General features: G+C 45.0%; 3 protein-coding genes, 2 long non-coding RNA genes and 1 pseudogene across 5 annotated transcripts; 5 read left to right on the top strand and 1 right to left on the bottom strand.

Annotated features, from left to right (window-relative positions):
* Nucleotides 1-20,209: 20,209 nt before the first annotated feature.
* On the top strand, nucleotides 20,210-22,146 carry LOC131816137 (C-C motif chemokine 3-like). The gene is made up of 3 exons (XM_059148566.1): nucleotides 20,210-20,397; nucleotides 20,990-21,104; nucleotides 21,488-22,146. Exons 1-3 carry the CDS (start codon nucleotides 20,322-20,324, stop codon nucleotides 21,576-21,578), a joined length of 282 nt encoding a protein of 93 aa, XP_059004549.1. The 5' UTR covers nucleotides 20,210-20,321; the 3' UTR covers nucleotides 21,579-22,146.
* A 1,209-nt stretch (nucleotides 22,147-23,355) lies between these two features.
* On the top strand, nucleotides 23,356-33,608 carry LOC131816387 (uncharacterized). The gene is made up of 4 exons (XR_009348039.1): nucleotides 23,356-23,679; nucleotides 28,992-29,071; nucleotides 29,499-29,552; nucleotides 32,688-33,608. It is a non-coding gene; the product is annotated as an uncharacterized LOC131816387 (long non-coding RNA).
* A 334-nt stretch (nucleotides 33,609-33,942) lies between these two features.
* LOC131816050 (probable protein BRICK1) lies at nucleotides 33,943-34,798 on the top strand (annotated as a pseudogene).
* A 2,271-nt stretch (nucleotides 34,799-37,069) lies between these two features.
* Nucleotides 37,070-38,990, bottom strand: LOC131816711 (C-C motif chemokine 3). Its single transcript, XM_059149649.1, has 3 exons — nucleotides 38,800-38,990; nucleotides 37,965-38,079; nucleotides 37,070-37,589 (listed from the first exon to the last, which is right to left on the bottom strand). Exons 1-3 carry the CDS (start codon nucleotides 38,873-38,875, stop codon nucleotides 37,499-37,501), a joined length of 282 nt encoding a protein of 93 aa, XP_059005632.1. The 5' UTR covers nucleotides 38,876-38,990; the 3' UTR covers nucleotides 37,070-37,498.
* A 9,856-nt stretch (nucleotides 38,991-48,846) lies between these two features.
* On the top strand, nucleotides 48,847-50,728 carry CCL4 (C-C motif chemokine ligand 4). The gene is made up of 3 exons (XM_059149684.1): nucleotides 48,847-49,152; nucleotides 49,664-49,778; nucleotides 50,345-50,728. Exons 1-3 carry the CDS (start codon nucleotides 49,077-49,079, stop codon nucleotides 50,430-50,432), a joined length of 279 nt encoding a protein of 92 aa, XP_059005667.1. The 5' UTR covers nucleotides 48,847-49,076; the 3' UTR covers nucleotides 50,433-50,728.
* A 7,918-nt stretch (nucleotides 50,729-58,646) lies between these two features.
* LOC131816135 (uncharacterized) lies at nucleotides 58,647-59,830 on the top strand. The gene is made up of 2 exons (XR_009347955.1): nucleotides 58,647-58,905; nucleotides 59,473-59,830. It is a non-coding gene; the product is annotated as an uncharacterized LOC131816135 (long non-coding RNA).
* The last annotated feature ends 10,519 nt before the right edge of the window (nucleotides 59,831-70,349 follow it).

The following is a 70,349-nucleotide window of genomic DNA, read 5'->3' as shown; positions in this document are numbered from 1 at the left end:
TATTTTCAGAGAGAGAGAGACAGAGACAGAGCATGAGAGCTTATGTGTGGGATGGGAGGAGGGGCAGAGGGAGAGAGTCCCAAGGAGAAAACCCACTAAGTGCAGAGCCAGATGTGGGGGTTGATCCCACAACCCTGAGATCACGACCCCAGTGGAAATCAAGAGCCAGTTTCTTAAGGGACTGAGCCACCCAGGCGCCCCGTCATAGTCACATTTTTAGATGCCTCTTTGTCTTTTTCCTCTGCCTGCTTTCTCCCTAGCTGAGATCACACCGAACAAACCAATTTCATAACCCATGCTTCGACATATGGTGAACAACTTCATTTCATTATATAATCCTATGTGTCGCTTAAAACTATTTTAATTTTGAATTTTGAAGAAAATAAAAAAGAGAAAACTCAGTTTACCACTATTAATCTTTTTTTACCACTATTAATCTTTAATGTGTAACCTTTCATGCATTTTTCTATCTGTGATCATTATACCTATTATATACAATATACAATGAAAAATTAAATGTTCTTTTCTATAATCCAATTTTTTAAAAAAGATTTTATTTATATATTTGACAGACAGAGATCACAAGTAGGCAGAGAGGCAGGCAGAGAGGGAGAGAGGAGGAAGCAGGCTCACCACCAAGCAGAGAGCCCGATGCAGGGCTCAATCCCAGGACCCTGAGATCATGACCTGAGCTGAAGGCAGAGGCTTTAACCCACGGAGCCACCCAGGTGCCCTCTATAATCTGATTTTTATAATTATTTTTACTTATGACTGAGTAGCATCAAATATGGATTGAGAACGAAGAGACACAATATAACAAGCATCACAAACCTGACATCTCGTGGGACCCGCTGTCTTTCTTCCTCTGAGAGATTCTTTCCCAATAGTGTCTGTACTGCACTCTGGCTCTTCTTAAGGTTTTACCATGCATCCTTGAATCTTAAACAACATATTTTTAGTTTTGTCTGTTTTTGAACTTTATATGCATAGAATCATTATACGCATTCTTAAGCGGCTTTTTTTCCTCCCCACATTATGCTTCTGAGATTCACCCACGCTGCTGTGTGTAGCTGTCAAGTGCGTTTATTTTCACTCCTGGGACATTTTCATGTATGGGTATGCACCGTGTATCTGTGTTTTCATTTGCCTCCTTTTGTGTTTGCTAAAGCCAGCAGGGCTGCTACGTGTCCTGGTGTACATGTGCAAGGGTATTTGTGAGGAGGCATCCAGGAGCGGGGTGCTGGGACTTTGGCTGTGCACACTTTTACTGTACCCAGTGGCAACAGTAATTTTCCAAATGATAGGACCAGTTCACACTCACACCAGCTGTGGGGCCTGCCAGATATTCCATAGCCTGTCCAATATTGATACTTTCCAAATTTAACATTTTTGAAAAGATTTTGTCAGAGAGAGAGGGAGAGAGAGAGCGAGCACAAGCAGGGGCTTGGCAGGCAGAGGGAGAGGAAGGAACAGGTTCCAACCCCCCAACCCCTGCCCCCAATAGGGAACCAGATAGGGGACTGGATCCCAGGACTCTGGGATCATGACCTGAGCCAAAGGCAGACGTTTAACTGACTGGGCCACTCAGGCTCCCCTCAATTAACATTTAATCAGATTTGGAGGGAAGGACACAGGAAGAAGGAAAGAAGGAAGGAAGGAAGGAAAGCTTTATTCATTCCAAACTTAGAATCTAGAACTTGGTACCCTTAGTCAACACGTATTGCTGGTTTCATGAATTTTTTATAACGTGGGCCTAGACCCTGCTCATGGCAGCCCTGGAAATCCTCTGAGTGACCAAAGCAGAGAGGTAAGGGGCAGTAAGACTGAGCCACGTGACCTCTCAAAACATTTAATAACTAACAGAATTTGAAATTCGGAAGGAATTACGACCATAACATAGCACACCTAAGTTTAAAATAAAATTTAAAACCGAGCCCTAGGGTATGTCTGGGAGCAGCTTCCGACTGTTTCCTGGCTCAGTTTCCTGCCCAAATCTGTTCACATCTGTAGCCCTTCCCCGGCTGGTTCCAGACTCCTCAGGGATCGAATTCCAGTGGCTGATGGATTCCTGGACCCACACATTGCTGGGGTCAGCGCAGACCTTTCCAGTCTCTTAGATGGAAGGAGCCATGGTGAGAGGGAGAAGTATATCAAAAAAGGAACAATTTCATAGCAGAATGCGTGGGGAATTCTCTCTCTCGCTGCCCCATCCCGTTCTCTGTTCTGGGGATCTCAGAGCTAATCTCCTTCAGAGCTGCACATATTCCCCCAAGCCCTCAAGTTCCCTAGCCCTTTTTTCTTTGCTCACGGAAGCTGAGTTCCCCTCCTTTCTCTTCTCCGCACAGAGGTAGCTCGTCCTTGATTCCCTGTGGGCCCAGGGTCAATGCAGAAACACCCCAGGGATCTCTCCATGTTCTGCACACCTGACGGGGCCCACCTGTCTGTGTGTCTGTCCACTCCTTGTCCTGTAGGATCTCTCTCTCCCCCGGGTGGCAGGAGGACTGGACCAAGCATAGCAAGAGGCTGGGAGCATGACAGGGAGGCTTCTGTAACAGGACCTTTGTGAGGGGCCCAGTGAGAAATGTGTAAGAGGCAGCAGGGGTTCATCAATAAGCTTTCCAAATGACTGATTTTGGACTTTCCTGACTTTTTTCTTTTGCCTGTTTTCTGTTGCATTGCTTATCCATCTTATTATTTTCTTCCTTCTACTTACTTTGGGTTTAATCTGCTCAATCTTTCCTCGCTTCTCGAGGTGGGGGCGTTATTCATTATTTCACACCTTTCCTCTTTTCGCATAGAAACATTTAAAGCTGTACATTTTCGGGGCGCCTGGGTGGCTCAGTGGATTAAGCCGCTGCCTTCAGCTCAGGTCATGATCTCAGGGTGTTGGGATCGAGCCCCGCATCAGGCTCTCTGCTCGGCAGGGAGCCTGCTTCCTCCTCTCTCTCTCTGCCTGCCTCTCTTCCTCTCTCTGTCAAATAAATAAATAAAATCTTTAAAAAAAAATAAAAATAAAGCTGTACATTTTCTTCTCCGTTCTGCTTCAGCTTCACAATGCCGATTTTTTATGTATGTTTTCATTGCCATTTACTTTAAAATGTTTTCTTATTTCCCTTGAGATTTCATCTTTGGCACATGAACAATTTAGAACTGCGTTTTTTATTTCCAAATATTTGGACATTTTCGGTATGTCTTGTCATAGATTTCTTCTTTTTTTAAAAAAGATTTTATTTATTTATTTGAGAGAGAGTGAGAGCACAGGAAGTGGGAGCGGCAGGTAGAGGGAGGGGGAGAAGCAGGCTTCCCACTGAGCAGGGAGCCTGTGGGGCTCAATTCCAGAACCTTGGGATCATGAGGCAGACACTTAACTGACTGAGCCACCCAGGCGCCCCTTGCTATAGATTTCTTTTTTTTTTTTAATTTTTTAAAAAAATTTATTTATTTTCAGCATAATAGTATCATTATTTTTTCACCACACCCAGTGCTCCATGCAATCTGTGCCCTCTCTAGCACCCACCACCTGGTACCCCGACCTCCCACCCCCACGCCACTTCAAACCCCTCAGATTGTTTTTCAGAGTCCATAGTCTCTCATGATTCACCTCCCCTTACAATTTACCCCAACCCCCTTCCCTCTAACTCCCCATGTCCTCCTTGCTTTTTGTTATGCTCCACAAATAAGTGAAACCATATGATAATTGATTCTCTCTGCTTGAGTTATTTCACTCAGCATAATCTCTTCCAGTCCCGTCCATGTTACTACAAAAGTTGGGTATTCGTCCTTTCTGATGGAGGCATAATACTCCATCGTGTATATGTACCACATCTTCCTTACCCATTCGTCCGTTGAAGGGCATCTTGGTTCTTGCTATAGATTTCTAATTAAATTCCACTGTGCTCAGAGAATATACTCCCACTTCTGTAAGCAAACTTCAGGGGCTTTAAAAAAAATTAGTTTCAGAAGTAGAGTTTCGTGATTCATCAGTTGCATACAACACCCAATGCTCATTGCATCATGTGTCCTCCTTAATGCCCATCACCAGTCACCCCATCCCTCCACCCATTCCCCTCCAGCAACCCTCAGTTTGTTTCCTAGAGTTCAGCATCTCTATGGTTTGCCTCCCTCTCGATTTTCATCTTATTTTATTTTCCCTTCCCTTCCCCTATGTTCATCTGTTTTGTTTCTTAATTCCACATATGAGTGAAATCGTACGGTATTTGTCTTTCTCTGACTTAGTTCGTTTAATCTAATACCCTCTGGTTCCATCCATGTCTTTGGAAATGGCAAGATTTCATTCTTTTTGATGGTTGATATTCGTGTGTGCGTGTGTGTGTGTGTGTGGTGTATGACCTCTTCTTTATCCATTCATTTGTGGGTGGACATCTAGGTTCTTTCCATAGTTTGGCTATTGTGGACATTGGTGCTATGAACATTCGGGTGCACGTGCCCCTTCGGATCACTACATTTGTATCTTTAGGGTAAATACCCAGTAGCGTGATTGCTGGATTGTAGCGAAGCTCTATTTTCAACTTTTTGAGGAGCCTCCATGCTGTTTTCCAGAGTGGCTGCACCAGCATGCATTCCCACCAACAGGGTAGGAGGGTTCCCTTTCTTCTGCATCATTGCCAGCATCTGTCTCCTGATTTGTTAACTTCAGTCATTCTGACTGGTGTGAGGTGGTATCTCATCGTGGCTTTGATTTGTATTTCCCTCACTCAGGCCTTTTTCTAATTAAAGTGCCATGTGTAGTGTATTTATATTAACTATTTAACATGTGTAAAGCTGTGCTAACTTTTACTCTGCTCCTGTTTCTCTTTTGTGTTTCACTGATGAGGAGTTTCAGTGTTGTGCTCCAACTCCATATTCCCCGAGCCCTGTGGTTTTTATTGCATGATTTTGTAGCATGCAGTGGTTTTTAAGAATGCACATGTCATGGGCTTGCACAACTAACTGTACCACTTGTTTATCCACTCACCACTCAATGGACATTCGTGTTCTATTTTGAGTAAAGTCTGGAATGAAAAAAAAAATATATATAATGCATATATGTATATATGCATGTTTGTTTTTTTTTTTTTTTTAAGCAGTCTCCATGCCCAACCTGGGGCTTTAACTCAGGACCCTGAGATCAAGTGTCACATGCTCTATCAGACTGAGCCAGCCAGATGCCTGTTTGGGGATATTTAATTTAATTTATTTTTTTTAAAGATTTGTATTTATTTATTTGACAGAGAGAGACATAGCTAGAGAAGGAACACAGCAGAGGCAGTGACAGAGGGAGAAGCATTGTCCCCCACCCTCCACCCCCCTGGGGAGCAGGGAGCCCGATGCAGGACTTGATTCCAGGACCCTGGGATCATGACCCGAGCTGAAGGCAGACGCTTAATGACTGAGCCACCCAGGCGGCCCCTGTTTGGGGATATTTTAAATGAAAGTGTTTATAAAGACTTGTGTAAAGTCTTTGGACATAGAGATGAAAATTGTTGGAAAGCAGAAGGAGCAGTCGTGAAGGTCCTGAGCCTTGTGGGTAGAACCTATAGGAGAACTTGGTGAGGAGCTCACTTTTCATTTATGCTCCAAGCTCCCTGGCTCCTTGTTGTATTCAGTGCCACCGAGACCTGCTCTGCTTGGACATTTATTTTTAATCCTCATAGAGTCATCAGGAAGGATAATGGGGAAAAGGAAACCTTTAATTTCTTTCGGAAGCAAAATTACAGAGTTCAATACACTTAGGTATGTAATATGTCTGTTATTTTCTTAACAATTTATTCTTGATATATGAAGAATGTTAATCCTTATATAAATTGTGTATATCTTTTCTAAAATTGAAGAAATAGAGATGCTTGGGTGGCTCAGCCAGTTAAGCGTCTGACTTTTGATTTATGCTCAGGTCATGATCTCAGGGTCCTGAGATCAAGCCCTGTGTCATGTTCCACGTTCGGCCGAGAGTCTGCTTCAAGCTTCTCTCCCTCTCCCTCGGTTCCTCCCTACTCTTGCATGTGGGCATTCTCTCTCTCTCTTGCTCTCTATAGTAAGTAAATATATCTTTAAAAATAAATAAATAGATAAAATTGAAGTAGCTGTGGATTCTCTAAGTTGTAGAGTTCTGGTCTAATCCTATGAGTAATTCTCCTCCTCCACTTTCCAGCATTAGGCAGTGTCATGGAATTTTCTGTGTCATTTAACAAGGTGTTGACTGGGATTGAACCTGTTACAAAGTTGTTGTCTCATTCAAAAAAGACTATGCCATAGACCCCCCCAGCTAAGATCTCCCCTGATGATGGCAGGACTAGCCCTCTACCTCTCCCCATCACTCTCATCTGTTGAGGCAGGAGATTGAAGGTAGGGGACGGGAGAGAATCATTGCCCAGAGAAGGGAGTTTTACAGTTTCATGGCTCCACAAAGGTGGATGAGACAACTCCAAAGGAAATATTTGTAGAAACTAGGGGCACCATCAAGGAAAGAGGGAGTCTTCTCACTGTTTAGCTAGAGTCTGCCTAGACAGCATATTTGTTGCTGTGCCCTGAGCATTTATCTGAGTAGGGGAAGGGAAACAGGCAGCAAGCAGAGAGCCTGTCTACACTCTGACATTTGGCTTGATGAGCATCAACAAAGGGAAGAGGCAGTACCAAGTAGAGGACTTGAATCATCTTGCTTTTGCAAACCGACGATGACGATCTCCTGGTTAGCTGGACCCAGAGGGCCCATGTCACAGAACAGGAATGCCAAGTTAAGTCTGTTCAGGGACAATACCACCTTGAGAGACAGGGGTCTGATGGTTAATATCTGATGGGACATGAACATCCCAACACAACTAACTGATAGCCATGGAGGAGTTAACCTAACCTCCCTGAACTTCTGCTTCCTTATCAATCAATTGGCACAATAACAGAACAGACAGCACAGTGGTATCCTGAGGACAAAATGAACCAATGCGTGGAAGTTCTTAATTCATATCAAATTCAATAAATGTTATTATTCTTAAGAAAGTTTGATTTATTTAAAAAGTGCAAAGATGCCCATGAAAGAATGGCTTGCTCTTTTGTTCATGTCAAGTGCTGATAATTTAGAGAATATAGATATGGTTTAATCTAAACATACATTTTGGATCTGGCTTTTCCTGTCAATGATCTCTGTTGTAAGGTGATTGTCATAACAGATTACAGAGGCATGTTCTCTTTTTCTGACTTTTCTCACTTCTCTGATTTTCTCACACTTCCCCTTTCATCCCTCCCAGTTGGTATTATTGATGTTCAAGGAAACAAGCAACACAATGGCTGGAAGGTCTAGCTTACTTTTTTTTTTTTTTTTAATTTTTTTTCAGTGTAACAGTATTCATTGTTTTTGCACCACACCCAGTGCTCCATGCAATCCGTGCCCTCTCTAGCACCCACCACCTGGTTCCCCCAACATCCCACCCTCTGCCCCTTCAAAACTCTCAGATTGTTTTTCAGAGTCCATAGTCTCTCATGGTTCACCTCCCCTTCCAATTTCCCCCAACTCCCTTCTCCTAACTCCTCATGTCCTCCATGCTATTTGTTATGCTCCACAAATAAGTGAAACCATATGATAATTGATTCTCTCTGCTTGAGTTATTTCACTCAGCATAATCTCTTCCAGTCCCGTCCATGTTACTACAAAAGTTGGGTATTCGTCCTTTCTGATGGAGGCATAATACTCCATAGTGTATATGGACCACATCTTCCTTATCCATTTGTCCGTTGAAGGGCATTTTGGTTCTTTCCACAGTTTGGCGACCATGGCCATTGCTGCTATAAACATGGGGGTACAGATGGCCCTTCTTTTCACTACATCCGTATCTTTGGGGTAAATACCCAGTAGTGCAATTGCAGGGTCATAGGGAAGCTCTATTTTTAACAAATGAAAGCATCTCTGTTATTCACAAGGTTAAAACATAGTGCAAAGACCAAATACTTTGAAAAAAAAATGGATATTTAAAAATTCTTGTTTGTTGATGGATTTGGAAAAATCTCTAAAGACAAAATTTGGTACAATCATTCAACATCACCTTGAATGACAGCACACTATGTGCTTTCTTAAAACATTCAATGGGAAACATAATTCAAAATAAAAATAAAGATGAAAAATTTTAGAATCTGGTTTTTAAGATGTTATTTATTTATTTGTCAGAGAGAGAGAGAGAGAGCACACAAGCAGGCGGAGTGGGAGAGAGAAGCAGGCTCCCTGCTGAGATGTGGGGCTCGAACCCAGGACCCCGGAATCATGACCTAAGTCGAAGGCAGTGGCTCAACCAACTAAGCCACCCAGGTGTCCCAAGATGAAAAATTTTAAATAAATTAAAATTTAGGTATGGAAGGCTCCAGAGTTTGGTTAGTGGGAGGTGGGGTTTAAACCCCTAAAAGAGGAAGCTCCTAGAGGTCCAACTGCTGTTCTTCTGGCTTAGACCTCTGCTCCTCAATCTGCTGATTCATTTGGCTCTTTCTTTCTAGACCCCTCATATTTAGCTCCAGGTTCATTATGGACCCAGGCATCACTGGGGTTGGCACAGGCTGGTTTGTTTCTTTCAATTTGGAAGCTTAATGGATGGAGAAGACAGAAGGATTCAGGAGGACATAGCCAGTGGGAAAATTTCTGGGCCCACAGTGGCCCTTCATCCTTCCTTCTGACTTGACATCTCAGAATCTGTCACTTTCTCAGCAGTCAGCCCTCATACTTGAGGGCCCTCCATTTCCTTGACTGTCACTTCCTTCTCCCTCTTCTTCTGCACTTAGCCAGTTTCTTCTGGCTCCTTGCTGGCCCTGGACTAGCTCAGAAAACAGCTGAAGGTTTCCACTGTACTTGTGATGGGCCATAGAGCTGGGTATTCCCAGGATAGTGCCCAGTCTACTTCCCTATACCAATGCGAGCTGCTCTTTCCCCAGGGCTTCTCCAGTTTCTCACCAGGAGTGAGTAGGAGGAGTGTCCTTACATGTCACTGGCCTTTGAGCACCTGATGTCGGGTTCATAAGAGTCTGCTACAAAATCTTGAGGGAACCTCTGGTGGGTATAAGAGAAGGAGCACCAACTATAGGAGAAGGCACAGCAAGAGACTGAGTCATTTAAAAGCCAAAGACAATCAACTTCTTCTCCCTTATGCTAACCTCAAAAAAGGTCAAAAGGAACTAGAAAGTCATAGCATTTCTTAAATTTGGGAAACTCAAATGAATTGGGCATATGCTTTTTTCCTAGAGATATCCATGTCTATCTCTCCATTTTGGTTTTTATTTTTCAAGAAACTTAAAAAGTCTTATCTGACCTTCTGCCTTTTTTGGGAGGGAAGTTCATCTAGCCCAGGATGTCATAATAGAACAGAGATCAAACTGGGATATCTCTTATGTCACCAAAACTACTGGGGTTTTGAGAATAGCTGACATGAATCTAAACTTGCCTGCACCAATGGGAAGTAAATAGACCTGGAGTGTGCCTCTTGCCAACTGTTACTCAGTGAATTTGGCCGTAATAATTTTATCTATGAAGTGAGACTTACCACCTCACTGTCTCTCTTCTCTCTCTGAACTACTTGGTAAAGTATGACAGCCTGACCCTTTTGAAAGAAAGACCAGGGTGGTGATTGACGTCCCCATGTTGAGTGCTTTATTTTCACTTGAATGATGTTTGTCATCCAGACATGTTTTAAACAGTCTCACCTGGGACCAGAGAGGGTGATATCTGAAAAAGACAGAAGGGATGATAGACTGACATGGCATTGAGAAGGTCTGGGAGCAAAGGGTCATGGTGAATCTTGAGTGCCTCCATGATGCTGGGCAGGCAGGAGATTCTGAGATCAAACATTGGCACAGCTAAGATAAGACTTGGGTACTTACAGCTGGCACCAGGTTCAAGCCATTACCCCTTCTCTTTAGTGAAAGCCCCATGGCATGGGAAGATGGAAACTGGGGTGATGGGAGGGGAAGATTTTAATGGTAGTGTTGGTGTCATGCTGCGAATTACACAATTCAGGGTTTGTCAACACCCTTTGGTTAACAGAGAGGTTCAGCTCTTCAAGAGTAGCTCAATTTCTCCATCAGTTGGGGGCACATCTCAGAAAATTCTTTGCTAGTTTATTGAGATTGCTCTGAAGAAATTATTTCTGTAATTAGTGCATGGTCACGAGTTGGGATCACCACAACCTCCTTGCAAGGACAGATCTATCTGTGAACTGTGAGCTGAGTTTCTCTCCCATTTAGAAGAAGGTGCTCATGCTGTTTTACAACTGCACTGCCCACACAGATGTGATATAAATTATGACGCCATGAGCCATCCTGTCATAAATAACCCTCACCTTCATGCTGGAAGGTCCATTTCTATGATGGCTTCCTCAGTCACATGTCTGGCACTTGGGCAGGGCTGGTTGAAAGACAGGGTCAGCTTGGACTGTCAACAGGAACTGTCTACATGTGGCCCTTCCAGGCTGGAAGTCTTAGGGCTCCGAGATGACTGTTCCTGGTGAACAAGGTAGAAGGTGTATGGCTCTCTACGGCATAGCCATAGAAGTCACGTGGCATCTCCTCCCCTGTGATGGAAGCAATCACAAGCCTATCCAGACTCGAGCAGAGGGGACCCAGATCCCACCTGTCTTGAGAGAAACATCAGAAAAATTGTGGTTATGTGTTAAAACCTCTATGATATCATTTTATTTGTAATTATTTGTATTAGTTTCTTATTGCTGCTGTGACAAATTACTACAAGCTTAGTCACTCAAAACAACACGTTTATTTTTGTATAGTTCTGGAGGTCAGAAATCCTGAAATGGGTCTCAGTGGGTTAAAACCAAGGTGTCTGCAGGGCTGCATTCTATTTTGGGGCTCTCTGGGAGAATCCATTTTCTTGTCTTTTTTTTTTTTTGGCTTCTGGAAGAGCCCCACATTCCTTGGGTGTGGCCAACAATGGCTGCTCAAATCTTTCTCACATTGCAGGGGTCTGACACTGACCTTCCTACCTCCCTTATAAGAATCCCTGGGATTGCGTCAGGCCCACTCAGTTAAGCCAGGGTAATCTTGCCATCTCAAAGTTAGTGGATAACAATCTTGATTTCCTCCAGGCTGTGCAACATAACATGTTTACAGCTTCCAGGGATTAAGAGGGACATCTTTGTGCACGTGAGAGGAGGGCAACATTATTTATTTATTTAGATTTTATTTATTTATTTGACAGAGAGAGTGAGCACAGGCAGACAGAGTGACAGGCAGAGGCAGAGGGAGAAGCAGGCTCCCTGCTGAGCAAGGAGCCCGATGTGGGACTCGATCCCAGGACGCTGGGATCATGACCTGAGCCGAAGGCAGCTGCTTAACCAACTGAGCCACCCAGGTGTCCCAGGGCAACATTATTTTATCTACCTCACTGTTTCAGTCTGAATCTTTAAAAATGAGAATTTAAAAACTCATGGTCAACAATACCATTGCTTGTTTGCCATCCACATATCCTCTTCATTCAAGTGTTCCTTAATGCCTCTTGACCCGTTTTCTTATTGGACTGTTTGTTTACTGTTGAGTTTTGAGAGTTCTTTACATATTCCAAATACCAGTCCTTTGGCAAATCAGTGGTTTGCAGACATTTCTCTCATTCCGTAGCTTGTCTTTCACCTTGGACTCTCATTTTTCTCTAGTCCATCCAGGCTGTGAAAAGTTCAGATTACCTGCCCAGCAGCCCCTTTGGAATTGCAAACATCTTTAGTCTAGAAGAGGTCTCTAATGCCAGGCTCACATCCATGGGTTTTGGTCTTTTCTGGGATCTTAGACAATTCCTTACTCCTTGCTTGCCTAGTGTAGACTCTCATATTAGGGAATTGTGCATTCCTGGTGAATCTGTTTCCGTTGGTACATGGGCACACTGAAAGACTGTTTCCTAGTGGTGTTAATTAAGAGTGTGGGACTTGGGGCACCTGGGTGGCTCAGTGGGTTAAGCCTCTACCTTCAGCTCAGGTCATGGTCTCAGGGTCCTAGGATCAAGCCCCACATCGGACTCTGCTCAGCAGGGATCCTGCTTCCTCCTTTCTCTCTGCCTACCTCTCTGCCTACTTGTGTTCTCTCTCTTTGTGTCAAATAAATGGATAAAATCATAAAAAAAAAAAAAAAGAGTGTGGGACTTGCTTTGGTCTGCAGGTTAGACTACAACATTTCTAGTTGTGTGACCTCAAGCGAGTTTCTTAGCTATACTGACACTCTATTTCCTCATATGTCAAAGGGAAATAAGCAGTATATACAACACAGTGATATTTTTGATGACTAGATAGACAGGCTGTGGCTTATTGTAATCCTCAAAAACAGTCTTTACTTAAAAAAGCTGAACTCATGAAAATGCATAAATATGCATGATAGAATGCCTTGCTTTGTTGTTCATTGAAGTGGTGGGTTTCCTTGGTGCATATAAATTTGCATTTGTTTTGAATACTTTGTTTATTCTTCAGCGTATGAGGATTGTATCACCACTGTAAAGCCTGGTATCATTAGAATGACATTCATCCATTTTCTCTCGTCTTCCCTTCTGGCTTAGATGCCCCTAATCATTTCTTCTTATTCTCTCCAACCAGGGAAACTGCTTTGTCAGAGAAACCAGACCAAACCAAAAACTCCAAGATTCACTTAAGAGAACAGAAAGAGTCTTCATTATTCTGTCATGCATAACAAAGTGAAGGGCTCATAAAAACTCCATATGTGTCTGTTGATGGGTTTGGCCCAATGTCTACCCAGAGATAGGAGCACAGTCCTTCACCATTACCCTCAGTATGGCAACTGCCATATGATTGACTGGGACGGGACTTAGGGAATAAGAAGGTGACATATGATTGCACAGAGAAAAACCCCAAGTAATAAAATAATTTATAATATTTAAAAAGCTTAGCTAAATTAGTTTTCCGAATGTGGTTAGGAGGAGAGAGAGGGAATTTCTGGAGCTGCAGAGACAGTTTGCTGGTTCAGGTCACTGCTGCTCAGTCTATGTTATGCCCCTCACGTGTTCCTTCTGGACCCCTTGGATTCTCCCCAGGCCCTTGCTGTATTCCTGGACCCAGGCACAGCTGGGGTTGGCATAGAAATAATGGCCCTGTTTGGTGACAAAGCTGTGGAGAAGGCAGAAGTACTATGTAGAGAATGAGTAAGGATTTCTTGACCACCTGTGGCCTCTTCATCTCCATCCTTGTGGGCACCTTAGGGCTGGTGCACCTTATCAAGGCATCACTGTCCAAACTGCACGGCTCCTAATTCTTCCCTGAGTGATTAATGGAAATAACCTCAGGCTACTTCCCTTCTGCTGTCTCTTTCTTCCTTCTCTTCCCTCTACTTCTGGGCATGTCCTTCCTGGGTCCCTGCACCTCCATCCCATGTCCGGAAACAGCTCAGTGGTCTCTCTGTGTCTTGCATGCACAAAAGGTCCCCAGAGGACCAGGTCTTATCAGGACAGCTCCTTCTCCGTCAGCTGGAGCATCCCTGCTCTGACTTCTGAGGACACTCCCAACCCCCACATCCTGTGTCTCACCAGGGTTGGGCAGGGAGAACAATGCCTGACGCCATGTTTGGGGCACTGGCCACTGGTCTTAAAACAGGCAACGACAAGGTTCTGGGGGATCTGCAGGGACGTGCAGGCGAAGCAGCAGGGAGATGTGGTGTAAACCTTACCTGTGAGGGAGCAGGAACAGCAGAAGTTGCTCAGGAGCACAGGCAAGCCTGGGAGGGTCTGGAAGAAGTAGAGAGGGATAGCAGAGCTCAGAGTTGAGGTTTAGGAGAAAAGGAAACTGGAAACGATTTGGCTTTTTTTGTTTAATTTGTTTGTTTCTCGTTAATTTCCCGAGTCTTATCTCTGGTTTTGTCTCTTTTGGGCTCTGGCTTACTCTACAAGGAACCAGCCTATAGAGAGTCTACTCCCTTCTTCTAACTTCCTTTGGAGAACATTTTCCCCCCAAATCCATTAAATCATACAGATACTCAGTGAAAGCAGGAACAATTTTATAACTCTTCTAAAACTTACCAATAGCAATAGGATCTAAATAGATCTAAATTTGACCACATCTTAATAACCCAATAAACTCACTAGGCTTCATTGATCTGAAAAATGGGATCAAACCTCTCCTAACTCCCATTCTACAGTCCAGATCAGTAAGACCATTTTCAACCCTCTTGAAGAAAACCACTGTGTCATTTAGAAAGCCCACTTGAGGCTCTTTGATTTCACATGGGGGTTATCAGGCCACAGCACTAGGAAGATGGGACTGACTTCTGGCTAGAGTGAGGGGAGCAACTGTTGAAGACAAGTGAACAACAGACTCCCCTGTGCATGGGAGCAGAGGACCATGTGCAGAGAAGAGCAAAGATGGAAGCCACAAGGCGTCTCATGATTCTGGACAGTTGGACGAGTGTGGGCAGAGCTGAGATGGGGCTTGGAAGCTCTCTACTGCTGGACTCCTTCTGGGATCTGAGCTGTCTTGCCTCCTTTTTGTAGACAGCCTTGCAGCCATGGGAACACAGAAATTAGAGGTGCCTAAGCTAGAAATTTAAGTATGATGTCGTCATGTGAGTGGTACAATCCAGGGTTGCCTATAGTTATAAGAGAAGGTTAGGGCACACACTGGAAAGGTTCAGTTGCTGATTTGATTGGGGTGCTTGAGAGGACGTCATTTCTCCAGATGGGTGACTAGCCTCCTTCCATAAAGCAGAGTGTTCTGGTGGACTTCCATAGTAATTCTGACCATATAAATATGACACAGGTAATAATGTCATTCAGTCACAAGAAGTGTAAGTCATATATCCATAAACATATATGCAAGTACATCCTAAGGAAAGAACAGAATTGGAAAGTCTGGAGGCATGAGAAATGGTAAAAACAAGGATTAACTCTCTAGGAATGGTTTATTTATCAAATACTCATCATAGACCTACAGTGAAGTCCGGATTTAATCCTGGGTGAAGGTAAGAGGCCTTAAAAATGTCCGTAGTCGGGCGCCTGGGTGGCTCAGTGGGTTAAGCCGCTGCCTTCATCTCAGGTCATGATCTCAGGGTCCTGGGATCGAGTCCCGCATCAGGCTCTCTGCTCAGCAGGGAGCCTGCTTCCCTCTCTCTCTCTCTGCCTGCCTCTCCATCTACTTGTGATTTCTGTCAAATAAATAAAATCTTTTAAAAAAAAAAAATGTCCGTAGTCGTTAAACCAGAGGTGACTTCTCAGAATCTGTCCTATGGAAATGAACTCACAAATGGGAAAAACTTGAGGGACCATGTTATTTGGTGCAGCTTATCTATAATCAAATAATAGACTCCAAACTACATAATCTACAGTGTTGAGACAATAAAGTAAATCCACAGATGGACCACTTACACACATAGAATGTCATGAAAATACTTGATTTTTACTATTAAACGTTGAAAGGATAGATGCAAAATGTCAAATGTAGTTTTATTTCAAAAATCTTGGGAAGAAAAAAAAATCCAGAGAGAAAGAAAACCCTCTGTCTGTGTCTCTCTGCTCCTCAGCCCATGTCCGGTGGGTTGATTCTCCTCTACATGACCCGCTTCTCTCTGGGAAGGAGGAATGATTCTGACGTCACACAAGGAGAGGGAACGCTGACTGCCAGTGTCACCATGATTATCAACAAATCTGGGACATGTGTGGAGGGAAAGAAGAGAAACAGCAGGAGCAGCGTGGTGTCAACCCTCAGCATGAGGGAGCAGCAAACAAATGTCAGAAAAGCCAAGTCAACTTCTTCCATCCTCCGAGGGGCCCGGGGTCGGGGGAAAGTTGATGGAGATGTCACTGCTCAGACCTACAGAGCAAGGCACTAAAGGAAGCAAGGGAGCCAACCATTTCTTGTGTCTTGAAATTTTGTTTTGGATCGCTGTCTTATTCTCAGTCTCTAGCTCCCTCTTGAGGACGTCTGGGTATTGGAACCCGGGGCCCTCCTACCTTTAGGGGAAACTTCATCTGGTCTACAGAGATATTTCCCAGAAGACCTCATCTTCTGTAAGTCACCGAAGGGTGGAGCTTCTTTGGAGAACTGAGGGAAATCTTCCACTTGGCTCCTCCTAGGAACCAAATAGACTTGGCATCAGCATCTCGTTAAAGACTGAGTTAAGGGGCACCTGGGTGGCTCAGTGGGTTGAGCCTCTGCCTTTGGCTCAGGTCATGATCTCAGGGTCCTGGGATCAAGTCCCATGTTGGGGTCTCTGCTCAGCGGGAGCCTGCTTCCCCCTCTCTCTCTGCCTGCCTCTCTGCCTACTTGTGATCTCTCTCCCTCTCTGCGTGTCAAATAAATAAATAAAATCTTAAAAAAAAAAAAAAAGGTCTTAGTTAAGCCTCAATTTCCCCAGCTTCAAATGGTTCCTAGTCTTCCTCTGCTTCTCAGATCCAGAGACTAGGATAGCTAAAACTCCATGGGAAACAGCCTAGAAAATTTTGAAACCTTCTGTGAAGTTCTTTGCTTTCATTTAGGGACTATCTATCTATAGGGCTTAAGTGGTATGGTTTCGACATCTATCCAGAGGATTAGGACACAACCCTGACAGCAAGAAAGGATAAGGGTTTAGAGTCTTGTGGTGTGGACAAGACTATGAACTGAGAGCTGTGTGAGGAGACTGTCAACCAGGGCAGCTCTGGAGACCTTAACAATGTTGGGCTTAGAGGAGTTTGGGCAAAGCCAAGTCAGGACTGGGCACTCACTACTCCCTATTTCCTCCTGGGGTCCAAGCCACGTCCTTGTCCCTCTATAAGCCTCTCTGGAGTATGGGGAGCCAGCGTCTGGGGATGGCCAGAGGAGAAGCCATTGCATGGTGTCATGTTAGGAGTCATATATGTTGGGGTACCTGGGGTCTTACATGGAGGTTCAGGGAACACAAGAACAGCTCAGTTGCTTATTCGTTGGGACTGACTGTGTGGAAGGTTTTGGACAGTGACGGGATGAGAAGATGTTTGTGTTAGAGCTCTAGATCTATAGGTGAATGATTCTGCCCATGGAGCAGATCTGTGCTCTAGCACAGCTCTTCTGGTTGCACAAGCTGACATCTGTGGTGATGCTTCAGCATCCTGGGCACACGAGTCACCCTTAAACCACACCCTGGGTGAAAAGGACCGTGACATCATGTTGAGCAGAGTGTTTCTAAGGAAATGATTAACCAGTGAGGGGGTGGGGACCAAGAGTTGTGACCAGGGGCCCAGGCTTAGCTGGTTGCTTCTACCCAAACAGATCTATGAACTGGACTTTTCTCTTTTCCATCTGCAAAGCAGACATGTGTAATGTTCTTCCCTGGGGTTTTGGCTGCACAGATGGGATGTGTATAAGGATGCCACTGGGTCTGGAGTAGCCCTAGCTGCGTTTGATCCGGACATAGGTGGACGGAATGGAATTGGGGAATCCCAGCCTCCAAGCAGGCTTTTTAATCACTGCTTCATTCAGCAAACATTCAGAAGTCTCTATCATATGCTATCACTGGGTTTGCCAATGGGGAACAAAAACACACATTCATATGGGGTATCTGTAAAGATCGGGAGCCCTAATAAAGTGTACCTACTTTTTGGCCCTGCAAGTCAACAGCTAGGAAAATATCCTATAGAAATAACCTGACTTATGGAGAACATTTTATGGATGTATATGTTTGGCACAGCTTATTTATAAAATAGTTTAAAACTAAATTAAAAACTGGAATTAGTCCAAATGTAATAGAGTAATGATCTGTAATCATTGAGCTGTGATCAATGAGCAGTAATAGTGTGTGATTATATTGATGAACTAGGCTTATAGTTGAGTCAATTGGACAGCTCTTAAAAATCCTGGAACGATCTGGAAAAGTCTTACAATATTAAGTATATTCAATAAAAATGCAAAATTACATTCATATCATGATTACAATAATGCCCCTCAGCCCCCCAGACATACAGTAGAAAAAAGATAGCAGGTAAGCCAACGGAACTATCATAGCCTAGGAAAAAATGCACTTGAAAGAAATAAACCAAAATGTTAATAGTGGTTATGTTTGGGTAATAACGTTTTTGCTACCTTCCAGGAAAGAAATTTTACTCAAATCATGCCTCAGACTTCATATATGCCACAGTAAGACGGGAAGAGTGTAGAGGCCACATCCTTACTGGCACCCATCCTGCTGCTTACCTAGCTTGCAGAAATAAAATAAATTTTAATCTTTTCTATTTTACTTATTTTTAAAATTTGCTTTTGCTAGGGTGCCTGGATGACTCAGTTGGAGGAGCATGTGTCTCTTGGTGTCGGGGTTGTGAGTTCAAACTCCACGTTGGGTGTAGAGATTACTTAAAAATAAAATTAGCTTTTGCTACTTGTGGGCCGTGAACTACAGTTCACATTACAAATAAAGTAAAAAAACAACAACCCCAATTTGAATTAAAGATACCTGTAATGTTGCTTTTTCTCTATTCTTATGAGACTCCCTTATAAGCCTATGGAGAAGACTTTGTGCAGACCTGAGCAACAGCTGCCATTTTGTAACCATGAAGTGACATTCCCCTTCCCCGCAAAGAAAAGCCAACAAAATGCTGGGGGAAAGGGAGATGTTTTAAGAAAAGTGTCCCTGATGATGTCATTGAGCTGCCAGACAAACCCTGGAAATACCATCTTGACTTTACAATAAGGACACAGGAAATGTTTTAGGGTTTTTGAGGAACAAGTACTTCCTTTGAACATTTCTTCACTTTCTTAGTTATTCAGGGCTAATTATTATTATAAGAGGTGAATATGCCATAATTGATTTAATTGTATGGATTTTAATTAGTTAATTTTGGTTTTTTACTTTAAAAATTACTTCTTTAAAAAAATTATTATTATTATTATTATTTTTTTAAATTATTATTATTTTTTTTAAGTAGGCTCCATGACCAGCCTGGAGCCCAACACAGGGCAGGAACTCATGGCCCTGAGATCATTACCTGAAATGAGATCAAGACCAAAGCTTAATCTACCGAGCCACCCAGACATCCTGTAGGTCCTTTTTAAATTGTTACAAATAGGCTGTGATAAACACCATTATCCATACAATTTTCTTCGTCCTTCTATCCATAGGACAGACCCCTGGCAGGGTACTTTGCGGTCAAAGGGTAACAAACAACAGTTTAGGGCTTTCCATTCACATTAGCCCAACCAGCCGAGGGACCAGCTGTCTTGTGGGGGTCTCAACCTTTTGATCGTGATGGCATGAGCTCAAAATGCCTGGGCTACGTAGCTATAGCCAGTGGTGAGCTCCCCAGACATTTCCCCGACTGGTGCCAATGTTGTGGCCCGACAGGCCTTTGTGGCTCTTACTATGAGTATGAGGTTCACACCTCAGCAGCAACCACCAGGGAAATTTTAAAATACAAGGTTTATTAATACAAGGTTTAAAATACAAGGTTTATTTTAAAATACAAGGTTTATAAACTCACAAGTTTTATTACTCAGGGGTACACGGCATGCTCGAGGGCCCCTCAGTGAGGTCACTGGTAAAGAGAGAGGGAGAGCATAGACCTAAGGTTCTGCCTTATTGGGGTTAAGGGTGGGGTGCCCAGGGCTTTGTGGGTTTGCTATTGGCAAATGTAAAACCCAAGAGCAGGAATTAGAATGCAGGAAAGGAATAGTGGGGTCGCTCAAGTGACCAGCTGTATCGGTTACTCGGGCCTTTCTCAAAGCGGAAATTTATGGGCGGGACAGCCTGGCTCTTTCTCTCCCGGCCTCGCTGGCAATATGTCTTTCAAATGGACGCCTTGGCAATCCGAAGCTGACCTTGCAATCAGAAGCGCTCATTGCCAGGCACTGCCACTCTGGGCGCACTGCAGAGACCTGTGCGGGTTTGATGATGGAGCTGAAGTCTGAAAGGCCAGCCTCTGTCTTGCCCCTTGAAGAGCTGAGGCTTCCCTAGTTCCGCCGTCTCCATCTGGGGTGTGCTCCCCCAGACTCCATGGCATTATCCTCTGGGTCACCTAGAGGCCATCTGAACAGCTGGGGCACAGAGCAGAAGGCTCTGTGGCAAAAGTGGCTTGATCTCCTGATCTGCTAACCAGGTCACACCAGCATCTCACCTCCTCTCTCTATAGAAACCGTTTCCCCCTCGGGTAGGCAACCGAACCATGGTTGCAAATAGCCTGAACTTTGGTGGCGACCCAGAGCTCTCCCACCTTATGTGACTCATAGCACGACACCAACACCAATGGTTTTAAATGTCCCCCCTTGGTTTCCTCAACTTTCTGTCTTCTAACTCTCCGAGGATGACTATAAAGACGGGACATGGTTTAGACTCCAGAAGGAGGCAGCAGCCGTGGGTCTCCGGTCCCAGCGTTGCGTGGCTACTGCTCGAGCTCACACCCTCTGCTGCCCAGCGCCATGGAGGTCCCTGCGGCTGGCCTGGCCGTCCTGCTTCTCACCGCGGCACTCTGTTCCCAGACCTCCCCTTCCTTTTGTGAGTCTGTCCTCCCTGCCTCCTTTTGCTCTATCTCCTTCCACTCCCTGGCCACGGCTTGGATCCCCAGCGCCCAAGTCTCGTGCCTGAGCCCCTCTGAGTAGAGAACTCCAGAGAGCTGTCAGAGGCTGTTTCCTGAGGAGGAGTGTCCTTTCCCATAGTGTTTTAGCCATTCTGTTGTCCAGCGCGGGGAGAGAGTGGGAGGAAGTCCCATTCTGGTCGCCCAACTGGGATCTCGGACAACAGGTGGAATCTGTGGCCAGCTGACTTCCAAGGCTGTGGCCCTTGCTCTCCTTGGGAATTCCAGATGGCACTGCCCCGCGAGAGACAGAAAGGGAGTAGTTTGTTCAGAAAGCTGAAGTTCTGGTGGAGAGACACAGAGACCCCATGCCAAACATGGAAAGAGACACAGAATATAAAAATGTCAAGGAGACGAAGAAATGCCAGCTTCCTTCTAGGTCTCTTTGTCTGCACATCCCCATGCCTGTGCAGGGCTCTCTCCTTCCAGTTCTTCCTGACCCTGGGGGAGGGGGTTGGCTCACCCAATCTTCTGAAGAGTCACTTAGGACTCTTTCTGTCTTGTTTCTCTCAGTTGGTGCTGACACCCCGACCACCTGCTGCTTCTTCTACATCTCCCGGCAGATTCCTCGGAAATTTGTGGTCGACTATTATGAGACCAGCAGCCAGTGCTCCAAGCCTGGTGTCATGTAAGGCCCAATCTTCCTGGGGAGGGCAATGGGAGGGCTGAGATGAGCCCCCCTCCCACCCCTTGGAGGACTCAGCCTTGAGACCATTGGAGCACAGAACACCAGGGGAGGCCACTGCCATGTCTCTGTCCTGGTCTGATGCCTGTGGCTAGGCCCTGAAGGAATTGCCCCTGTGTTAAGGTGACAGCAGGAAGTTGGCTTTCTGAGTGGACCTCCTTATGAGGCCCAGAGGAGGTGATGAACCCTAACATGGAGAGTACATTTTATGAGCCTGTGAACAGGACCTGAGAGATCTGAGGCAGAGAAGGATGGAGGGGTCACAGTGGGCCTAGGATTCCCCTGCTACATTCCCCAGTGTGTAATCCTTCCATGCCTCTCCACAGTTTCCAAACCAAAAGAGGCCGGCAGATCTGTGCCCACCCGAGAGAGGCCTGGGTCCAGGAGTACATCAGCGACCTGGAGCTGAATGCCTGAGTGGCCTGGAAGCTACAAGGAAGGTGTTCCATCTGTGTGAAGACTGGCACCTGCCCAGGGCAATGACCTTGGAACTCTGGAGGGCACCTCCTCTACGGGTCTCGCCCCCCCACCCCCTTGCCACACTTTGCAGCCCTCTTTTACTTTAATTTTCGTTTATGTATCTTATTTAACTTTTGTAACTTATTTCCATTGTTAACTTGTGTGATGTAATAGATATTTTCTCTGACTTCTCATGACATTCTCTTCACCCGCCCCCCCTTCAGTTTCTCCTCATATTCACTATATGGATCACTCAGCAGAATGAGCTCTCTCTTGGAGCAGCTCTATCATATATCTCAAACAATAAATGCTGACGGGATGGTTGGCCCGGCACTGCGTTTCAAAATATTGAAGGGCGGGGGGTGCCTGGGTGGATCAATCATTAAAGCGTCTGCCTTTGGCTCAGGTCATGATCCTGGGGTCCCGGGATGGAGCCCCTCATCAGGAGCCTGCTTCTCCCTCTCCCACTTCCCTTGCTTGTGTTCCCTCTCTGTCTGGGTGTCTCTCCCTGAAAAATAAATAAAGTCCCTCAAAAAATACTGAAGACTCTTTTATATACAAGGTAAAGCAGCCTTTTCCTTGGGATGACTCCACTGATTTTGTCTTCCCAACTAATCAGAACCACAGGCTGAGAGGGATACTGGGGGAAGAGTAGAGACATCTGAAAAGGGGCAGAAACCACCAGAAAGGGACAGAGGGCTAGCACAGGGGTGCCAGACCTTTGCTGGAGATGTTTTCCTAGAAAGCTGAAACTGACACATTGTTGTTTTTTTTTTTTAAGATTTTATTTATTTATTTGACAGACAGAGATCACAAGTAGGCAGAGAGGCAGGCAGAGAGAGAGAGAGGGAAGCAGGCTTCCTGCGGAGCAGGGAGCCCGATGCGGGGCTCGATCCCAGGACCCTGAGATCATGACCCAAGCCGAAGGCAGCAGCCCAAACCACTGAGCCACCCAGGCGCCCCCTGACACATTGTTTTATCACTAAGTCATAATCGATACGATCTAGGACATCTTTCTCCTTAAATGACTACGGAGATGACGAAACGTACCGTGAATGCATATTTATGCACACACCTTCATTTTCCTAAGCGAAGCTTTCTTCAGAACAATGACTAATATTTGTTGAGTGTCTAGCGAATGCTGGGAGCTTGGATGCTTCTGTTAGCGACAGTCTAGCAAACCTGCCTGTGACCTAGCTAAGACTCCCCATCTGGTCAGCTTCTCAGGTGTTCTGTGCTCTGCTTTCTGGGAGAATGTTCTCCAAAGCCATATCTAAGTTGAGGCTTCGAGGCTGCAGTGGCCAGAGTTAGAAAATTAAAATACAGAATGAATGATGTTTTAGTATAAGTATGTCCCAGGTAATATTTGGGATATACTCATAAAAAATCATTTGGTGTGTGTCCGAAATTCAAATTTAACTGGGAATCCTGCCTTTTATCTGGGAATTCCACTTAGGGTGAAGACTTTTATAGAGGCTGGCTATTTCCTGTTGAAGTGGGTACCTAAGGAGTTGCTTTCCAACCTTGAATTCACATTAGAATCCCTTCTGAAAGTTTTTAGAACCTCCAGTGCCAGGACCTCACCTCCAAAGTTATGCATTTAGTTCGGGTTTGGTTAGGTGGGGAATGGGCGTCAGTAATTTTGAAACTCCCAAGGTGATGTAAAGCCCAGGCAGTTTGAAAACCACTGTTGGGTGTCATCAGAGCCTGTTTCGGCCAGCCTTGGAGTTTCAGAGGCAATGTAGCTCCTTTCTTATTTTTAAGACTTCTGAGCTGTTTTTGGTTACTTCCATTGGGTGGTTAATTAGAAGCAGAAAATCTGCTAGCTGTTAGCTAGCTGCCAGCTAACATCACTTCTAGAAGTGGATTCAGAAGACCTCTCTCTCAGTGCACGAGCGCTAGTCGGGCTGGTCCCCCTGGTTCCCCCTTTCACAGCCATGCCCCATCTCCCAGGCCACTGACTGCCGTCCCCACAATGCCCTCTGCTGCTGAAATGATGCCATGGGCGCTGGGGTCATGGGAATCCGCTCCTTGCTTCTGGTGGCATCCCAGCTGTGACGTAAGTACGGGACTGATCATTTTGTCCACAAGATAAATGTTTGAAAGGAGGGTATCTGCAGAGAGGGTGGATACAGCTGTTTCTGGACCCCACTTTTTCATCCTTCCTTGTCTCCCATCTTCCCATTTCTGCTCATACTAACATCACCTTGCCAAGGAGAGGTCTGCTTTTCCCGTCTGCAAGCTCTAGGTCACTGCTGTGCAAACCAGCTTGGTGTGCAGGCAGCAAGAAAAAGAGGGCTTCCCTTTTTTAAAAAATTATTTTTACTAACATAAAATGTATTATTTGCCCCAGGGGTACAGGTCTGTGAATCATCAGGCTTACACACTTCACAGCACTCACCAGAGCCCATACCCTCCCCAATGTCCATCGCCCCACCACCCTCTCCCTCCCTCCCTCCCCCCAGCAACCCTCAGTTTGTTTCCTGAGATTAAGAGTCTGTTATGGTTTGTCTCCCTCCGAATCCCATCTTGTTTCATTTTTTCCTTCCCCACTCCCCATGCCCCCCAACCCTGCCTCTCAAATTCAAGAGGGCTTCTCTTAAGGAAACTATTCCCCCCCCTCTGCTATTAGACAAGCCAATTTCAAAGTGAACCCTAATGATTTGTGCAAGAATTAGTCAGTCTCCAACATCCTGAATTTTCCTTTTTGATGCAACCTTGTTAGGCAGATGGCCTTAGTAAGAATACAGAACAGGCCAGGGAGGGAACCGACTGTTAGACTAGGAGGAGGCATCTTCACTGACTGGCCTAGGCTTCTGCCCTCAGCCGGTTCTGCTCTGCGGGGTGTGGTACATAGGGCACTGCAGTTAGTGATACTTTGAGTGGTAGTACCAGAAAAGCTGACTCAAGCTGTCTTAAGGGATAAAGGGAACCTGTTCGCTCACATAAGTGAAGCTTCGAGAAGTTGATTAGCTTCAAGCAAAGCTTGATCCAAAGCCTTGGATCCTTAGTCCTCAAGTATGATGAAAAACCATGGTTCCTTCTGAATTTCAAATTTCCCTTCAATATGAGAGTTCATCCTAGGACACCCCACTATAAAGTAAGTCACTTTGCTAGTAGGCACCTTCCAGGATTTACAAGTTATCCTCTTGAGACCCCTACATTGGGCTTCAAGAGGAGGAGAGGTGATGACCTTACCTTCACAAAGGTGGAGCCCACTAGGTTGGCCTCTCTCTTCTCTCTCTCTCTCTCTCTTTATTACTCTCCCCTGAGAGTTAGCAAATAATATTGTTCATCAGGGAACTATGTAGATAGAGGATCTGAGAGAGACAGAGAGTGAGACAGTCAGATATACACACACACAGAGAGAGAGAGAGAGATAAGAGATAAGGGGATAGGGGAGAGAAAGGAGTTTTGGGAGGCAGCTGTGTTCCCACTACATGGACTGAGTTTTCCACTGGATTCCTAGAATGAAGAGTGTGTACATTTAACATTTTGATAGGAACTGGTTATTGCTCTCTACAAACCTGATCAAAATTCCACTTTTGATACTAAAAATTAGTTTAAAACAAAAAGAAGTATGCCTGGGACGCCTGGGTGGCTCAGTTGGTTAAGCGGCTGCCTTCGGCTCAGGTCATGATCCTGGCATCCAGGGATCGAGTCTCACCTCGGGCTCCTTGCTCGGCAGGGAGCCTGCTTCTCCCTCTGCCTCTAGCCTGCCACTCTGTCTGCCTGTGCTTGCACTCTAACAAATAAAATCTTGAAAAAAAAAAGGGGGGGGGCGCCTGGGTGGCTCAGAGGGTTAAAGCCTCTGCCTTCGGCTCAGGTCATGATCCTGGGGTCCTGGGATCAAGCCCCGCATCAGGCTCTCTCTTTGGTGGGGAGTCTGCTTCCTCCTCTCTCTCTGCCTGCCTCTCTGCCTACTTGTGATCTCTCTCTCTGTCAAGTAAATAAATAAAATCTTTAAAAAAAAAAGTATGCCTTATCAAAAAATGAATAAACATTTGCATTTCTCATAAGTATGTTGGATTTCCCCCTTTTGAATTTTACAACAAACACCCTAAGTCTTCCTTTCTTATACTTAAAAACATGACCTAGGCCAGGTTTCAGCAAATTTTTCTAAAAGGGTCAGATAGCAAATGTTTTTGGCTTTGTAAACATACATGCTCAGATGCAGCTACCAAGTGAAGGCAGCCCTGGACACTGTGTAACAGAATAAAACTTTATTTATTAGACTGAATCATAATGGATTTGTTCTGAGAACTATAGCTTGTGAACCGCGATCTCGGTAATCAGTCTGATAAATAAATCTGGTGTTCACAACAGAAGTCTCAGTTGCATATAGTGGCTGATTATTTTTTCTTCTCTTATGTTAGCCACTGCTTTTGTGGAGCACGGATTCTAGGAAACTAACATCCAGGCAAGATGTCTATTGCTGTATGCACCTTATTAAGAAACGAGTGATAAGTCCTTATTGCTGAAGTCACTGGTTTTTGGTCTTCTGTCTGCATGTAAATCACTTGAGGGTTTGGATCTCCAGCTCCAAACCCAAGAAATTCTGTTGCCAGCATTTTAAACAATCATCCCTTGTGGTTCTGGAATACTGAGAAATGCTGGCATAGGCTTACATCTTCGTTATATTATTTATTAGCTGCCTGACCATGGGCAAGTTGTTTCACTTCTCTGAGCCAACATTTCCTCTTCTGCCAAATGGAAACCTTGGTGAAATTATTAGGATTGAAAGGACAATGCATAATTTTTCGGCAAATTTGGTTCGTGGGAAAATGCATGAATATACACAAAGAATGAATATAGTTAATGTATATACACTATATGCTAGGTAGGTAATATTTCATCATCACTGTTTTCTAAGCTAATGCTTTGTGTTTTAGCTCTCAGGAATGTGTAGAGACAGGTATTACCGTCATTTCTTTTCTGCTGACTTGCCCTTTTCAGATTTTCTTACTCTTCGCCCCTTAGCCCACCACCCCCCCATCATTTTTTCCAACTGGAGATCCTGACTTCATCACAAAACAAAACCCATAGAAGCACCCAAAAGACTGGTTTGGTTTTGAGAAATTCCATTATTTCATGCAGCTGAACACAGAAGTGGTAAATAACATTCTATAAATATTTGTTGGTTGATGGTTTTGAAATGATTTCCCCCTAGAAAATGCTGAGCATAAGCACCTACATGCTTGTGCCAACCACTGTGTGATTGGAGGGGTGCCGGGGCGTGGTGAAGAGAGTGTTGTAGGAGCACTCCCTGCAGGCAGTCAAGAGTGCGTGGAAATACATTACAAAGATAAGTCTAAAGAAGTTTAAATTCACATCCAGAAAGAGGCCCAGAGTGTAGTAGCTTGATAACCGGCACCTAGCACAGGTAGCTTCAGGAGTTGAAGGAACATTCTTCCCTGGGCCCAGGTCCCTGCTCCCTCATTGTATCTAGTTTCTTATTGTTCCCAGGCCACTCAGGGATTCAGCTCCGGTCAATGATGTCCTTGGCTCCAGGACTTGGTGGGGCTGACACAGACCGCGTGGCCTCTTTGGTTGGAAAGCTGTGAAGAAGGATGGAATTATAAAAATTGAGGATTCAGCAGGAGAATTCCAGGTCCCACATTACTCCGGCTGAATTCTCTTTGTCTTAGGAAACTCAGAGTCCGCTTCCTTCCTCAGGACTGTTTCTCCAGCCTCAGACTCCTAGACCTTTCCTCAGTGACTCCTGGGGAGGAGTCTCCTCAGGAAGTCTCCCCTGTGCCTGGGGCAGCTCTCCCCTGGCTCCCAAGCCCCGGGCCAGGTTAGAGAATACCCCTATGGCCTCTTCTTATGTCCTGCCACTGGATAAGACCTCGAAGGTCTGGGTTTCCTAGAATGGCTCTCATCCACCTGTGATGCCTTTGTAGGCTGTTCCCTACACAGAGTCCTGCTGGCTCCATTTTTGCATGTCCTGCCTCTCCCCAGAGATGGGCAAGAGGACTAGCTCTGGCTGCTGGTCTCATAATAGCCATCTACCATGTTGCTAGGAATCTGCCAGGAGGACATAGAAAAAGCAGCAGATCCTTGAGGGCCTTTGTGTACTACGAGGAAAGAAGCAGCCTGAGCTGGAGTCATTTTTCATCATGATAGTGAACCAGCTCCTTCTGCCTAATGATAAAATTAGAAGAAAGAAGATAGAGATAGCATTGTTCAATAGTAAAAATCTTCGAGCTCTAATTTTTTCCCTTAGCTTTTATCTTGTTCTTTCATTTGGGACATGTTCCTCTGTCTCCTCACTCTGCTTGACTCCGTGTTTCTACATACTGGATGAAACAGCTACCCCTATCAGCTCTGAGGGAGAACCTTGGAGTTCCGCTTCACCCCCAACTCTCTGGGTCTCTCAAACCCTGGTGATTGTCCAAGCAACCTGTTCTATTTTTTTTTTTTAAAGATTTTACTTATTCATTTGACACAGAGAGAGAGAGATCACAAGTAGGCAGAGAGACAGGAGGAAGCAGACTCCTCGCTGAGCAGAGAGCCTGATGTGGGGCTGGATCCCAGGACCCTGGGATGATGACCTGAGCTGAAGGCAGAGACTTAACCCACTGAGCCACCCAGGCGCCCATCCTGTTCTATTTCTGATAGCTCCTGGTTGTTGAGGGTGGGGCAAGACCTATTAGTGTCCTGAGGGAGAAGATCTCAGTCAGCCTCCAGGGCCAGGAAACAGGCCTTCCCCCGGGAGAGGGTTTGTGTGTCAGCTGCTGCTTGTGCAGTACCCCAGAGCGGTAGGCTGCTCTCCCTGATCTTACAGTTGCCTGGGACCCAGAAATGCACCACAAAAACTGGAGCACCAGATATGTGAAAAGGTCCCCTCCCAGAGATACTGCTGCTGTGGAGCACAAGAAAGGCCCTCTGTCTGGGAGAGAATCCCAACAGGCCCTGCAGTCTGGGTGTTTCACCAGGTTTCCTAGTTCTCTCAGGGCTTTGGGTCTTGGGGACTTGAACCGCGTTGGTTTTCAAAGCCAGGTGTCTGGGGATTGTCTCTCAGGTGCAGTTCTTAACAGTTGGGGTGTCTGTTGTGGGGTAGGGTCCCTTGGCTCCTCAGGGAGAAGCTCCAGACCGAGCATCACAGTGTGCGAGTGGGAGGGAGATGGGGGGAGTTATTGTGAGGCTGTTGCTTTGTCTTCTAACCTACCTTCATGGGGTGGTGCTCCACTAGTTTTCCAGTCTTTTCCAGAGCAAATTGTTCCCCATGTCACTGTAGACTCTGTGTATCTGGGGGAGGAGTGGAGGTCCTATGGCAGATTTTCTTATGGCACCATCTTGGACAGACCACTTCCTCTATCTCAGGCTTTTGCTCTAGTCTTGAGTTTGGTCTCTATTTCCCCTCTGCAGGAAATGCAGCTGATGGAACAGTCTGGTGTTTGTTCCAGTTCTATTGGGGGAAAAGGAGAGATTTTCTCTGTAAATCACCTGTAAGTTGGCACTGGGTGAATTTATTACTCGGTTGATCCCTGGAAAGCTGTTGAAGCTGGATTCTGCCCCTGTTGAAAACCAACTCAGTGTCCCCCTTCCCAAAGTAAGACAAGTCCCCATCCTGCCCTCCATGTACATAGACTAGAATGCTAAAACTCCTTTGGAAAGAATAGCCACCTTAACAGGTAATGCAGGGCATTTTGAAAAGCCCTTGGGAAGCCCTCTATTTCACTTGGCTACCCATAGGACCTTCGCATTGTGGTCTGAGAGCAGGAAAACAACAGGAAATGGCAGCAGGAGACACATGAAAGGCAGCCTGGGAACAGAGAGCCACGGTGAGGAGGATAGTGGGGACCCAAGAGGGTGGGCCAGAATGAGACTCGCTTTTGCCAGCTTTCTTCTGGGGTCCCCTATTTTTTTTTTCAGGTATGCTCTGGACCTTGGGGAGATGGAAACTTAGGGTGATGAGAGAGGAAGTTTGTAAGTACAGTGACACCTTGTTGACTTGTAAATACAAGAGGGGTCTTGGGTAACCACAAGGCATAGGGTATTTGCAAGAATGGTTCAAGTGCTCAATTGACTAGGGCTGTTTATGGGGAAGTGGTTTCCCCAGCAAGAGGAGGTGAGATGTTGGTGTCATCCCGGGACCACACTTAGCTGGGTTCTTCTCATTAGAGCTATGTAGTCATAGTTTCCCCCAGCAGAACCAAAATTTCTTTATGATTCCATAGCTGTTCTTACTAATAGACATGACATGCAATGATGCCATGAGTCCTGGCCAGTATACCCAGTTTAAATTGCACCCACGTGGACAGAGTTGTAATAGCAAAGACTGGGCTGCAAGAGGGACTGAGCGTGCAGGCAGCCTTTCAGACACCACTCATTCTAGAGATGCATCAAGGGCCCAAATGTACAAGGCAGACAGCATAAACACATGTTGGATATGGGCACTAACGCACATAAGGAACTTTAACTTACCTTTGCCTTTGACCTTGATAATCCATGACTAGGAATCTATTTCCTATGTAGATGAATTCAAATATGAAAAAAATATGTCTCTGGCACATTGACAGCAATTTAAACTTACCCAATTTAAATTACTTACAGTAAGAAAATAATGAAAAAAATACGGTATCTTCACTCGAGTTGCTATTTGGGAGGCTTTACAAATAATGCAATGTCATGGAAAATGTTTATGTTATGATAAGTTAAAAGGAAAACCCAAAATGCAAATTGCCTTTATCTTAATCAGGGCCCACTCCATGTGTTGGGTTGTGGTCAATTTCATATGATAATTTTTCGCAAATACTGTTCCCCGAAAGGAAGGGGAATAGAAGAAGTAAGTATGAGGTGTCCTCTGTCATCTATGCCTTTGTCCATCCAACTCTCCTATTTTCTTCACTATGGCAAGTTCGGTAATGTTGGTTCATTGTTCTGGGTGTCCGCTTTTTTCCCTGTCCCCAGTCTTCTGCTTCAGGGTCTGTGGCGCTTGTGTCCTACCCCACTAAGCATGTCCTGGGGTGGAGATGCAACCTCAGTTTTTGGAAGTTGGTTTAGCGCCATGAAGAGCTTCATGTCTCTTTAGCCTCAAATTTGAGTCATTGTCGTTTATAAGGCAACAGGAAGTATACAAGTCAGCGTGTTCCTAAAAATAAAGTAATTCAGGAAGATGGAAGACTAACAGTTTCTAACCCAGAGAGCAAAGGAGATGGAGCATTTATCACCTACAAAGAATTAGTGCCTTTCAGATAGTAAGAAAAAAGTCCACTGGAAAAGGACAAACATATTACAGTGAACATGTATTTTGCTGACCGGCATCCCTCCTGGTACCAGAAACCCACATTTCTCTTGGGAAGCCTCTCTTCCCCATGATTCTCAGGCTTTAAGATTATGTGACGTTCATCTATCACAGATCCAGGTATGCGCCTTGAGTGGCTTAAGCAAATCCATGGAACGCATCCCTAAAGCCACAGTGACTGGTTAGGAACTGGGTTTCTGACTTAGGGGTCAGTCAAATCCAAAAGAACCTAGTGATTTTCTTCAACGGGGACATAGGCTCTCTGCCTGCAGACAGCGAGCAAGGATTCATGTGACTTTGGAAGGTGCCAGCAGCCATCCTGGGGCTCTGGCATGGACTGAAGTCAGGGAAAAAAACAGGACTCGGGGGTTGCCATGGGGCTTCCACGTGCAGCCTTCCCTGGAGCCAGTACCCTTCAGCCTTGGGGCCACAAGGCTCATTTAAAAAAAAATTATTTATTTTATATCTTTTCAGTGTAACAGTATTCATTGTTTTTGCACCACACCCAGTGCTCCCTGCAATACGTGCTCTCCTTAATACCCACTACCTGGTTCCCCCAACCTCCCACACCCCCGCCCCTTCGAAACCCTCAGGTTGTTTTTCAGAGTCCATAGTCTCTCATGATTCACCTCCCCTTCCAATTTCCCTCAACTCCCTTCTTCTCTCTAACTCCCCTTGTCCTCCATGCTATTTGTTATGCTCCACAAATAAGTGAAACCCTATGATAATTGACTCTCTGCTTGACTTATTTTATTTAGCATAATCTCTTCCAGTCCCGTCCATGTTGCTACAAGGCTCATTTATTCAAGCATCTCTGAGTTAGGTTAGTTTGTTTGTTTCCGCCCCCCGCCTCCCCCCAAACCACCAGCATCCTGAGAAATGCAGAGACCTGGTCTGGGCGGAGGTAGAGGGTCTGTGAATAGTAACAGCCCCCAAATGAAGCGTGGGATCGGCTGGCCTGAAGAAGTAGGAGGAAGTTTGCCAAGGACCTCATTAAATGCAGTGCTATTTAAACTTTGTGTGCATCAGTATTACCTGGAGCCTTGTGAAAACAGATGGCTGGGCTTCACCCCCTAAAAGGAAGAGAAGGGGTTGCTTAGGATTTGCATTTTTACTATGTTCCCAGGTGGTACTCATGCTATCTGGAGACTGCCTCTTGAGAACCAAGCTAACGTGGTTGGACTGGGCCCTACTGTCTCTTGGTGCTAAAGGCCCTGTGCCAAGTGCTAAATCTGCAACATTGAGGAATTTGATAGGGAAGAGTCTAAATATTGGAATAGAAAAGCTACTTCTTGCATCCGTCAGTGAGGTCCTCTAGGAGAGTTTAGACTACTTGGAAATGGCCTTATCTGAAATCAGAAAAGGAAACAACTCATCTTTGCTAAGAAAGGCTCTTCCAACCCACCAGCTGAGAGCCAGACCTTTGCAGTCTCTAAGGGCTGCATATACAGAATTTTCTCCTTGAAGCTAAAGTTAGTGCAAGCTGAGGCAGGGAGGTGGGGAACTGCACAGGAGATAAAGCGGGGGTCTAACTGCACCCCTCACCCTCACTCCCCACCTTCTCCGATGAAATGTTTATCTCTAACAAGGACAGTCAGCTCTGTGTGAAGGTGCAGGGAGGACGTGGCTTGGGGCGAGGTATCAGTTATTCATCATTTCCATGCATTGCCACACCTCTGCACGGGCGACGTCGAGGCAGAGGTGTAGGGGTGGCTGTGGGACTGAGGGCTGTGCTGGGGGGCTCGCATTCCCACCCCCCCCCCCCAGTTAACATGCAAAATATACGACTGGACAAGCTTTCTGTTCTCTACTTGTAGATGACGCATGGAATTGATCAGAAGCAGAGAGATGAGAAACCTATCGTTAGAAGGGTGTTAATTGCTGAAGAAACCACAAGACCAGCCAGTAATGGCCGTTGATTGCTCAACACTCAAGGCAAAGCCCGGGCTCCTAGCTCACATGGACAGGAGTGGGCAGCCCCCAGAGAAGGGCTCCTCCCCCATTCATATCTCAGAGGAGTCCGGGGAGGACATTCCCCAGGGACGTCCAGCAGAGAGGCTGGCCGAGGGTCTCAGCCATGTCTTGGACTCTGCAGTGCCCCACAAGTTGATTAGCAATGCTATTGCCATTCTCCCCTTTCCAGCACGGGAGTCCTTGTTCTGTTTATGCTGTTCACAGTGCTTGTGTTTAGGGAAGGCTGCACCTGGTTAAGCTTCTCCTTTGACTCTGGGTCACGGGACCTTGAGAAATCATTCACTATAAATAAGCAGTTGTTGTTGTTGTTGTTGTTGTTTTGGTCTAAAGAGGCTGGACACCAACAGTGAAGAAATGGTGACCGTTCCATTGCTTCTTTGGGAACAATGACTATTCCTCCCATTCTGGTGGTGTCTACACACTTATCATGGGCGTGGGGGGTAATGGTGTTAGGGGAGTGGGGCTCCTCGGAGTGGAAGGGGATTGTAAAATGTTGCCTGAGAGGAGGTGAGTGTGTGTGTGTATGTGTGTGTGTGTGAGAGAGAGAGAGAGATATGGAAGTCTCTGGCAAATGACTTGTTTGTCACATTATCCTCTCTATATGAAAGCCATGATGGCATCAAGACTGTTAGGACTGGCCACGGCAAGCTCTATTTTCTGTGTCAACTCAGGATCACTAGAGAGTTATTCCAGTGGATGGAGGATCACCCATCAAAGCATAGGGTCACATGAGAGAACGATGCATCCTTGTTAAAGATTAAATAAAAGAGAAGTGCAGAAAATAAAAAGGTGGAGTGTCCATTACTAAAAAATAAATAATAATATTCATTTCCTCTAAGAAACCACAGCTAGCTACTTGACAGGTATCTTTGCCAAATGTTTGCCCTTGTGAATTTATATATATATATCTATACATATAAATAAATATATAAATGTATAAAAATAAAAATATATAATACATATTTAATATTTATATATTTATGTATTTAATATAATAAATATATATAAATGTATTATATATATTGGATAAAATATATATATTATATCCAATTTTGGATTAAGAATTAAATTATTCTAGTTCGTCGTCCGGCGGCAACCATGGCGGGTCAAGAGGATCCGGTGCAGCGGGAGATTCACCAGGACTGGGCGAACCGAGTGAAGTGAAGAGGTCATCACCAGCAGCATCAAGAAAATCGCGGACTTTCTCAACTAATTCGATGTGTCTTGTCGTTCAAGACTTGCAACACTAAACGAGAAATTGACAGCCCTTGAACGGAGAATAGAGTACATTGAAGCGCGGGTGACAAAAGGTGAGACCCTCACCTAGAGCTATGCCATGCTGCTGCTGGGAAGTTGCTTCATGGAACGCAAGCCGATGTGGGAAAGGCCCCAGCAGCCTCAGCTCCTTCCTCTCTCCTTAAAGAGCAACAGGGCTTATTCTTGTTTTTGGTTTTTTTGTTTGTTTTTTTTTCAAAAGTGTGGCCTTTGGGTTCTGCCATGTACGTCGGTGTGTGATGTGGCATGTGGGAAGACATCCAGGGAAGCTCTTAGAACCAACATTAGGCATTTTATCTTTGAAGTAACATTTTGTAGAACTATCTGTCAATGTATGAGGCGCTCAGAGCCAGACGCCTGGGACTCTGTTAAGGTCCTCCCCACCTCTCTTTCTCTCAGACTTTTCTTACAGCTCTCATTGCCTCTGCATTGATTCTGGAAACAGTCTTTGTCTCCTTTTCACCTTTGGTGGGGTTTGGGAGGCAGTCCTGGCCGAGACACTTATGCCCTGGCAAGGTGGTCGCCAGAGAATGTTGTTGCTAACCCACCAGTTTCTTGTCCTTCCAGGCCCCCACTTGGCTTGAAGGGACATGTTCAGAATTTTTTTTCTGTCACTTGGGGTATCTTTGCCTCTCATATTTCCCTAATAAACTCCTCAACTTTAAAAAAAAAAATTAAATTATTCTAAGCTGAATGAAATAATCATGGCTCACAAAAATGATATTATATATATAAAATATATATGATATATAATATATTATATATAATTATATATAAATATTAATTATAAATATAAATATATAAATATATATAAGCCAAAACCAATATATATAAACTAAAAGGAACATTATTCTATACATACATATATAAATATATATAAACCAAAACCAATATATATAAACCAAAAGGAATATTATTCTATACATACATTCTGTATCATGCGAGTAGGGTAGCAATGCCTATATTAGATGTAAGCACATGCAACCTTTGCACATAATATGATGCATACTTTCCATAAATATGTGCGTGTGTTTTTCTTTTTACTGATGGCAGAATTTTCCATGGACAGGCATCTCAGTCCTCTACTGACTTAGTCCTTTGCTGACGGTTGTTTCCATTAGCTTGCTATTCACAGACTGTGCTACAAAGAATATCCTTGTGCGTACATATTCTTGTCCTTTAGTAGGGCTGCTGCAAGACGTGGAATCAGGGCACATGCTATCTAGGTCTAATACTACGGGCCTTTTAATGTTTTGCTTCATAGCAGCTTTTAATTATATGCTAAGGAGTTTGAGCAATACAATTCTGCACCAATTTTGGATAAAAAAAAATTAGATTATTCTAAGTTGAATGAAATAATCATGGCTCACAAAAATGAATACATTCAGTTTTTCCACGAGTCTTTTTAACTTGTCTTCTGCAGAAAGGACTCTGGCTCAGTCTACATTCCTTATTGTTAAAACTGTGACTGGTGGGCACCTGGGTGGTTCAGTGGGTTAAGCCGCTGCCTTCAGCTCGGGTCATGATCTGAGGGTCCTGGGATCAAGCCCCGCATCGGGCTCTCTGCTCGGCAGGGAGCCTGCTTCCTCCTCTCTCTCTGCCTGCCTCTCTGCCTGCTTGTGATCTCTCTCTGTCAGATAAATAAATAAAATCTTAAAAAAGAAAAGAAAAGAAAAGAAAACTGTGACTGGCAACCCACCTATTAACTAGCTCAGCTTTCACAGTTAGCCCAGAAACAGGCTTAGAGTATAAACCTACACGCCCCAGATGTGGGCTGGTTGTCTTTTCCTCCTGTAATGTTAGACATTTACTTTGTGGAGCACGGATTATTCGGAAATAAGGTACAATATCCCTGTTCCTCTGTACAGAAAAGCACTGAATTTGGAAAGGAGTGGGGAGTCATGCTATTTCCATGGCTCTCAGCTGTCAACGTGCCTGGGGAACATATGATGAGGTTTGTAGAACTACCAATTCCCAGGTCCACACTTGAAGATTCTGATATGAGTATCTTTTTTTTTTTTAATATTTTATTTGAGAGAGAGTGAGCAAGAGAGAGCAGGGGCAGAGGAAGAAGAAGCAGACTCCCCACTGAGCAAAGAACTCCACGTGGGACTCGATCCCTGGACCCTGAGATCATGACCTGAGCCGAAGGGGGACTTAACCAACTGAGCCACCCAGACCCTTCTGATATAAGTGTCTTAAACAATCATTGCTTACGATTTGAGAACAGCTGGATGGTGTTTGGGATATAACTTTGCTAGTTTAAGAGTGAGTGTGTAGTTATATCAAAGTCTAGTTTTGGAACGCAGTTGCACCATTTACTTGGTGTATGCTCTTGGCCAAGTTGCTTAACCTCTCTGAGCCCGGCTAGAGTTTACTCTTGTATCACATGAGGATATTAGTGGTATTTAAACTGTACTGTTTCATTGTGAGGATCAAATGAACCCTGCTTAAAAAGCACTCAGCCTGGAGTAGGTCTCAAATATGTTAGCAATTGTCATTAAGAACGCTTCATTTATGACCAATATGCACTATGAATACTCTTCTTTTTTAGATTTTTTTCATTTTTTAAAAAGATTTTATTTATTTATTTGACAGAGAGAGAGTAGGCAGAGAAGCAGGCAGAGAGAGGAGGAAGCAGGCTCCCTGCTGAGCAGAGAGCCTGATGTGGGGCTTGATCTTGGGATCCTGGGATCATGACCTGAGCCTGAGGCAGAGGCTTAACCCACTGAGCCACCCAGGCGCCCTAATACTCTTCTTAATAATATCCATCAACATAGTGAATTTTCCCAAATACGTATGTTACGATTTCATTTATTAAGTATTCATGATGTTGGTGACCCAGAAATCCCAATTTCCCTCCATTTCGCATCTGCCTGTTTTTTGCCTATTGTTCCTTTTGACCAGCGATTCTGACTTTCCAGACAAATGAAACCAAACTCAATGCCAGTTTCCTTTTCAAAAGATCATCTTTATTATTTCTCAGGGCTGAACACAGCACTGAACAGAAACATCTCATACACGTACACCCGTCTGGTGGCTCGGGTACCACTTCTGCCTAGAAAAAACGACGACAGTCACGCAGTCGTCACCAATCACAGTGCAAGTGAGGGGAGCAGGGGAGGGTGGCGAGGAAGGTATCTTGGGGTCTCTCGGAGTACACGGTCCCAGAGAATGACATTGAACATAAATAACAAAAATTAAATAGTATAAATAAATTGGAATTTAAGTTAGAAAGAGTCCCAGAGTGTGGCTGTTTGGCAGCAACCAGCCCGCAGGAGAGGTAGCTGTGGAGGTTGTAGGGGTGTTTCCAAGGCTCGGACCTCTGCTCTCCAGGCAGCCCACTGAGGTCACTGGGTTCTCAAAGCTTCCGGGCCACTCAGGCATTCAGCTCCAGGTCGGTCACGTACTCCTGGACCCAGTCCTCAGTGGGGTCGGCACAGAGCTGGCGGCCTTTCCTGGTCTGGAAACTGCGGAGAGGGGTGGAAGGATTATTTACTGAGGAATCCAGCAGCGGAACTCTGGGCCCGCTGTAGCCCCTCACCCCACCCTCTGCCCTGGACCCTCTGCCCGTCTCGGTCTAGAGACCTCCTCTCACTGTCTCACCACCACCGCCTCCTCCCAAGGGATCCTGCTGCCACCTCCTTTCTCCCTCCCTTCCCTCTGGGCTGGGCCAACCCTCCTGACCTCGCACATCCCTGGCCAGGTCAGGTCACACCTCAGAGACCTGGGTCCCACATGCCATTCCAGGATGGCGCCCCTGGCCAGTCTGTGCCCTCGGGTGCTGCCCCCACTCCAGACCCTCCCCATCTTCCCCAGAGGCAGGCAGGAAGATTGGCACTTACATAACACCAGGCTTGGAGCATTGGCTGCTGGTCTCAAAATAGTCGACTATGAACTTGCGTGTAATCTGCTTGGAGACGTAGGAGAAGCAGCAGGCGGTTGGGGTGTCCGCACCAACTGGAGGAGGAGAGAGAATGAGCCTGAGTCACATTTCAGAAGGAAAAGTCAGATCTGAGGTTGGATCTCTGAGAGGATGAGGAAGACTCAGAGGAAGCCAGCGTCGCTGTGGGTACGGGCCGGCAGACAGGGTCGCTGGAAAGTGCTGGGTGTCTTTGCCTAGAAGTGTGCCTGTCTCTGTTCTGGCTTCTGTCTGGGTCCTCCTTTGTCCTTGACTCTTTGTTGTGGACAGACTTTCTTGATGTGATCCAAACATCCAAGCAGACTTTTTTCCTCTCTCTCTCGGAAGTTTTGTCTGGCTCAAGGAGTCATGCCCCAGCAAAAGAGAAACCTTGGATGTCTTTCTTATGACATCCAAGGGACAGAGCCCTGGGGAGACCTCCAGGGAGTGAGGGGAAGGATGACCCCACTGAGAGGTCACCAGGCTTGGATCTTGCCTCTCACAAACTCATTTGCTTAGGGTCCCTATTTTGCCACCTTGTAAATGGAACTCCAACTCCCCTACCTCCCCCTAGCTCTCAGATCTGGGGACTGGAGCAGCTAAAACTCCTGTATAAAGATGAAAGTAAAAGTCTTGAAAAGAAATGCCACAGTTTTCAAGCCCTTTGAGAAGCTCCCTTTTTTTCTCTTGGGGGCTCCCAAGGCCGGAAGACAGAAAGAGGAGTGGTCTGATTATGGGGACAGGGAGTGGGGACAGTTGTGAGAACAACAGAGACTCACATGGTGCAGAGAAGACCTGGCTGCAGAGGGCCATGATGCAGAGGAGGACGACGAGGGCAGCCCCGGGAACCTTCATGTTGCTCAGCAGGGTACGGCGTGTGGGCTCGTTTGTCCGTGGGGTGGGCCTGGGCACTGGCTGCTGCCTCCGTCCTGCTGGAGTGTGAGCAGATCTCCCCTGCTCTTTATAGCCGCCCTGGTGGAAGGGGAACTGGAATCCGGGGGTGTGGAGGGAAATTTTTAAGCACAGTGGTGTCACGCTGAGTATTTCACAACTCAGGGTCCTAGGGGACCACAGGGGTTCAGGATATCCAAGAATAGCTTCTCCGAGCTCTAAGTTTCAGCCCGAAACTCATGACTTGTTCTGGTTTCTTGTGAGGAAATGGTTTCCCCCCGTGAGCGGGAGGAGAGGACTATGTGTTGACCCGAGGCTATTCTTAGGCAGGCTTTTCCCATAAGAACTGATCTATATGTGAGCTCACCAGCCCTGTCCTTCCCACAGAGCTGAGACTTCTGTGCTTCCTCTGCTGCGGGGCAGGGAGGGGGGTCATGCAGAGGGTGCCACACACCTGCCTCGGATGCAAGGCACTGACCTGGGGAATTCTCGCTGGGGGACCTGGAAGCATAGCACATCTCCATTTCTTGTCCTGTCATTAGACAGTCACCGGGTGACTAGAGGTTCTGGGTTAACATTGGATGAGGATCAGAAAGCACAGGAGATGTGGGTGTTCAGATGTCAGGAGTCTAAAAATATACCCTGTAGCCTAGAAAAGGCATTTCTAGGAAGGAGTTCTAAAGAAATAAACCCGAACACAGAGGCATCTTTAAACATAAAGACATCTGACGTAGCATCACTCATGCTTCTAAAACAAGAAAACCCAAATTCTCCTCTATGAGAGGAGGATAAAGTAAACACTGGATTGTTCGCTTCATTCATGAAACTGAGTGAAGTGAAATGGCGTAAATATATCATAACATCAGTTATAAAAAGGGAAGATGAAAAATTGTGCAAGATGAAGAATTATACAAATATGTGTATGAATGTGTAGCCATACATGTACGACAAATACTATAACCACGTGTATATTTGGGATATAGATGTAAACACTAGGAACGGGAAAAACAAAAAGCATTGGGAATAAATGTCCCAAAGCACCAACAATAGCTATATTTGTGTCTATGGTCTATGGATAATTAATTTTTTTGTTTTCCCCTTTTTCTAGACTTTTTTTTCCCTAAAGTGAGAATATATTACTTTCCTGGTCAGCCTACCAATTTATGAACCCATTTTGTTCTAAAACATTTACAGTATCATCATTTGGAAAGTTGTTAGTTTGAAAGAAATTTTTGATATACTGACATTTCTGTCCAATGGTCTTTGTTAACATGAAGTTTTGATTTCCATTTCTCTGAACTCTTTCAAGAACCTGTGTGATATTTACATAAATTTTGACAAATTCAAAGCAATTTTCATATTCTTCTCCAGTCATAATTTCAGTGGGGTGAAAAGGTCTCCTTTTCAGGCAAATCGACATGTTTTTTTCTTTTCTATCTTTTATTATTCTATTATTACATAATTAATAAACCTAATGCACAGTTGGCCTTTGTCCTCTAGATGCTCTCAGTCTGATAGGAGCAGGTAGAGTATATAAACAGGCAACTATAGCATTTAGCAGAAAGTGCCAAGATTCCTAGGAGAAAAATTAATGGAGGTTCACAGCACCAGGAGGAGGGAGAAATCACCTCCCTCAGGACAGTCTGGGGAAGACATCACAGAAAGGAAGGAACTTTGCTTGGGTCTTGGAAGGTACACAGTATTCGAACACATATAAATGGGGGGGGGGGTAGCAGTAAGAGGTCCAACTGGTACAGTCACAGGTGTGGACTTGCCAGTTCAGAGGGAGGAGCAAGAAGTTTAGTGTAGCTGTATTGTGGCGGAGCGAACAGGGACAAGGAAACTAGATTGGGGTCAAATCAGGAGGGTTTTGAAGTCCCCCAGAAGGGGCTAGAACAATGGTGAGAGTAAGACATAAGCAAAGTGAGGTCACACCTTAGGAATTCTCTCCTTCCTATGTGCCTACAAGTCCTGCTCTTAAAACACATGGGCTCGGGATGCCTGGGTGGCTCAGTTGGTTAAGCATCTGCCTTGGGCTCAGGTTGTGATCACAGGGTCCTGGGATCGAGTCCCACATTGGGCTCCTTACTCAGTGGGGAACCTGCTTCTCCTTCTGCCTGCTGCTCCCCCTGCCTGTTCTCTCTCTCTCCCTCTCTCTGACAAATAAATAAATAAAATCTTAAACAAACAAAATACATGTGCCCTCTTTTCATCCCAAATCTAGGATTGCTAATGCTAATCTTGGGAGAGGCTAAGGCAAGATCAAGGACAATGGCAGGTTACCCTGGGCTTCGCATCTAAGTGTCTTCCCTTGTTACTGTTAATTCCAAAAAAGGAGTCTATCACTTGTTTCAGTGGAAACTCTAAATCATATTCAATGCCTTCTCCTCTGCCCGCCCCCTCTTCCCCAGACCTCAGCTGATACCCTGAACTGCATACTCTCATTCACTTCTTGGGGAACCCCCTTCAAACTTGTGATTCAGTTTCTGAGAGTTGGATGCTATCAGTTGGGAGGGCCAGAAGAAGGAACTGGAAACTGCTGAATCAACCTCTTTCCTGATAGTGGACCTGTAGTTACCGCACCAGCCACATTGCATTGTAATGTGTTATTTATGCAAGTTTCTCTCCAAACATTGAAACCATGTCCTGTTAATTTTTAACCAAATTCAAATCATGTCTTATTGGTTAACTTAAACCAAAGGCTAGCACACAATTATTATAACATGATGAATTGTCTGAGATCATATCCCTTATATTTTTGTTCTTCTAATAAAGGTGCTTTACTGAATATTCAATTTTATCTTAGTGTTTATATATTTGTAAGTCTTTCCATATTAATCTCAAATCAGAAAATAGTCCTTTGCCCTATGTGATTTTCTTAGATGAGAAAATAACATACTTGTATACAGAGTATGTGCTTGATGTGCATATGTTGAATGAAAACTCTAAGAGGACTTTGAATGGTTGAGTTGGTTGAATGGGTCTTAGAAATTTCCTAGGTGGTAAGTTGATGTTACCAGGTGAAATGACTTTCCCAGGCTCACACAGATGGCTTTGGTCAGTTTAATATTTCCCTGTCTGTTTTTTGGCAGGTTATCTCCAATGGTGACCACAAGGCTTGACACATAGTAGAGCTTAATAAATATTTGGTGAAGGAATGAATAAATCACTGATTTGACCAACAGTGTGTGTTATGCCCAAAGTCCCACTATGGAGCTGACATACTAACAGGAAGGAAAGAATCAGAAGGGTCCTGGTGTCGAGGTCTTGTTCTTTGGTGGAGCATCCAAACTCTCTCACATGGTGGTGACACCAAGTAGCTAACAGTAGCATTGTGGTTTGGAGGGGCTTCATTTGTGTCCTCGCTTTCTGGCTCATTCCAGCCTCTTTGAGGTCCCATTCCAGTCCAAGAGAGCATCCTAGCCATGAGTGCAGGGAATTTTGGCTGAACAGTTCATGTTCTGCAATGTCACTGCCTTGTTCTGCACTGCTCACCCCATCACTGCTTCCCATGCCCTGGCCCTGCTGGATGGGTTTCCTTCCCATTTCTGGCTCTGTGGCTCCACTGTCTTGGGCATTGGTCCCAACTCTCTCCCTTCAGCAGCAGGAGCTCCATGGACAGGCTTGCTGATAATAAACTGTTTGACCTAGCCTTGGCTCCCATTTTAAAGGTGTGGCCCCACTTTCAGGTAGGCAGAAACTATATCCCATCCTAGAGAGACAGTGTCTCATTAATGGGGCCCCTGCTTTCTATAGCATGGCCCTTTGTGATCTTGGACTCTTCTTATCATTCTCCTCTGGCCATATTGCCTATGTAATAGAGCAGGGAATCCCTTTGGTATTGGATTATATCAAACCCTGCTCCCCCTTCTCTGTTCTCCAGTCAGTAAAAGGCATCTCTACCTACAAAGCTTCCAAGCCAGAAATCTGGGACTCACCTTTGACGCCTCCCTCCCTCTCATTTGCATCTATACTGTATTTGGAGTGAAGTATGTCTACTTCTCACTGTTCCCACTACCACTATCTTAGGTCAGGACCTCATCATTTCTTGCCATCATTTCTTGCCTCATCATTTCTTAGTGCTGTAAGAGTGTCCTGTTAACTGTTTTTCCTTCCAGTTTTGCCTCTCTTCAGTCTGTCCCATCGCATGCCATCCAAAGTGATTTTGCTAAAACTCAAATCAGTCTCTATCTCTCTCTGTTGAAAATATTTCAAATACTCTGCATGGTTTCCAACATGAAATGGAAGCTTCCCCTCCATGACCTGACCCCCGCCTCCCTCCTTGGTCTGTTTCTTGCCACTTTTAGACTTCCTGGAAACTCAGACTCAGTCCTGTGAAACACATGTAATTCCTTAAAAGTGCAGGCCTCTCCTTTGCTTTCTATGAATGAGGTGTCTGCTCCTCCTTCTGGGAGATCACAGGGCAGAGTGAATTCCTATAAGCACGGGTACATCCCATGATAGCTGCAGAGATGAGTATTTACAACAAATAAGGAAAGCCATGGTATAATAAATTCCCTTAATTTTCTAAGGACAAGGGAAACCCATGGATTCTACTCTTCAAAGACATGCAGAATGCTAAATTGTAAGACATTTTACATCACAATAACAGAACTTTGGTTTTTAAGCTTTTAACATAATTTTTAAATTTTTAAAAATTTATTATTAACATAAACTTATAGTAAGCACATTTCCCTTTTCTGATTTACTTGTGCTCTGGAGACAGACCTCCTTTTTAAAAAAAAAAAAGATTGGGACACCTGGGTGGCTCAGTTGGTTGGACGACTGCCTTCGGCTCAGGTCATGATCCTGGAGTCCTGGGATCGAGTCCCGCATCAGGCTCCCAGCTCCATGGGGAGTCTGCTTCTCTCTCTGACCTTCTCCTCGTTAATGCTCTATCTCACTGTCTCTCTCTCAAGTAAATAAATAAAATCTTTTAAAAAGAAAAGATTTTATTTATTTATTTGACAGAGAGAGCAATCACAAGTAGGCAGAGAGGCAGACAGAGAGAGAGGATGAAGCAGGCTCCCTGCTGAGCAGAGAGCCTGATGTGGGGCTCAATACCAGGACCCTGAGATCATAACCTGAGCCAAAGGCAGAGGCTTTAACCCACTGAGCCACCCAGGTGCCTCAGGAGACAGACTTCCTTGATGTCACTTCCAAATCTAACATGTAATAGCTCTGTGTTCTTCTGTAAATTAATTACCTCTCTGTGCTTCAGTTTCTTCATGTGTGAGGGGGGATAATGGTACCTGCCTCAGAGGACCCCCAGGAGGATAAAACACATTAGCATCTATGAATGTTATGTATAACATAACATATATGTATAACATATAACATAACATATGAATAACAGGCTTTAAATGTTACTGGCTCTTGTAAGCGCTGTGTTAGTGTTAGTTACTATCATTATGTTAGTGTTATCTATCATTAGATATTACTGAACTATTCCAGTTAATCTATTTCATGTATTAAAAAAGGCACAGGTCTCTTGGTCTTTGACTGACAAACCCCAGCCCTATACTTTTTGCCTGGTTAATCATTCTTCAGATCTAAGCTAAATTTATAATAGAGAAATGTTAGCACAACCTACATGGCCTGACCTAAGTAACAGAATGGTTAATTATAACATTTTTAATAAAATTTTGGTATATCCATGCAATGAAATACCATGCATGCCCATTTGGAGTAAACTTTGTGTTTTTTAATGACATGGAAGAATGTAAAGTAACAAAAATAAGGTATACTAGTTCAAGAAAAAATGGTAATGGACAATAGTAAAATATAAAATCATATACAGAATGCTGGCTCATTTTTGTTTTCTTATTATGCTTTCCTATGTTTTCTAATTTTTGTAGAGTGTTGATGTATATTTTCTATGGAAAAAAACAAACAAACAAAACTCAGGCGTTCCCTTTCTTGACATTTCACCATCACCTTCCAAAGCATGTATCCCCAATGCCTGAAACAGTGCCCAGAATACAGTAGACACTCAGTAAGGTTTTATTGAATTAGATTTCTTCTCTTATTGGATATTCTCTGTGACCAAACTGGAAAGAGCTTGAAACAGGTATAAAAGCACTGTTGGAAGGAAGAAATATGCTTCCTAAAGAATACTGAAAGTCTTCCGAACCCTGGTGAGGCTTTAACCTTCTCTCAGGAAATGAACATCCCTAAAGTCACTGACTTCCACCCTTGACTGCAAAGAGCAGGCTGTGGTAGGTGACGAAGACCCATTTCCTCTTTAAGAAGAGTGAGTCTGCTGGCTTGAGGGGTGGAGTGATTGTCTCTGATGAACTGCTTCGATCACCTTCCTGTCTTACAGATTCCATCCTGAGCCCCCACACTTTGGATAATGTACTTATTTCTTCCTTCTACAATCCAGTTTCTGCTCCCATTTCCCTGAGTAACTTGACTACCACATTGGCAAGACCAAAGGATTTACCTATATTGGTTTATTGTCTTGGCAAAGTGATCACACAGTTAGCTCATGTTGGTGGTCCAGTCTCAACATTTGCTCACAAGGACTTCTCTAGTTTTGGGCATTCCACATCCTAGAGGCTAGTGTTCTTGGCCCTGACACCCAATGGTCTCCCCAATCCTCATGCATCTCAGTACTTTCCTTCTAGGTGGGCACAGAATGTCAGGATTGATTGCTTCTGTTTCCTGCTCCTCAACAGCTTTGTAATCTCTTCAGAGGGTCTGGTACCTTCTGGCACTTCCTATGTGTACAGTCTCAGAGGGTCATACCTGTAAAGGAAGTTCCAACCCAGGAGTTGGAAGACTTTGGTTATTGACACACATCCTGTGTGACCTTGATTAAGTCTTTGAACTACTCTGAGTTTGTATTCCTAATCTGCATAATGGCAAAACAGATCGGGATCAAATAAAACCATGAGTGGGGATCTGCTGGGGGAAATCAAAAGTACCGGGACCTCTGCAAGGTCCTGTTATTGCTGTAGCTAGTGGTCCTGTGTGTAGCCCTGGGAAGCTGGGAGGACAAGATGAGAAGACAGATGTGAAAGTGCCCAAAATGGAATTATGAGCACAGTGCTAGCAAGGGCATAAAAGGCAAAACTTCTATGTTACCACGAGTGAGGGGAAGTGAAGGGTTTCCCTGCTCAGAAGTGAGGAGGTGGACACAGGGATCCGTGGGACCAGTTAACTCTTGCTGCCACTCCTACAACCCTAAACTAGAAAGAGCTGAGTCTAGAAAAGTTTCCTTGATGATAAAACTACTGGGTATGTGGGTGGCAGGCAGAAGAAAGAAGAGAATTACCCATTGAGGTTGGGGAACCACATTTTGGATAGTTTTTCAAAATGATCAGTTTATTTGTACTTCATTTAGCTAAATGGAGTTCACATCCTAACTCCATGTTACCTGTCACGTCCCCTCCAATTAAAACTGGTAGTTTGGCTGCCTCTGGACACCTATTAAGCAAATGTCTATTGAATACCTACTGTGTACACAGAGATAAGCATAACATGGTTTCTGCATCAAGGAACTCCCTTTGATGCAGAGAGGGAGACAACCAAATACATTCTAGTTGATATGAAGGAGGGAGCTCTGGAAGAGCTGTAGGAGCATAGAGGAAGATACAGAATTTAGTTGGAAGAGAGGTGGGGGAAGTTCTCTAAAGAAGATGAGCCCTTTTTTTGTTGTGTATTTGAGAAGGATTTTTTCTCATTCTCTATTGACTATTACTTAGAAATAACTTCCATGCATAAATCTCAGATTTAAATCATTTAAATCATTGATTCAGCTTAACATATTGATAGAAGCCTTTGTACTTTTGGTGTGGAATTTCACTGGTGTGAACACAGCATTATTGTTGGGACCTTCACAAACAAAAGATTTTATCTCCATGAGCCAAAGGTCAAAGCAAGGCTAGGAAGCCAAAGTCAACAGTCAAATTCATTGTGTGGCTCAATGTAGACTAATTACCCATTCTTACCTATGACCATTGTCCTGTTGTTCCAGGGAAGAGGACTTTGTAATCCCTCCACAGCTTGAAGATCAGCACACCCCACTCATTTAGACAGAGGACTCCATGTCAGACAGAGGACTCCAATGACAGGGTCATTGGTTGAATGTCAAGTGCTCCTTCTTAGTGCACAGTGGGGTTTAGACTTGACTGGAGACCATTCATTGACAGCCAAGGGATGGCCTTCTCTACCCTTTGGCTCCCTGACATTTTGTTTCTACCTCTGATATGATGCTTACCTTATTCCATCTCATGACATCGTTATTTCTGTCACTGTCTACACTGTCACTAGACTAAAACCTCTGAGGGCAGATTTGGGGCTTCCTTCAGCAGATGACTACTCAACTGAGTTGAATGGAAATGCCATGAATAACAAAGTCTGTAGATTTGGGGGAACATTAAGACATATCTTCCTTCCCTTAAGGCAAGGTGCTTGATGCATGAACATGAAGTCCCATCAACCAGGAGAGACAAAGTATCGCAGAACCTCAGAGCTGGAGATGGAGATGGAGGACTTGGTAAAGATTGGTACGTTGGAAGCAAGACTTGCACAAAGAAAAGCGTAAGGACAGGATGGAGAAGAGAAGTAGAGTTTGTGAGTGTATAGGTGGTGGTGGTTGGGGAGTGATGAAGTAAGATGACATTGAACTTTATTTAGTAGCCCTGAAGTACTCCAAAATGCTACCCTGATCCTTCCTAGCCCACATTTGTACAGCACCCAGGAGGCCTGGCTCTCATCTTTCTCTCTTCATTCTTCTTTCTCAGGGCAGAGGCAGGTAGCCATAGAGGCGGGGGTGAGCAGATGGGTCAGTGTGGGTGAGACGACGGTGGACAGAGATCTTGATCCAACCACTGAAATTGCCCCTGCATGTCCCACACCATGAACTACTGTGTTCTTGGTCTTTGTAAACTTCAGGTGGTCAGCAGCAGCTGCCTAACCAGGCAGGGGTTTCCATCCCTATGGATGGCTGGGGAACACCCACATGCTTGGATTACACATTTTATCCATAACATGGATAAGCTTATTGCTAGGTATTTCTGATCCCATTTTTACACTAGAGAAGCAGTCTTTATTTGGGTCTTCCAAACTTAATTCTTCCTGAGCTTTATCCCCTTTTCTATTATCAGTCAACTAAACATACTGAAATCATTATTTCTTTTCTGTTTCCCTCTTGTTCTGGGATGGACCAATCCAAACTCCTTTTTGATTTCGGCCCTAATAAGACATGTCTTTGTACGTGGCACTGGCCCTAGTGGTCGACATTTTCTTTCTTTGTGGTCACTTTCTGTATTTGTACTGGAAGCAATGGGGTGGAAAGAAAATAGATTTTAGAATCAGATGAATCTCAGTTCAAATCTTGGCACTGCCACTTCACAGCTCTGTGGTCTGGAGATAGTGAATCTTACTGTGTGGTCCTCCTTGCCCTAGGGGAATAATCATAGTCCTGCTTGGGAGTATGGTGGGGTTAGATGTCATGTGTACGTGGCAGCTTGCCCAGTGCCTGGCCCATCATAAATCTCTAAGTAGAAGTTGTAAATGTTCCTGAGCTGCCCTGCTTGGTCCTTCTGCACAGTCAATGCTGGACTCTCTCTTTATGCCCAAGGAAAATACAGGGTACAAAGGTCACTCAGCTCAGCAGAAGGAGTCCCAGGAATGGGACATGGAGCCCCGGCCACCCCTTCCTTCTTGAGGCCAGGCTTGCAGAAGCCCTGGAAAAACTGACGTGAAGCCTCCAGTTTCTGGAGGTGCTGACCCCCAGGAGCAGCACGGTTCTCATCTGCAAGCCTCTCTGGCAGGTGTGAATGTTTCATCCTTCCTCTTGGGTTTGCAATTCTCTCCACAGCCTTGATGACTGCCTTTGGTGTACCACTTCCCTCTATGGTGCAGCCCATTTCTTCTCCACTACCACCCCCCCCCCCCATAGTGATGACATCGCCCTGGGGAAGAGAAGCTGTGAAGGGCTGCTCACTGTCAGCTAGCTTCAGTTTCCGTATTGGCACCATGACATCATCTCTACCCTGGAAATTCCATTTGCCCTCCTGTGCCTCCACCTCTGTCGGAGGCCTCAGAGTTCTATAAAGAGGGGTTCCCAGATCAGTTTCAGCACAGAACACAGTCGGGTTCTGAAGCTTCTGGACTCGAGGGTCTCAGCTCCAGGAAAACCTCTCCTCTCAAGACCATGAAGCTCTGCGTGACCGTCCTTTCTTTCCTCGTGCTCATGGCTGCCTTCTCCACCCCAGCTCTCTCAGCACCAAGTAGGTCCACTCGTCTAGCTGCTAACTTCTAGAGTCATGGTGGGGGCAATGCTGACTTTTCTAGCTCGGGCTGATCTAACGGTGGCATCTAGGGATTGGACAAAAGGGAGACGGGAAGATTTCCAAGTAGCCTGCTGTTAAATGTAGAATCTGGTAGACATTAAGTAATGGGCAAGTTCCTGGTTTCTTAAGAAATAGCAACAAGTAGACTCATTTAAGCAAGTTCCTGTTTCCTTCTGTGCCTTGGTGTCCCCATCTGTAAAATGGAGGATGGTAGACACATGCCCTGAGGCTCAGTCCAGCTCCGATCTTCTAGAATTCTTTCATGCCTTTCTCTTATGTTCTTCTATTCAGAATAATACTCCTTCTTAGGGTGAGTGAGATTGGATACAAGGGACCATATTTGGGGATCTGGTCATCCTACAGAGATGGCCACCGAATATCTATGATTAGAAGCCAGAATTAACAGGTCATTATAGAGCTTCTGTCTCACCCCTGCGTTTCTTTTCAGTGGGCTCAGACCCTCCCACCGCCTGCTGCTTCTCTTACACCTTGCGGAAGCTCCCTCGAAACTTTGTGGCCGATTACTTCGAGACCAGCAGCCTCTGCTCCCAGCCAGCCGTGGTGTGAGTATCAAGCCCAGGGTTGGTCTAGGAGGCAAGGGTGAGGGTAGGTGAGAAAAGGGGATCTATTTGGGGGAATGTGGAATCAAGCAGTAGGGAGGCTGGTCTCAGGGCTGAAGCCCTCCCAGAAGTCAGAGAGGATCAAGTTATGAAGTCACCTGTTGAGTCTGGAGAGGGCTGGGTCGGATCCAAGGGAGAAGAAAGAGGTTTCTGGGGGAGGAACTTAGCCAGAAGCCAGGAAACCAGGGAAAGTAAAAAAGATGATAGGAGATGTGGGCTGATTTCTTAAACCATACACAGAAAAGTCATTGCTGGGGGCAAGAGAGAATGAATGGGTTGATGCATCCTTACTGATTGCAAAATTCATTTGTTCCTAATCTGGGCAACCCAGGAGGTGGAACTAAATCTAGAATAGAAGTTAAAAGGAGCCCAGTTCTAGCACCACCCCAGGAAGTGTTTCCCCATCATTAGAGCTGTCCAACATGAGCCCTAGTCAAGCAGAGGAAGATACATACCTACCATAGGCAAGGATCCATGGGATTCTAATCTGTCCATTCCTTGTTCCACAGATTCCAAACCAAAAGGGGCAGACAAGTGTGTGCTAACCCTAGCGAGGCCTGGGTCCAGGAATACATGGACGATCTGGAACTGAACTGAGCTGCTCCACATCTGGGTGCAGGAGGTCTCCAGGGGAAGTTCACCTGAGCCCGACTCTTCTCATGAGACACACCTTCTCCACACTCATGACTCTTCTCAATAGCCCATTCCTTCTCTTAATTTAATCTTATTATGTGCTGTGTTTTGTATTTGAAGTTATTTCTACTATTTGTTTTGCCAAAGGACACTTTATCCCCCATGGGGATGGCCTACCGTCACGGTTTCTCTGCTATTGTAGATATGTGGAAAATGTAACTGATTCCATGTGTTTTCAAAATAAAACTTCTTAAAAATTATAGACATTTCTTTGCATTTTAATTTGATTGGGGGGTGAAGGGCATTGCCCTGCATTATGACTGGGACCAACTACCGTTTCCAAACACAATAAAAATGAGCAATTGCTGAGTGCTTACTAGGGGCTAACAGGTCTGAAGACATGACCTCACTTAACACTTTCTTTTTTTAAATTTTATTATTATTATTTTTAAAGATTTTATTTATTTATTTGACAGACAGAGATCACGAGTAGGCAGAGAGGCAGGCAGAGAGAGAGAGAGAGGAGGAAGCAGGCTCCCTGCTGAGCAGAGGCCCGATGCGGGACTCGATCCCAGGACCCTGAGATCATGACCTGAGCCGAAGGCAGCGGCTTAACCCACTGAGCCACCCAGGCGCCCTCACTTAACACTTTCAATGGGATTTTGAAATCCCTTGTAAAGTTGGGACTGGTTATCTCCAGTTTCACATATGAGGAAACAGAGGCACAGAGGTGACGTGACTTGCTAAGGCTTGTAGGTCTTCAGGGGAGCATGATGAAAGGATGATCCAGAAGGAGAGCTGTGATGCTAAGGCTTACAGGTCAGTGTCCTGCAGGGACGTTGTAAATAGCGGCAGCACAATGTAGAGGGAGGAAGAGGGAGTCAGAAAAATGGGTCTGCCTAGCTTATTACCCACATACCATGAGGAAAGTCATCTTGCCTTCCTGGATCTCAATTTTCACACCTGGGAAGTGGGGGCCTCGAAGGGCATTTGTAAGGTGACATGTACGTTACCCATGATGGGGCCTGACACCTGGAAGATTCTTTCCTTCTCTGAGTCTCAGCATTCTCACTTAAAATGGGCCTCGTGTCTCTCCTCCTAGGGTCATCACGAGGATGAGGTTAGTTAGTGATCAGCTCTCGAAAAGCCAAAGCAAATGTGAAGTATTGTCATGAGGACAGAAGAATGAATGTCAGATTGTCAGATCCGGTTCTGGACGGTTGCAGGAGTAACCTAGAGCCACATCTCATCTCCTTAATTCTTCACTCAGGACTTCCTCTTACAGGGGTGCCTTAGTGGCTCAGTCTGTTGGGCATCCAACTCTGGATCTCAGGGTCCTGACCTCAGGTTTGTGAGTTCAGGCCCCATGTTGGGCTCCCCGCTGGATACGGAGACTACTTAAAATTTTTTCTTCTCTTACATGGGTCAGAGAGAATGTAGGCCTGAAATAGAATTATATGTACAATCAAACCTTGATCCATGGGACATAGAATTTTAGTCTACTAAAATTTCAGGAGCCCTTTCAGATCATCTGATCCAACTCATTTTATGGAAACAGAGCAGGGGACTGAGAAGTGACTTACTCAGTGAGTGTGTGACAGAGGACTCTAGCCAATGCCAAATCCCAGGTTAGTCTCTTTTCTCTGCTCCATGTGACATGACTCTGTGGTCCCTTAAAGGATGACTCATTGTGTGAGGTGGATGAAGAGGAGCTACCTTAAAAATCATTTGAATGTTCTTAGTCCAGGTCAAAAGCTGAACTGGGCCCATGTACCTCTCTGGGGCCAACAGCCAATTTTCTTCCTTGCCCTGCATTAGCCACCTCCTTCATCCCAGAGCCTGACTGGGCTTGGCTGTTGCTTTTCATCTGCCTACACCTGAGCTGTCCAATATATTTTCACTAGCCACAAGTGGCTATTTAAATTTTTATTAATTTTAATGAAAATTAGGGGCACCTGGGGGGCTCAGTTGGTTAGGCGACTGTCCTCGGCTCACGTCATGGTCCCGGAGTCCTGCGATCGAGTCCCGCATCAGGTTCCCAACTCCATGGGGATTCTGCTTCTCCCTCTGACCTTCTCTGCTCTCATGCTCTCTCTCTCTCACTCTCTCTCTCAAATAAATAAATAAAATCTTTTAGAAAATTAATGAAAATTAAATAGAATTAAAAATTCATTTCTTCAGTTGTACCAGTCACAGTTTAAGTGCTCCTTAGCTACATTATTAGCTTTGTGGCTGCCATGATGGACAGTACAGATATAAAGCATTTCCATCATTGTGGAAAGTTCCATTGGATGACCCTGTCCTAAATGCACAACCTAAAGTAGCAAACGGAGGGGGTTGGAAGTAGCCTGGAAGACAGGGTGTGGTCTTTGGTGAAAGATACACATACTCTGTTCTGAGGGAAGGGATTAGGAGAGAAAATGGATAATCCCCTGGCCTGAGACAAGGTATAGATCACCATGGTAGACAGAATGGCCCCCAAGATATCCACATCCTAATCTCCAGAAACTGTGAAGATTACCTTATACAGCAAAAAACGACTTGGTAGATGTGATCAAGTAAAAGACATTGAGGTGGAGAGATTTTCCCAGATTATCTGACTGGATCTTAAATGGAGTCATAAGCATCTTTATAAGAGGGGGCAGAGGGAGATTTGACTATGGAGAGAAGAAGTTAATGCGACAACCCATGCTACACGGCCAGCTTTGAAGATGGAGGAAGAGCCCACGAGTCAAGTGATGCAAGAGTGCAGTTCTAGAAGCTGGAAAAAGCAAGGAAATGGCTTTCCCCTGGAGCCTCTGGGTGGAGTGCAGTCCTTGTTGATTCCCTTGATTTCCACTTAGGGAAACATTTGGATTTCTGAACTCCAGAGCTTTAAGAGAATATATGAGCATTGTTTCAGGGATACAAGTTGGTATTAATTTGTTACAGCAGCAATAGAAAACTGATATAATCACCAACCGACAAGTCACTCCCTCCTCAGTGCGGAAGGGAATGGAACATTCTAGAAGATGAGACCAACTTCCCTGCAGGAGAAACTCAGGGTGAAGTGGACACATTCCAAGGCAATGTATTATAATGAAGTGAGGCATCTCCAGAGGAGGGTCTGCTGTAGCAGCTAAACGCGAAGGCTGAAACTTCACCAAGGGTACAAACCTGCCAGCTAGGTTAAGAGGAAGCCTGCCTCTTCTTGAGTGGCCTTCTGGGGGTATCAGTGGGAGGAGAGGGGTTTTGGATTCCTATCTGAAGGAGTCCATCCTCTTATTTGTCAAATGAAGCCCAGAGCGGAGCCGCAATTTGTTTCTTTTTTTCACCATTAGAGAGGGCAGAGTTCGGGCCAGAATCTGGGTCTCCTCTCTCACAGGGAGCCCTTCTCCCCACACTTCCCTGCCCCTGCGCAAACTGGAAGGGAGGAATTCAGCTCATTAGAGGCCAGAGCTCCAGGGAGGGCTGCAGGAGACCCGGATACCCTGGTGAATAAGTGCTTCAGCCTGGAATTACCGACGACAGGGCGGGATCCTCTCCATGGGGCAATGTGGGGCTTCACTTGTTGCACAATAAGAGACTGGTTCTTCCTTTCTCCTTTCTTCACGAAACTTCCTTTCTTAGCCTGAGGTCAGGGAGTTGGTATCTGACTTTCCACTTATTTTACCAGGTTTCTGGGTAGAGACCAGAAACCTACTCTTTTGCAATGTCTGCGTCCCCCATATTTCTCTCCAGTTTGGGGGGGTCTGTTTCTTCATGTTCCAGTTCATGCAAGTTCTGGGTTCTCTCCCCATTCCACTCCAACCCAGACTCTTCTGTTATGTTCCCATGACATACACACTTTCCTCCTAGGTGGCCCGGGGCTGACCCAGCAGAAACAGTGACCGAGGATATAAAATGAGCCACAGATGGTAGGAAGAAACCACAGTTCTTCCTGATGGCTGAGCCGGGGTGGCCACATGGTGTTTCTGAGTGGCTTTCCACACACACCTTGCACAGACCTGAGGGCTTCGTCCTCTCTCTTTTTTCCAGGTGTCTCCCCCTGTCCTCCCTTCTAAATGCCTCTCCTCTTGGGTTCCCATAGAGTCCATGCAGACAGGAAAATGGAAAAAGATGTAGGAATTGAGAGACAAATTGATGAGTGAATTTTCTATATTTTAAATAGTTTCAGGGGAGCCTGGGTGGCTCAGTGGGTTAAGACTCTGCCTTCGGCTCAGGTCATGATCTCAGGGCCCTGGGATCGAGCCCCACATTGGGCTCTCTGCTCAGCAGGGAGCCTGCTCCCCCACCCCCCTGCCTGCCTCTCTGCCTACTTGTGATCTCTGTCTGTCAAATGAATAAATAAAATTTTTTAAAAAATAGTTTCATTTTTAGATATATGAAAATTGTGTGAACTATATACATTCAGAAGAAAAGAGAACATCTTCTTTTTTTTTTTTTTTTTTTTTTTAGGAGAAGACAGGCTTGATCCTAACAGAATGGCCTGGGGACTCCCTCCTCCTCCTCCTCCTCCTTCTTCTTCTTCCTTTTTTTTTTTTTTTTTTAAGATTTATTTATTTATTTTAGAGAGAGAAAGAGTGAGGGGCAGGGCAGAGGGAAAGGGAAAGAGAGAATCCCAAGCCGACTCCACACTGAGCAGAGGCAGTCTCATGACCTTGAGATCATGACCTGAGCTGAAATAAGAAATCAGACACTTAACCAACTGAGCCATCCAGGCACACCTACACTTCTGGATTTACAAAGTTCTTGCCAGCTGGACAACTTCAGTTTGGACACAAAACTCTTCCTTGAGCTTTTGAAAAGAGACTTCCTTGGCTGGTTCTGTGCCATTTGACTTAAAATGTCCTCATCTCTGTCCTAGCCAAGTCTTATGCCCTATAACAAAACGTGTTGCTGTTCACCCTCGGCTTGTCATGCCATAGGACAAAGCTGCACCGTGAGCAAGGTCTGAGGCTGGTGGGCTGAGCGTGCAGTTAGGTGTTTGAAGGATTTGGCAGGGATGAGAAATGACTCTTTGGGATATGGAATTCCAGGAAAAATGGAATTCTAGTCAATTTAGGAGTCTAGACATGGAAGTGCCTATACTCCAAGGTCTCACTTGCCACCCTGAAACACACACACACACACACACACCAAGGAATAAAACTCTGATGGCTACAGGTAAAAGGCTGGGTTTTGCAGACTGAGGACTTCTGAGAATTCCCAATGTCTGTACTCAGTCTTTTCCTTTAATTTTTTATGTATGTCTGACAGCTGCTGTAGGCACCTGGCCCTTTCAAGTGATAGTGTGTCATAAGGACTTGCTAAATCCCCAGATTTGTGGTCATCCCTGGAGCAGTAGGGACATTGTTTTGTTTGTCGCAAAGAAATCAGGTTTTATCAGGTGGGTGATGTGTTCCTCCCATCGATGTAAATGACAGGCATCTGGAGAGCTTTTCTGGACCCCACCATTGGAGATTCCGTGGTGGGCTTGGAGTGTCTGCAAAGCAGGGACTTTCTGGGAGTCTCAGACTCTTCATTTGTGACACAGGGATGCCAACGGAGGTAACCCCACAGGCTCGTGAGGCTTTGGTGAGATGGGTGAGAAGACGGACAGGGAGCAAGCACAGGGCCTGAGAAACAGTCCTGCTTAAGGAAGGTCAAGTCCTCCCATCATTATTGAAGAGGCCCTCCTTAGCAACCTCGCACCTGCCAATATTGATGTGCATGCTATTGCAGAACGGTCTCAGGCCATCATTACCCTTTGCTTCTTACTAGAAACTCGGAGTAGTCAACACCAGATTATATTGTCTTATGTAATTTCCATTAATTAAATGTTTCTTCATGACTGTGGTGAGACTTTCCTGCTCTGCATTCCCAGATGGGACACATGCAATGGGGGGTATAGGAACACAGCTCGAAACAGTCCATTAAATATTTAACTTGAAGAGGCACATCGGTGGCCCCGTCACTTATGCTTCCAGCTCTTGATTTTGGCCCAGGCCATGGTCTCAGGGTTGTGAGATTGAGACCCACATTGGGCTCTGCGCTCAGTGTGGAGTCTGCTTAAGATTCTCTCTCTCCCCCTCCTTGCTCATGCTCTCTCAAATAAATAAATAAATTCTTTAAAAAATTTAATTTGAGGAAGGAAGATTACAAATGTATTGGGTTAGTTTGGGAGGAATCGATGTCTCTTCCATTATGGGAGGAGTGTAAGTTGTGTGGTCTTTTAGGAGGACAATCTGGCAACATCTTCCAAACCTACAGGAAATGAAGCTTTTGTATTTCCATGCTTAGGCAACTAATCTGAGGGAAATACTGACATATATAAGCAAAGAAGTACATATAAAGTGTATGATGTATATAAGTAGCACATTGTTTATAATAACCAGAAAAAAAGCCCAACTCCTGGGTGTGGTGCAAAAATAATGAATACTGTTATGCTGAAAATAAATAAAAAATAAATTAATAAAAAAAACCCAACTCCACCAAAAACCATTTAACTGTTCAACAATTGAATCTTGGTTAAATAAATTATGAACCATTCATTAATAGAATTTTATTATTTTATTTTTTATAAACATATATTTTTATCCCCAGGGGTACAGGTCTGTGAATCACCAGGTTTACACACTTCACAGCACTCACCAAATAGCCAAACTATGGAAAGAACCTAGATGTCCATCAACAGATGAATGGATCAAGAAGATGTGGTATATATACACAATGGAATACTATGCAGCCATCAAAAGAAATGAAATCTTGCCATTTGCAACAACATGGATGGAACTAGAGCGTATCATGATTAATAGAATTTTAGATAGTGAAAAAAAGATACCTAGAAGCTCTCTAAGACATCATGGCAAAGTGAAATAATATGTATAACTTTATTTCTGCCAAAAAATGATGTATTTGTTTATACACATATGTGTGTTTATAAAAGCATAGATGAAGACCTCAGAAAAATACACAACAAACTGCTAACATTTGAGTAGCTCCTGGAGGGTTACTCTAGATATATCTGATGGTCTGACTCATTGATCGCAAGCACTAATGCATGTGTTTGTTCCGTAAAAATGAACTTTCAAAGATTATGTTGGTAGATGATTAGAGTCATGTTCAGGTCCCTTTTAGAGGAGAAAAGAGAGTCCTCCACTTGCCACCAGCATACTGGAGGCTTCTGCTGCAAGTTCTTTAAGGTTGTCTGGCCGGGCTCTGGACACTCACCCAGGCCACACAACCAGCAGCCTGGGATCTGGCCAGCCCCCTAGGGACTGGATCTGGGCTTGCTCTTTCTGTGCTCTGTGCTGCCCAGGTCCATTGATCTCTGCCCTGTAATGAGCTGCTCTGTCCTCTCCAGGTTCCCTGTCCCTCCTCCAGACTGAAGAGTCGTTCCTGATGTTTGCACCCGTTGGGCATCCAAAGATTATGAGATGCTGGGTGTGAGCTGGGTGTGAGAGCCCTCCTCTGACTCTGGGCTGGCTTAGTATTTCTCTGATCATAGGGTTCCTCATCCAGGCCTCCCCAGAGGCGGCCAGGAGGTGCCAGTCCCACCTCTGACCACCAAGGACAAAGGACAAAGCAGATTTTGTCTTCATTCCCACAGTCATTGGGGTTTTACCCCTGTGCCCCTTTCTCTGAGATCCTGTAAATGGTGTAGAAAAGAGGGCAGATCTCTTACTCCAACCCCTTTGAACACTTAGTACTGTCCTGTGTTCGGCTCACCCTGCTCACCCCCACAGCCCTCTCTCAAAGAGCCTCTGCTTCCCGACCAGAAGATGTCAGAGGCCACCGACACTCAGGATGGATCCTATCTCTCAACCCCCAAGGGCCTGGCCAGCTGGGATCTTTGAACATTGATTTCACCTTGGGGTGAATGGGTGTCTCACCTTTCATACCTGTTCAGGGATCTCAGCCCTAGATGTAGCTGCAAAACACACATTCAACCATCTGTCCCGGAAGGAAGCATTTAGCTATATCTGGATTCCCAGGGGCCCCAGATGGGCCCAGGCATATAATTCCTCATGCCCTCATAGTTCAAGGTCTCACTCTGAAGTTCTGAATTTCACAATTGTTTTCTTTGGCCCCAGTTTCTAAGGTCACCAGGAAAACCAGTGCCAAGTTGTAACAGAACAATGAACAGAGGCCTAAAAGGTGTGCTAAGCTTTCCTTTTGCATTTGCATCTCTAAGAAACCACCCCCTAACCAGGAGGGAAACCGGTTGTGAAACAGAATGAAGGAACTAGAGTAGCAGGGGACAGTCCCTAGACAGCTTACCTTTCCACAGACTTGTCTTGCTCTACTGCCTCCAGCCCCGCCCTCCCTTCTGCTGACCCTGACCATAGAAATTAGAGCTGAGTTCCTTGAGTGCATCACATCAAAGGCAGCATGAAGACAGGTGCAGTCCTTGTTCTGATGGCTTTCGTCTCCGTGGGAGTGGAGCTGACCTGCGCTTGGAGACCTCCCTTCAGAGGTGAGGATGCTGAGGGGATTCTACCCGAAAGCAGAGAAGACCCAGAGCCCAGCTTCCAACCCAGGAACGGTTTGGCACAGAAGCAGGCAGTGTGTCTGCTATAGAATGGAGATGGGGCATTCATCAGACCTGTTTCCTTTGGCTTACAGGAACAGTCATCCTGCATTTCTCATTCTTCTTATCCGATTGGGTTGGGTCTGATTCGAAGGGGCTTCTCTCTAGCTGGGAGACGTGCCTGGATGGGGATGCCACAAAGGAGTAGTTCGGGGATGAACACGGTGTAGGTGAGAGGTAGGGAGGGGGCTATCTGTGATCGGAGATTTTCTAATGAAGTGGAATAAAGAGGGTTATGACAGTGCCAGTTTCTTGCCCACTGGGACTGTGCAGCCTTTGGAGCGGGGAGAACATTTTCCCTAGGGCCAAGCTGTAAAATGGGGGCCTAAGAGTGAGCATGTAGCCACCGAGGTTGAAGGGGGCGGGCATCAGGAACATGAAGGAAGAACTGGCCATGAGAGCTTCGGTCTTAGTAACCTCTCCAGACCCCACAGATGCCATTGTATGTTGCAGGGCAAGAAAGAGCCAGTGTCTGCCCAGAGGTGCCCGAAGGAGTCTTTGGGATTTGCGCTGAAATGTGCTCGGGAGATCAGTCGTGTCCCAGGGGGATGAAATGCTGCAGCAATGGATGCGGTCACGTCTGCAAGTATCCTGTCCCTTAACATTCGTTAAGCATGCCTGGATCCCAGCACCAGGAGATTTCTCGTGAATCCACGAATCTGATGCTTGGCACTAAGAGGACTCTCCCAGAGTCCATTCCTGGCTAACACCCATCCCTGGGATTTTAGCCCTGGAAGTAGAATATCTAAAGTGGTGGAGGGACTGCTTTCTAAAGAGCTTGTGTCCAAAATAAACTGTACCTGTGGCATTATCCTGGCTGCATTATTCTTCCTTTCTGGGCCTCGTGGTGGACGCCCGATGGGTTAGCAGGACTCTAAGTGTGCACAGGCAGGGAGTCCATGAATACAAGGCCCTCAGAATACCAACAGGTCAGGGGAAGGCTGTCCCTGCTAGTTCCTTTCCTCCTTCCACATCTTGACTTCAGGCAGAGCAAATGGCACAATAATATTTTCTGCAACATCCTGGAAATATGAATTTGGTCAAGCATAAAAATGAATGACCAGGTAGCACTAGCAGGCTTATTGGAACAGCCTTTCTTAGGGCAAGACTCAGAAGGAGCCGGGGAAGGAGCAAGTGTGGAAATATTCCATTCTAAGGGAACGCACTGGTGTCTAGCAGGACTGGATGCCTGAACCCAGGAAAGTGACCCTGACCCTTGAGGCATGGGACTTTAAGTGGCTTTGAGATGGAAAGTGCCAGCTCCTGCCTGGAGTGATGAAGAGTAATGATACAGTTAGGAGGTAGGCTCTGGGGGTACAGCCTTTGTTTCTGATGTTATCTAAGAAGAAGATAAACCTACGTCTCCCAGAGAAGCCCAGACAAAAGGAAGATGTTTTGAACTGACTGTTCCATCCCCCAGAGTTTACCTCCTTCTGTCTAGATTCTACAACTTAGCCTGCTGAGTTATGTCTCCCATATCTGCTTGTCTCGGTCTTCCCTGATCTTGATTCCCATATAGTATAATCTTATAACCTCGGTGTCCAATGGACTCATCAGCCTGTGCATCTCAATAAGGGTGTATTAGCACTGGTGTCCCAAACGTCTCTGTGCTCCGGTCTCATTTGGTCATTTATGGGGGTTCATGAGTATACCCTTAAAATATTTTCAACAATCTCACCTCTTATCTGTCATTCTGAATGCCAAGGTATGACCCTCCCCTGCTAAGATACTTAAGAATAGCATCCTCCAATTTCCATGTACATTTCCAGTTGGTTCTGAAGACCCTAGAAAGCTATTTGTGTTATTTTGGGAAATTCTCATTTTTCTCAACTGCTTCAACCCCCTCTTTTATTTGGGGGGAAACTCCATGGAGATTTATATGAGCTAGACACAGTCTCTCTCTACTTCCTGGATGTAGGGCTTGGAATTAGGATGCTTCTTTCTGACCATGTGGATTTATAGGGAGTGACACTAAGACTTAGGGGTCATTGGGAACAATTCACAACAGCAGAGGTGCCAGCGACATCCTAACCACACTGTTGCTGTGACCCGTGCATGGTTGTGTTGTTGTTACTTGCCTTATTTCAGCTCCTGATACTTTCCTGAGCCTGCTTCCCCAGTCTTTCCTGCTGTTTCTGTGAGCTGCCTAATAATATCTTTCCAAAATTCCTGCTCTCTCAAGTTGGTCAGAATTGGTTCTTTGGCTTGCATTAGCAAGTATTAATTTGTGTGAACACTGGTGTCAGAAGTGAACCCAGGCTAGGTATGCTCAGGGAAATGACATAAACAGGTATCATTACTCTTCATAAACAGGTCTAGTTGGAAGCTGAAGGCAACTGAAGTCATCAGTATCCTAGCATGGAAACTGGCATGCAGTGTCTTCAGAAAGGTGGTAATAGTCTGAGCTAGATTTTGACAGGGAGCAGGATTTAACAGAGAATAAAGAAGAGTGAACCGCACAGAAGGAGCAGCAGGACGTGGCCCCAGATGTCCCAAAGCGATGGGGGTTTAGAGCACAGGAAGGAGCGGAGACTTGCTGGGGGTAGTGGCAGAGAGAAATCTATAAAAGGAGGATCAAGACAGATTCTGGAACATCTTAAACAGCCCACTCAGTGTGTGAGTGGGGCTCTGTGATAGGTGCCTAAATGGGGCAAGAGTCATGGTAAATATGTGTTTTATGTCAGCAGCAATGATGGTCATGTAGATGGAAAGGTATCTGGCTATCCCCTCCCCGCCACCCCCAACAAAGGTACATCGCACACCCTCCAGGTCACAAAAGTGCAGGCTCTTCCACAAGTTTTCCTGGTTGTTCTTTATCTTTGGAACTACCACCCTGGGAGAAATGCTCTATTTCAATTACTCAAGCACTAAAGTTTCCAAGGGGTAAAGCTTTATACAGAAAATCTTTATCTTAAAATCCCTAATCCAGAATAGGACTGTGCTGGCATCATCTAATTGGAATGGAATTTTTCACTATTTAATGTTTCCAAGGGGTCCTCTCTGGACTAGTGGTATCGTAAGTAGCATAAAATGTTAAGATGCATGCCCGTGGAGCCCTGAAAATAATTCTGACGACTCTGAGAGGACAAGGTGAGGCGTCTCTCTCGAGTTCCTTCCTCTGTCCTTACATCTGGGTATCACTCTGAGTCTCTAAGTGTGAGTGGGTCCACAGTGTTTGTTCTGGGGACCAGTAGAACTCTCAGCTCAGTCTCCACAGGGGAGGAGGGAGATGGAGGGTGGCCTTAGTGAGCACCAAGTCTGGGCTCAGGGACTGAGCTGCTGAATCAAATTTGCGTCTTCCAAAAAAGCCCTGGCAAAAACAAGAGTCTGGGTCAACTACACAATGACTCTAGAACCAGGATGTGATCCGCCCCGCCCCACCCCCCCTGTCATCCCTGTGCACTCCTGACAAGGATTCTGCTTGGCCCTGCTGAGACCTGGGGTATCCTTCTGTGGTCCCCCTTTCTGACTCTGACCTTTGCCACGCAGACTGGATTTTCACTTTCTGTCCAGGTGTCCAAGGGCATCTGATTCTGAACAGCTCTTGGTGTGAACTTGCCACACCGGACTGAGCAGCCTGCAGGGATTCAGCCATGGCCAAGGCCATGGGAAGCTCTTCGGGAGGGAGGAGAGGCAGACAAACGGAAGAATACCTGAAAGCAAGTATGGACTTTTTTCTCTTAAAACACGTTTTCAGACTCTTTATTCAAAATAGCTTTATTTTTAAACTGCCAAAATATTGACAGACAATGACAACTTTGATTTTTTTATTTGTTTTCAGATAGTTTGGATCAGGGATCCATCAACTCCAGCCCGTAGGCCAAATCTAGCCCCCATCTGGTTCTGTGTATAGCCCACGAGCTATAACTAGTCTTTACACTTGACATGAATGATATTGAGTGACAAGTGAAATTATATGGAATTTTATTTGAATATAACCATACTTACCAGTTTATACATCGTCTCTGGCTGCTCTTGCCCTACAGCATTAGAGCTGAGTAGTTGGGACAGAGAAAATGACCTGTAAAGCCTAAAATACTTACTGCCTGTCCTTTACAGAAAACATGTTGACCCTTAGTCTAGATGCAGAAAAATGCAGAAAGATATGATTTCAGGAAATCACATCTAGTTTACCATATCATAGTTACATTATTACACAAATGAATACCCAGATTTTTTAGCTCTGGTAGCATGTTCTAATCCTTCCCTTTCCCTTGCAAAAAGATTTAAATAACAAATTCTATAAAAAAGCGATCACATCTAAATAATATTGGGGTGTGTGTGTGTGTGTGTGTGTGTGACCTCTTTATCCATTCATCTATAGACAGACACTTTGGTTGTTTCCTATCTTGGTTATTGTGAATAACGCTGCAAAGAACATAAGAGTGCGGATAGTTCTTCAAGGTACCACTTCCCTTTCTTTTTGGCTGTATACTCAGAAGTTGGATCACTGAATCATATGGTAGTTCTATTTTTAATTTTTTGAGGAACCCCATACTGTTTTCCACTGTGGCCATTCCAGTTTACATTCTCACCAACAATTTTTAAGGATTTCTTTTTTCCACATCCTCCCCAACACCTGTCATCTTTTTTGTTGTTGTTGTTCATTTCTTTTTTGATAATAGACCTTCTAATGGGTGTGAGACAATATCGCATTGTGGTTTTGATCTGTATTTTCCTGATGACTAGTGATATTGAGTCCCTTTTCAAGTACCTGTTGGCCATCTGTATGTCTTCCTTGGAGAAACGTCTATTTAGGTTGGATGATTTTTATTTTCCTCCTTATACATTTCCAAAGTTTTCAACATTTATACAATGATTATTTGTAAAATAAAAAAAGGTTACATTAATATCAGCCTCATATTTGCTTATTTCATTCTAGTTAGCACCAACAAAATAAAAAGGTCTGCTCTACAAAAAGAGATCTGCTGTAATATGAAACAAATGTAAAACAAGACCAGAGCCCTTGACATAATGGTATCCCTTTAGATTGAATACTAATGTCCACAGCACAAGGGAATGAAATCAGATGACACGAGTATTACATTACTTGCACCAATCAATGTTACCATGTTACGGGCTGATGAGAGATAAATGCCCAGAGTAAACACAGAGTGAGGAATTTCTTTTTTTTTTTTTTAAGATTTTATTTATTTATTTGACAGACAGAGACCACAAGGAGGCAGAGAGGCGGGGGGGGGGCAGGCTCCCTGTTGAGCAGAGAGCCCGATGTGGGGCTCAATCCCAGGACCCTGAGGTCATGACCTGAACCGAAGGCAGAGGCTTAACCCACTGAGCCACCCAGGTGCCCCCAGAGTGAGAAATTTCAAATGCAAGTACAATATAGCAATCCATCTACTATTTCTGAGAGACTAAGTTACGGAAGAATGGTTGCACTCTTTTGAGAGAATGCAAAATTCACAACTGTTGCTTTCTCCCCACCAAATCATGTTCTGCCAAAATGTATCAAAGGAAGGACATGCAGATGACTGTGACTGAGGGTAAGTTCCTGATGAATAGATATGGAACCATGTGTACCCTTAAAAATGACTCCTGGGGCACCTGGCTGGCTCAGTTGGTGGAGCGTGGGATTCCTGATCTCTGGATCATGAGTTCCAGCCCCACACTGGGTGTGGACCCTACTTAAAAAAAGAAAAAAAGAAAGTCTCTTGTTATTAGGAAATGCAAGCATTTAATTGCTCATCTCTCCAATTAGTATACAATTATATGCCATAAGGTCCATAAGGAATAAAGGGGATTGAAAAAAAGTTGTCTGATCAGAAGATCAGAAAACAGCTCAGGTATGTATCTTGAATTTAACCAAATACGTATCTGCCCAAATATACATTCCAAATGACCTTGACATTAATCCAAGCATTAAATTAAAACATTTTCATAATATTATTGGGTACAGAGAGAGAGAGAGAGAGAGAGAGAGGAAACTATCTCTAGAGGGAAACTCAAGAAATTACAACAGTGGTCCCTCTGGAGGCGGGAACAGGGTGGAGAAGTGCTCCTGAGCCTGGGTGGGGATGAGCAGTAGAGGAAAAGGCAAGAGGTGGTACGGAAGAAACAGCGTGACCTGAGAAGTTAGACAGAACTAGTGTATCTCTTCCCAGCCCTGCAACTAAGTTCCTCAGTAGTTCTGAACCAGTCGAGCCGTGTCCGCGTCCTGATCTGGGACTTGGAGGTGCTCAATATGGTGCCATGGTTGGGTTGGCACAACGAGGTGAAGCCCATGCCGTTCTGGGTGTGGATAAGGGGATCCCTAGAGCTTAGCTCTGCTCACCCTACTCCGTGGTCTTCCGTTTGCTCGCAGCAGCTCTTAACTGTTGGCAGCCTTGCCTGCTGATTGGGGAAGGCTATTGCTGTTGGTGCAAAGAGCTTGTTTGGGAAGGCGGAACCCACGGGTGTGTGTTATCCTTGGCCAGGTGCCTGCGGGGCTTAGCTTCCAGAGGCACCTTCTGGCCCTGCTCTGCAGGCATGGGTGAGGTCAGCATCCTTCAGTCCTGCTTCAGCTTCAAGGAACCAAGACTTTAAACAACAGAGTAGACATGTTGTCTTCTCTAAGCAAGGAACTGGAGTTTCCCCAAGGCCGAGAGATCACAGGTAAGAGCTGCCAATTAACCTTCGAAGGGCAGAAGGAAGTAGAAACCAGAGGCTGAGGGTTTTGTGTTGCTTTTTTTCCCTCACAGTCCCATGGTCCCACAGGCTTGGGCATAATCTATAAGGACTGGGGACAGATCTAGGTTATGGTCCCCAAGCCAGATGGATTGCCTTCCCCTCTGGCAACCACAGCCTAGTTTTACTGTTCTGAATTCTCTAGTCCCTTTCTCTCCCTCGGGGTGAGCCTGTCCCAGGCCACTCCTCATTCTCTTAAGGCTAGATGACACCCAGTGGAGCCCCCGACTGCCTGGTCTGACAAGTCCCAGCCGTGCTTTCCTAGGAGATGGTCTACATGAATCAGGTGGAAGATGCTGCTAGAAAGTCTGGGTTGGCCATGTCAGAGACAGGTGGGAGAGATGCAGGAACTCGCTTTCTACCTGTCCTCTCTACTCAATATTTCACAGGACTTTTGAGCTTGGGAAGTGAGAGGCAGTCTCTCCACTGCTATCCGGAACGTGGTGTGACCAAGGGAAGACTAATGGAAACAAGGCACCATTTGGTACCTGGGGGATTTCTAGCTTTGGAACAACTTGGAGAGAGTGTTCTGTTGCACAGGGTGGCCTGCCCACGAGGACACTGACAATGGGGGCAGTCACAGGCCTCCAGGCTCAACTGGCTTTGCGGAGACCAGAGCACACCACGGAGGCCATATGAGAAGGCCATGAGTGGGCTTGGTGAACACACACGGACACCTTAGGGACGGCTGAAAATATGCAGGCAAGACTAAGGAGATGGAACGCGGGTAAATGGGTGTGAAATCGGGGCAGCCTGACAGCCAGATGTGGATCTAAATAAGATATGACCTCTTTCTGCTTTCCAGGATAGGTAAGTCTTAGAACCTTGAGCTTAAAGATATGTGGCCTGTTAGGAGTAGCAGAGGAAAAGAGATACCTTTTAGCAAAAGTGTGGTTGGTCCCTATAGGGGCCGGAGGCAGTATGGCTAGAACCCACACATGTCCCTGGAATCCTTTCCAGATGACCACAAGTCAAGGTAGAAGCTAACAGAAGACCAGAGCAACTCCCCAAAGGCTGTCCTCTCAAGCCCAGGCTCCTCCACTCAAGGCTGCCTCCTTGACATTAGCTGAATGATCCAGATTGAGATCTTTGATCAATCGGACGCTTTTCCCCTTCTGGGAATTGAAAATATGGGACAGAAAGACACAGAGACTGGACAGCTTTGAAGCTGAGTCAGACTAGTGCCAGCGCCCTCAAGAGGACCTTCGCAGAATTAAAACACCTGTTACTTATTCACTCTATAGAAAGGCTGTGCATAAAGGCTTAGCTGACTCTGCGGTCACCCAGATTTGGGGAGCCATATACATTAGGGGAACATAACTAACTCTCGCTGCACACAGGCCCGTACACAAAGTACCATCTCAATTTACAATCACTTCCGGCTTTAGAATATCTTCATAAACTTTACAAACCTGAAAAACTATATCTTCATAAACTTGCTTCATTTTCTGGTCTCAAAGTGCCCTCCCAGTTTGGAGGAGACTTTACTGTCTCCCCTCCACCTTCTAACAATTTACTTCTTGTGTTTTTGATTTTAGCCATTCTGACAGGTCTGAGGTCACAATCTCATTGTGGTGGTAATTTACAATTCCGTGGTGATGAGTGATGAACATCTTTTCTTGTGTTTGCTGGCCAGCTCTGTATGTTTGTTTTGGAAAACTGTCTACTCAGATCCTCTGCCCATTTTTTTTTTTAACTGGATGATTTGGGGTTATTTTTGGTGTTCAGTTGTTAAAGTTCTTTATGTATTTTGGATATTAACTCCTTATTAGAGAAATCATTTGCAAATATCTTCTCCCGTTCAGTAGGTTGCCTTTTTGTTTTGTTGATGGTTTTCTTCACGGCACAAAGCTTTTTATTTTGGTGTAGTTCCAATAGTTTAATTTTGCTTTTTTTCCTCCCCCTTCACCAAATGAGACATATCTAGAAAAATGCTCCTATTACCAACGTCAAAGAAATTACTACCTATGTTTTCTTCTAGGAATGTTATGGTTTCGGATCTCACATTTAGGTCTTTAATCCATTTTGAGTTTATTTTTGTGTATGGTGTAAGAAAGTGGTTTCATTTCTTTGCCCATAGCTGGCCAGTTTTCCCAATACCATTTGTTAAAGAGCTTATCTTTTCTCCATTGTACAGTCTTGTCTTTTTGATTATAGATTAATGGGCCATAAAATCATGGGCTTATTTCTGAACTCTGTTCTATTCCATTGATCTATGTGTCTCGTTTTTTTAAAATTTTTAAATTTTTTATAAACATATAATATATTTTTATCCCCAGGGGTACAGGTCTGTGAATCGCCCGGTTTACACGCTTCACAGCACTCACCAAAGCACATACCCTCCCCAATGTCCATAATCCCACCCCCCTTCTCTCAACCCCTCCTCCCCCCAGCAACCCTCAGTTTGTTTTGTGAGATTAAGAGTCACTTATGGTTTGTCTCCCTCCCAATCCCATCTTGTTTCATTTATTCTTCTCCTACTATGTGTCTGTTTTTGTTCCAGTTCCATACTGTTTTGATTCTTAGAACTTTGTAAGTATAGGATTGTGATACAGGATTTGTCAGTAAGGATTGTGATACCTCCAGCACTTTTTAATTGGTCAAAGCTTTTCACCACCTTTGGCATGGCTGCCTCCCCCAACAGCCTCTCTGTGTCACCTCCCGACTCCCCATCATTCCACAGTTCTGTGTATGACATATGATTGGCTCCACCTAACAGAGCAGGAATGTGTGTTACAGGTTCACAGAATCTGGAGGCTCTGATTCCAGTCTGGCTGGGTAGCTGTGAATCTCTCCCATCACCTTCTGCCCATACATCCTTCAGAAAAGAAAGTCAACTAAAATAACCCATGCTGGAAAGGACTTTTTTTGGTCAAGTATTCTTTATCATGTGGTTATTTGATTTGCTTCTTTGGAATCCCAAGTTTCTGAGCACATTCAAGGCATACCATTCCATATCACAGGCGCAAACTGTAGAGAAGGTGTAGCTTTGGGGTTCCTTGAGCTGCTCCCTGGCTCTGGTTTTGGTTATTGGGAAGTCTGTGAATAGATTGTTGTAGGAAGATATCATATGGGAGGCAACATCTTTCAAAGTCTGCTTATTTATTTATTATTCTTATTCTTATTTTTATTTTTTTAGATTTTATTTATTTATTTGACAGAGACAGAGATCACAAGTAGGCAGAGAGGCAGGTAGAGAGAGAGGGAAGAAGCAGGCTCCCCGCTGAGCAGAGAGCGATGCGGGGCAGGATCTCAGGACTCTGAGATCATGACCTGAACAGAAGGCAGAGGCTTTAACCCACTGAGCCACCCAGGCGCCCCAAAGTCTGCTTTTTTAATTGCAAATGAGCCCTTGACTTTGAGGGGAATAAAATAAATCACAGATCCTGAAAGAGCCTTTCTCTTGGTGGAATGAACCAAGAGCCTTATTCCCACTCATTGCTAAGTGATTGAGAATATGAAAAACAATGCCCGTAGAACCAATAAACCAATAAAAACCTGTCCAGGGTGGTGGGGTTATGGACACTGGGGAAGGTATGTGCTATGGTGAGTGTTGTGAAGTGTGAAAACCTGGCAATTCACAGACCTGTACCCCTGGGGGTAATAATATATTAAATGTTTATTAAAAAATTAAAAAATTAAAAAAAAAACCTGTCTACCTTTACACTTAATAGCTCCCCCCAGTTTACACAGAATATTGGCTTATTTCCAGCCTCTTTCTTCCCTCCCCCAAATGATCATTTCACCAGACCTCCACGTGTAGGGCATATATGGGACATGAACTGTTTGGAGAGGAATGTGGAGATCATGAGTGGCTCAGGTTGGGAGCGCTGGACACAAAATTGGAAAACATATTTCATTTCAGGACACTCTGAGCACAAACCCCACAGGACCTGTGAGAAAGTTCACACTTCATGTAGGTGTGAATGTGTGTGTGTGTGTGTGTGTAATTTTATTATTTTTTCAGTGTTTCAGCATTCATTGTTTATACACCACACCCAGTGCTTCCCACCACCAGGCTCACCCAACCCCTCACCCCCCTCCCCTCTCCTCCAAAACCTTCAGTTTGTTTCTCAGAGTCCACAGTCTGTCATGGTTCATCTCCCCCTCCAATTCCCCCCAATTCACTTCTCCTCTCCTTCTCCCAATGTCCTCGTTGTTATTCCTTATGCTCCACAAGTAAGTGAAACCATATGATAACTGACTCTCTCTGCTTGACTTATTTCACTCAGCATAATCTCTTTCAGTCCCATCCATGTTGATACAAAAGTTGGGTATTCATCCTTTCTCATGGAGGCATAATACTCCATTGTATATATGGACCATATCTCTTTTATCCATTCGTAAGTTGAAGGGCATCTTGGCTCTTTCTACAGCTTGGCAACTGTGACCATTGCTGCTATGAACATTGGGGTACAGATGGCCCTTCTTTTCACTTTGTGTTTTAATCTGAGGTTGTTTACCAGAGCTCTTTGTAAAGACAAACAGGACTTTGAATTAATTAGCTCTTAGGTTTGGTTAGCTTCTGCTGAAAAAGTACCCTTCACATGTGCAAAGTTAGGCTAAGAACCAAGGCTATATCCCTAATTATCTAAGTATGTTAATTATGGCAAGGAGAATGGTAGATGAGCCATCCAGGCAGCTTGAAA

This window comes from Mustela lutreola, chromosome 15 (assembly GCF_030435805.1).
Source record: "Mustela lutreola isolate mMusLut2 chromosome 15, mMusLut2.pri, whole genome shotgun sequence".
NCBI lineage: Eukaryota > Metazoa > Chordata > Mammalia > Carnivora > Mustelidae > Mustela > Mustela lutreola.
This window is presented reverse-complemented; position numbering and strand designations above follow the sequence as displayed.

Bases quoted from the DNA above. Each gene is read 5' to 3' on its own strand.
- LOC131816711 (XM_059149649.1), bottom strand. From the start codon at position 38,875: ATGAAGGTTCCCGGGGCTGCCCTCGTCGTCCTCCTCTGCATCATGGCC. The intron at 38,080-38,799 runs GTGAGTCTCTGT...CTCCTCCTCCAG, and splicing joins CCAGGTCTTCTCTGCACCAT to TTGGTGCGGACACCCCAACC. The intron at 37,590-37,964 runs GTAAGTGCCAAT...CCCTCTCCGCAG, and splicing joins TGCTCCAAGCCTGGTGTTAT to TTTCCAGACCAGGAAAGGCC.
- CCL4 (XM_059149684.1), top strand. From the start codon at position 49,077: ATGAAGCTCTGCGTGACCGTCCTTTCTTTCCTCGTGCTCATGGCTGCC. The intron at 49,153-49,663 runs GTAGGTCCACTC...GTTTCTTTTCAG, and splicing joins CCCAGCTCTCTCAGCACCAA to TGGGCTCAGACCCTCCCACC. The intron at 49,779-50,344 runs GTGAGTATCAAG...CTTGTTCCACAG, and splicing joins TGCTCCCAGCCAGCCGTGGT to ATTCCAAACCAAAAGGGGCA.
- LOC131816137 (XM_059148566.1), top strand. From the start codon at position 20,322: ATGGAGGTCCCTGCGGCTGGCCTGGCCGTCCTGCTTCTCACCGCGGCA. The intron at 20,398-20,989 runs GTGAGTCTGTCC...TGTTTCTCTCAG, and splicing joins CCAGACCTCCCCTTCCTTTT to TTGGTGCTGACACCCCGACC. The intron at 21,105-21,487 runs GTAAGGCCCAAT...GCCTCTCCACAG, and splicing joins TGCTCCAAGCCTGGTGTCAT to TTTCCAAACCAAAAGAGGCC.